This window comes from Phyllobates terribilis, unplaced genomic scaffold (assembly GCF_046119375.1).
Source record: "Phyllobates terribilis strain yellow unplaced genomic scaffold, ASM4611937v1 Scaffold_7__3_contigs__length_470593459, whole genome shotgun sequence".
NCBI classification, from domain to species: domain Eukaryota; kingdom Metazoa; phylum Chordata; class Amphibia; order Anura; family Dendrobatidae; genus Phyllobates; species Phyllobates terribilis.
The window spans coordinates 431,803,019-431,863,966 of record NW_027362767.1 but is presented as its reverse complement, the minus strand read 5'-3'; the positions used below and the strand labels follow the sequence as shown (position 1 = coordinate 431,863,966).

General features: G+C 46.7%; 1 protein-coding gene across 1 annotated transcript; it reads right to left on the bottom strand.

The window, feature by feature from the left end:
* Positions 1-4,461: 4,461 nt before the first annotated feature.
* Positions 4,462-31,609, bottom strand: LOC141155250 (major histocompatibility complex class I-related gene protein-like). The gene is made up of 8 exons (XM_073642050.1): positions 31,442-31,609; positions 29,280-29,543; positions 27,791-28,069; positions 26,304-26,576; positions 21,154-21,252; positions 7,334-7,363; positions 7,012-7,057; positions 4,462-4,638 (listed from the first exon to the last, which is right to left on the bottom strand). The coding sequence occupies exons 1-7, from the start codon at positions 31,524-31,526 to the stop codon at positions 7,014-7,016; spliced, it is 1,074 nt and encodes a 357-aa protein (XP_073498151.1). The 5' UTR covers positions 31,527-31,609; the 3' UTR covers positions 4,462-4,638; positions 7,012-7,013.
* Between the last annotated feature and the right edge of the window lie 29,339 nt (positions 31,610-60,948).

Here is a 60,948-nt window from a genome sequence, read left to right as displayed (position 1 = left end):
CCCTTTTGGCTGCCCCGGTTAGTTGGGCCACCAGGATGCTCACTTTTTGCTCTTCTGTGAGGGGGTACACCTGGAAGAGGCTATCCAGCTTTTCTCTAAAGTCATGCAGGGTATGTGACTCCCCTGAGTACTGGGGTAGCCAAGCTGCTCCCGGGATATAGGGCATGGTGAAGGGCATAACTGCAGCAGCGGTAGCGCTGGCGGGGGTTGAGGCAGTGAAGCTCTCCTCCGTATCCGACATCTTCCTCCCCCCTAGTGGACCGTGGCCTACCTTGCGATGATCCTCTTCCGTAGGCCGCGGCTCCGCAGTGGATCGTCAGGGTTGAGGACCTTCCGTCGCGCTCCTGTGACGTCGGCATCTGCTGGGCTCCTTCCAGGACCTTACGCAACGTCCGGACGTGAGGCGGGGCTTCAGTTCTCGCGCGCTTTCGGAGTCCACGCCCCTCTTCTTCCCGCGCGGCGTCCTCAAGATGGCGTCCAATGGCGGGAAAACTCCACGGATGGCGGGAAGAAGGCAGAAGATGGCGCCGGATGGCGGGAATCTTCACATATGGCGGGAAGAAGGCTGAAAATGGCGCCGGATGGCGGGAATCTTCACCGATGGCGGGAAAACTTCACAGATGGTAAGTTTTAAAAGTCTCTTTTTCAGGCACGCAGTACCCGGTGGTTGCGGGCACGAAATCCTGCCGACTACGCCAAAGTTGACGCGCCCCTGGGCCTGTGTTGCGCTGCGTTGCGCACGCGGGAGCTTACCCGGAGCCGGATCTCTTGAGGGTTGTAGTCTCGTGGCGGTGACCCGGTCCGTGCCCAGGGAGTCAAACTGAGCGGCGATGTAACAGCGGTAGATGCAGGACGACTACGCCACCCGTTGAATGCAGCTATGGAGCTGCCGCTGCAGGACAGTCCGCTGAGGCCGGTGGATGGATGGTGCAGCGTAGATGGTATAACCCCCAACGGGAGGGGTATGGCCTCAGGGCAGCAGATGTGGATGATGGGGGTAGCAGGAACCACTCAGAGACGGTGCGGTGTAATTCAGGGTCTTTACTGGTAACAACGATAGACCCTCCCGGAGTACTTGCTAGTGAACGGGGCCTGGTCAGTCCTTGAGCAGATGGGATCTCCCCTGGCCAGGCGGAGTTGTAGGCCTCCCAAACTGACTGTACTCTTCTGGCTACCTTGCTAGAAGCGGATATAAGTAGCCCACGTCCCTGAGTGTACCGTGTGGTGCTCACCCGTATGGCCGGTGACTCGGGGCCTTCTAATGGCTTCCGCTCCACGATGGCGGTGCTGGTCCCACGCGTGTGACCGTGCCTTCGGGTTTCTGGGCCTGAGGACCTGAAATCCCCTGCCGGTCGGCTTCTGCTGCTGGGTAAGAGTTAGTCCCCACAGCCTCGGACGCCGGGTCCGGTAAGAAAGCTTCTCAGTCAGGGCGAGCTCTGCAGCTGCCAGCCCCTGACTCGTAGTAATATTGCTCCCACTGAGCTTCTGCTGTTTCTTCCTATGCTGCTTCTCTGTCTCTACTCTCCTTGACTGACTAACCCTGCCTCAGCCCAGGGTTTATACAGGGGAAGTTCTTCCCCTCCCAAGACTGGGCAGGAGGTGTGGCATGCACAGGATCCCTGACCAAAGGACCTCCCACCTGCTCTCAGACATAACATTACATTACTGTGGAAAACCAGACCCCTGGGGTGCCACATTTGCGTAGGAGGGAATCTCTCTAAGGCAGAGGTCTCAAACTCAGCTGGGCATATGGGCCGCACACGGAAAAACATTTAATTTGGGGGGCCGCATTATTTGCATGACAAAGTGACATTTTTAGTGATACCATTTTATTTTCTATACACCTTTTGAACTGGTCCTCATCTTGCCGACATGGTCTCCCATCCAGGTTCCCCATATTGCAGACATGGTCCCCATATTGCAGACATGGTCCCCATATTGCAGACATGGTCTCCCATCCAGGTCCCCCATATTGCAGACATGGTCCCCATATTGCAGACATGGTCTCCTAGACTGGTCCCCTATATTGCAGACATGGTCCCCCATCCCGGTCCTTATTTTGCTGACATGTTCCCCCCCATACTGCGCACAGGGTCCCCCCCCATACTGCGCACAGGGTTCCCGTCCCCCCATACTGCTGCGCACAGGGTCCCCGCCCCCCCATACTGTGCACAGGGTCCCCGTCCCCCCATACTGCGCACAGGGTCCACGTGCCCCCATACTGCGCACAGGTTCCTCGTCCCCCCATACTGCGCACAGGGTCCCCGTCCCCCCATACTGCGCACAGGGTCCTCGTCCCCCCATACTGTGCACAGGGTCCCTGTCCCCCCATACTGCGCACAGGGTCCTCGTCCCCCCATACTGCGCACAGGGTCCTCGTCCCCCCATACTGCGCACAGGGTCCCCGTCCCCCCATACTGCGCTCAAGGTCCCCGTCCCCCCACACTGCCCTCAGGGTCCCTGTCCTCCTATACTGCGCACAGTGCCCCCCCCCATACTGAGCATAGGTCCCCTGTGCTGTATCTCACATGACAGAGAAAAAAAAAATTCTCACCTGTCCTCTGTTCCTTCGGCATCCTTTCTGCACCTGTGGCCCACAGGCACAGACCCCGTAACGATCGCGGCCCGGTCCAGGAGCCACCGACATCAGCGCTGTAGTGCAGTGTATTGCCGCGCAGAGACCGGCTCTCTGCACAGCTATACCAGTGTCAGCCGCCGGCCTATCAGAGGCCAGAAGCTGACATCTGCGCATGGCAGTGACGTCCCTGTGGCTGTGGGCCACAAGAAGCAGCCGGGGGAGCCACATGCGGCCCGGGGGCCACGTGTTTGAGACCCCTGCTCTAAGGCTATGTGCCCATGATGCAGAAATGCTCCAGTCTTTCCTGAGCATTTATGCATCTGCCTGGCAGAAAAAAACGCATGCGGATTGTGCATGCGGATTGTGCATGCGGATTGTGCATGCGGATTGTACATGCGGATTGTACATGCGGATTGTACATGCGGATTGTACATGCGGATTGTATATGAGGATTGTACATGTGGATTGTACATGCGTTTTCCTGCCAGGGACATGCGAATGTGAAGCGTTCTTCACTTGCATTTCCGCATGCGGGTGTCAAGCGCTTTCCAAGCGATTTTAGCATCACTTGGAAAGTGCTTGACAACTTGGTCACACTATATAAATCCATGTAACCGGCATGGATTTATATAGTGTGACCTTAAAGAATGGTTAAAATAAAAAAAATAAATCTATATTTACCTTCCGATGGCCCCCGCAGTCTTGCTTTGCTCCGTTCTCCCTTGTCGGCAGCTCACGGTACACTGCACTGAAGGGCCTGCCGTCACATGACTATGACATCAGCGCAGGTCCTTCAGTCCACCGCGATCTGCCGGCAAGGGAGGACGAGCGCAGCGGGGGCCATCAGAAGGTAAATATAACATTTATTTTTTATTTTATTCTTTATTTTATAGGTTCTATGGTACCCGGGTCCGGAGGAGAGTCTCCCGTCCTCCACACCCGGGTACCATCCGCACATTGAAACAAATGTTATCCACATGTACAGATGCAGTGATGCGCATTCCATGCGTTTCAATGCAAGTCAATGGCGGCGAAAACGCAGCGCTTCCGCAAAATAATTGGTAATGCTGCGTTTTTTTCCGCAATGATAATCCGCAGCGGAAATTTCAGCAGCATGTGCACAGCACATGCGGATTATCATTGGGGAACATGGCAGACCTTCTACCAAGCGTTTTTTAAGCGTTTCTGCAGCGTTTTGCCGCTGCAGAAACGCTTAAAAAATGCATTGTGGGCACACAGCCTAAGGTTGGAGTCAGACATTGCGGCAGTGGAGCGGCCGGGAGCGTTCAGCCAAAACGGCTCCAGCTAATTGCCGCGTGCTATCACTGATTCACCAGGACTGAGCGGAGTTTTATCTCTGCCGCCTCCACACGCCTGGCTGTACCTCCACTGTCTAAGCAGAACACATGTAAATCTACAACTGAAATACATTGTAACACGACACATAATACACAGCTAACACAGTCCTGCAAATTGTTAACCATCGGTTGTTGCCCATCTGCGGATACAACAATCCAACATCACAGACTCCACCAACGTGACCTCTGAAGGTATCTGCTCTCCACCTGAAGGTGATTGTGACAGTGGAGTACGGGGGACCTGAGCTGTGGAGTACGGGGGACCTGAGCTGTGGAGTATGGGGGACCTGAGCTGTGGAGTACGGGGGACCTGAGCTGTGGAGTATGGGGGACCTGAGCTGTGGAGTATGGGGGACCTGAGCTGTGGAGTATGGGGGACCTGAGCTGTGGAGTACGGGGGACCTGAGCTGTGGAGTACGGGGGACCTGAGCTGTGGAGTACGGGGGACCTGAGCTGCGGACATGGAGAATAGATGCTTCGGTATTATATGGGGTGCGGTGCCGAGTCAGCGATGGCTCCTGGGGAGAACGCCAAGTACAAGCTTTACTTAGTGATACCGGTATCTGATCCGTGGATCTCACAGACTGCGGCGTCCTCCATATCCCAGATTTATATTAAATAACAATGTGTTAAATAAAGGACAGGAAAAATGTCATCTCCAGATTATGTCACGAAAACTTCTTACATTTCTCTCTTCTTCATCTAGAATGCCAAAACAAAATACAAAAGGAAATCACCAAAGATGCGCAAATTGTGACATTAGATAAAACATGTCTGCATCGTCCTAGAAACAGCGCCCCCTGCGTCCATGGTGGAGGCTGGTACTTCAGTATTAATCTGCGATACGTGACACGTAGCTATAGACAAGAGTGACGTCGTTTCTGGAAGAAAACAGCAAAGATTTTCTAGTCTCAGGCTCATGTATATACAGTCATATGAAAAAGTTTGGGCACCCCTATTAATCTTAAGCTTAATGTTTTATAAAAATTGGTGTTTTTGCAACAGCTATTTCAGTTTGATATATGTAATAACTGTTGGACACAGTAATGTTTCTGCCTTGAAATGAGGTTTGTTGTACTAACAGAAAATGTGCAATCTGCATTCAAACAAAATTTGACAGGTGCATAAGTATGGGCACCTCACCAGAAAAGTGACATTAATATTTAGTAGATCCTCCTTTTGCAAAAATAACAGCCTCTAGTCGCTTCCTGTAGCTTTTAATGAGTTCCTGGATCCTGGATGAAGGTATTTTTGACCATTCCTCTTTACAAAACAATTCCAGTTCAGTTAAGTTTGATGGTCGCCGAGCATGAACAGCCCTCTTCAAATGATCCCACAGATGTTCAATGATATTCAGGTCTGGGGACTGGGATGGCCATTCCAGAACATTATAATTGTTCCTCTGCATGAATGCCTGAGTAGATTTGGAGCGGTGTTTTGGATCATTGTCTTGCTGAAAGATCCAGCCCCTGCGTAACTTCAACTTTATCACTAATTCTTGAACATTATTGTCAAGAATCTGCTGATACTGAGTGGAATCCATGCATCGCTCAACTTTAACAAGATTCCCGGTGCCGGCATTGGCCACACAGCCCCAAAGCATGATGGAACCGCCACCAAATTTTACTGTGGGTAGCAAGTGTTTCTCTTGGAATGCTGTGTTTTTTTGCACCATGCATAACGCCTTTTTGTATGACCAAACAACTCAATCTTGGTTTCATCAGTCCACAGGACTTTCTTCCAAAAAGAAATTGGCTTCTCCAAATGTGCTTTTGCATACCTCAGCCGACTCTGTTTGTGGCGTGCTTGCAGAAACGGCTTCTTTCGCATCACTCTCCCATACAGCTTCTCCTTGTGCAAAGTGCGTTGTATAGTTGACCGATGCACAGTGACACCATCTGCAGCAAGTTGATGCTGCAGCTCTCTGGAGGTGGTCTGAGGATTGTCCTTGACTGATCTCACCATTCTTCTTCTCTGCCTTTCTGATGTTTTTATTGGCCTGCCACTTCTGGCCTTAACAAGAACTGTCCCTGTGTTCTTCCATTTCCTTACTATGTTCCTCACAGTGGAAACTGACAAGTTAAATCTCTGAGACAGCTTTTTGTATCCTTCCCCTGAACAACTATGTTGAATAATCTTTGTTTTCCGATCATTTGACAGTTGTTTTGAGGAGCCCATGATGCCACTCTTCAGAGGAGATTCAAACAGGAGAACAACTTGCAAGTGGCCACTTTAAGTAGCTTTTCTCATGATTGCATACACCTGGCTATGAAGTTCAAAGCTCAATGAGGTTACAAAACCAAAAAAGTGCTTTAGTAAGTCAGTAAAAAGTAGGTAGGAGTATTTAAAACAAGAAAATGATAAGGGTGCCCATACTTATGCACCTGTCAAATTTTGTTTGAATGCAGATTGCACATTTTCTGTTAGTACAATAAACCTCATTTCAAGGCAGAAACATTACTGTGTCCAACAGTTATTACATATATCAAACTGAAATAGCTGCTGCAAAACCACCAATTTTTATAAAACATTAAGCTTAAGATTAATAGGGGTGCCCAAACTTTTTCATATGACTGTATAAATATAAACATCTAAACCCTTCTCCCTACACGATAAAAGATGCAATCGCCTTAGAAATCCTGTTACCGGGTCATTTATAATGCACAATAAATGCCATAAACTGGCAAACAAAGAAAACTATGGTGGAATTGCAAGTTTTCACCATTTCAACGCTGTTGGAATTTCTTCCCGTTTTTCAGCACATTTGATAAAATGAAAGGTATTGTACATAACTATAACTCGTCCCACAAAAAACAGTTATACGGATGGAAAAATAAAGAAAAATGACTCTTGGAAAAAGGAGAAGAAAAAACACAAAAAAGAAAAATCACTCGGTCAGAAAGAGGTAAAAATTTCACCCATCAGAAACCAGTAAAGTGCCAAAAAAACAGCTGATGGGACCTCAACGCCATCACAACAAATACACCGGCGAGTCCTCACCAGGTGATGTGTCCGTCACCTACTAGGGAAGGAAAATGTGTAAAGACGGAAGTTTCCTCCATCACCGATACTCACACTCAGGGAGTGACTGATGGATTGGAGTCTGAGGAGGCGTCCGAAGCTGCGGAAAGACAAAAAAGGCTTAATACCATATACAGACGAGACACAGATAGTATCAGGGTCATGTTAATGGCCAGGAATAAGGAGAGATGAGGAGGCCGCCATGGAAGCCTGCAGCACTTTGTAGGCCTCAAGAGTCAGCAGAGGAATCATCCAGGACACAGGAACAACACTTCAGAGATCCCCAGAATAGTGCTAACACCCCCCCAGATTCAAGGCCAATACCTGAGGCTCCTTATTAATAATCACAAGTAGTGAGAAGCTCCAGTATACTCACCGCTGGCCGCTGTATAACGGGTCTTATTCTCTGAAATAAGAGGAAATAGAATTAGGAACAGAAAACCTCCTCCGCAAACAGGAATAATGGGCCCCAAACTGTACGATGCACCCATAGAGCCCCAGACATCCCTCCTGTACCTGTGTGCTTATGGAGGAATATAACAAAAGAGCCGTGTAATACGACATTTCTCCACCAGAGGCAGCAGCAATCCAAAAGGTTAAAGGGATAGTCCAGTGAATAAAAATTATTTTTAATGTTTTCATAACTGGGCAATTTATTTATTTTTTTTTTGTTTTGTGCTTTTGAGTTTTTCCTTCAAATTTCCTGAGACGTGTAACTTTTTTCTTTTTCCAGCGCTGTAGCTTGGTGAGGGCTCTTTTTTTGCCTGACAAGCTGTAGTTTTTGTTTTGTACAATGTTTTGATTGACTTTTATTGAAGTTATGGAGGGAAATGCAACATCCAAAAATTGCCAATTTTGGAGTTTAAATTTTTCTTTTTATCGTTTAATATACAGCAAGTGGCAATAATTTTACAAATATATATATTTTTCATCAGTTTAATTTATTTTTTAGTTCCCTTAGGGGACTTGACCCTGCCATTGTCAGATTGCTTGTTCTATATACTGTAATATCTCAGTGTTGTAGCATATTGTGAATCTGTTATTTTATAAAGCCCGGCTCCAGGCTGGACCTTACAGGAGACCAAGATTACAGTGACGAATGCGTTCAGTAGGCTCCTAGCTGTCATGGCTTTCCATCGGCACCACGTGATCACAACCAACACTTATAAATGCCGCAATTAGTGATTGATAGTGGCATTTAAATGGTTAAGCAGCAGTGATCGGAGCTTCCTTTGGCCTTTGCTGTTAGCGGCAACATTCTGGCTGTTTGCAGCCACCACTAGGGGGAGCTGATCAGCTTACTGCAGACCATTATTGACCTGTGACAGATACTTCCATCAGACGTTGGGTGCAGATGTATGGAGAGGGCTCGAGCTGATCCTTATTTTGACTATATAATGCAAAACGTAAATCAGTTCAAGTCCCCTCTGGGAACTAAAAAAAAAAAATCTGTCAAATGTAATACAAAAATATTTAAGAAATAAAATACGGTAAATACAGTTTTGAATTATCCCCTTTTTTCCCCATCCAAAAATGAAAAAATTCAAAATAAATAAATAGATTTGGTGCTGCCTCATCTGTAAGAGTCCAACCTGGGAAAATGTAAAATTAATTACCCCATAAAACAGAGTAAAGAGAAAAGAAATTAAAATCCGGACTTCCACCTCCCCCTAAAGTGAAATAAAAAGCGCTCAAAACTTCATATACACCCCAAAGTGGAATGTGTTAGGGAAACCAAGAGTTAAAAGTTATAAGAAAATATATTTCTAATCCATGTTCTCATATCAGACAGAAGAGAATGTTTTGCACCTTGTAGAAGACTTGGGCTTGTCTACACCTGTGAGATAAAATGTTGCCTGTGCAATGGCAGAAATACGCAGGGAGCACTCAGCACATCGTCAATACGAGTAACTCTTTATGTTTATTGAATTCCGGGAAAGTTGCTGACGCCTATAGATTTTAGACCCATAAGGAAGAGACAAGTACTGTATGTTTGAATTGTCCATTGTATTCTAAGAGTATAAAAGGACTGACGATGTATCAAAAGGCAGACAACACTTATGACCAATGCCTTGTCCACTTGCTGCAAGGTAAGAATAAAACCTACCTTGTTCCGGATGATCACGTGCGTCGGGAGATAAGTTTTCTTCCAACTTGGTCCTGTGAACCGGAACCCAAGATCTCTCCCACCCTTCAGGGTCAAGGCTGACACCGTGCATGGGGTGGCCAAAGGCCACTTATTCTAAGATCTAGGGCTGAATTGCCGTACAAAGAAGCCAGTCTCTCCGAACCATGGGAAAGTGACGGGTTCTAGAACTGACAGGACGGTTTCATCAGAACCGAGGTATGACAGAACATCTATTTGTTCTCTTATTATAAACACGCAAATAAGAGAAGCTTTGGAAGCTAGAGCGAGAAAGTATATTATTCCGAGGAGGCAATAGGACTAGTTCTGGGAACTAGGGTCAGTCCATGGTCTGTGTTTGAAGACTACAGGAATAAATAACTCCGTGGGCACATTAAACTTAGAGAAAGCTTATTCCGAGGAGGGAATAAGGACTAGTTCTGGGAACTGGGGAAATATTATAAGAGAACATGTTAAGCTAACGAGATAGAGAAATACAATAGAAAATTAAGGTCTGTTTTGTTCTTTGTGATATATATACATACGTATATTGTAATTTTGTTGTTGCATTGTTTAAGATGATTAATCAGTGTCTTAGTCGTGCTCAGGGATTGACTAATTGGGACAGTTACTCAGGTGAATACCTGTCACACACGTGGTCCGTGGACCCACTGTGCCACGAGCCGGGCTTACCTAAGAGACTACCTGGTTTTCACTAAAGCCCCTGATGGTGGAGTCAGGCTTGAGTTGCAGGTAACCACCAGGTACCACTCCTAGGCAGTCCCCGGTACTGCAGCAGCTGACCTCAGGGGTCAGGATCGCAGACACGGACATGGGTTCAGAGTCATTGGCAGAACAGGATTCGGAACCTGATTAGACAAAACGTGTTCTGGGTCTCCAGACAGGACGGATACTGGTGCTGATTACGACAGTGCAAATTCAGGCCTAGGTACCGCCGGAGCGGTTTCAGGCCGAGGTACCGCCGGAGCGGCTTCAGGCCTAGGTACCGCCGGAGCGGTTTCAGGTTCAAGTACCACCGGAGCGGTTTCAGGTACAGCACAGGTCTCGGGAATAGGTAAAGGATTAGACAACACAGTAACGAGAATAGGTTCTGGTTCAGACCAACATGAGATTCCCGAACAAGGACCTGACAATGGACTTAGCAGACTGACTAAATGCTGATGTTGCTCAGGCACCTCATTACTGGGGAGAATGCCTTAAATACCTAATGCCTTCCAGCTATAGACTGGGGACATTGCAGGAGTGCTATAACCCCATTGTCTGCAATTGGAAGATGGTGGGAGGAAGCTGAATTGCAGTTGGGACATAGTGTGGTGAGTGAAGAATACTTAACCCCCGGGTTCTAAATCGGGTAACCAAACATCTAAAAAAAATGAGTGTCTAACTGGGGATGCCAAATGTATGCATAAACAGGATCCCATAAATGTAAAAGATCTTAAGAAGTGGCAAGAAAAATAAGAAATGAGTACGAGTGACTTTCATGGATAATCTGTCTGTCCGTCTGTGTAATACTAGTTAAACCCTCACATACAGTTATATGAAAAAGTTTGGGCACCCCTGTTAATCTTAAGCTTAATGTTTTATAAAAATTGGTGTTTTTGCAGCAGCTATTTCAGTTTGATATATGTAATAACTGTTGGACACAGTAATGTTTCTGCCTTGAAATGAGGTTTATTGTACTAACAGAAAATGTGCAATCTGCATTCAAACAAAATTTGACAGGTGCATAAGTATGGGCACCCTTATCATTTTCTTGTTTTAAATACTCATACCTACTTTTTACTGACTTACTAAAGCCCTTTTTTTGGTTTTGTAACCTCATTGAGCTTTGAACTTCATAGCCAGGTGTATGCAATCATGAGAAAAGCTACTTAAAGTGGCCACTTGCAAGTTGTTCTCCTGTTTGAATCTCCTCTGAAGAGTGGCATCATGGGCTCCTCAAAACAACTGTCAAATGATCTGAAAACAAAGCTTATTCAACATAGTTGTTTAGGGGAAGGATACAAAAAGCTGTCTCAGAGATTTAACCTGTCAGTTTCCACTGTAAGGAACATAGTAAGGAAATGGAAGAACACAGGGACAGTTCTTGTTAAGGCCAGAAGTGGCAGGCCAAGAAAAACATCAGAAAGGCAGAGAAGAAGAATGGTGAGATCAGTCAAGGACAATCCTCAGAACACCTCCAGAGAGCTGCAGCATCAACTTGCTGCAGATGGTGTCACTGTGCATCGGTCAACTATACAACGCACTTTGCACAAGGAGAAGCTGTATGGGAGAGTGATGCGAAAGAAGCCGTTTCTGCAAGCACGCCACAAACAGAGTCGGCTGAGGTATGCAAAAGCACATTTGGAGAAGCCAATTTCTTTTTGGAAGAAGGTCCTGTGGACTGATGAAACCAAGATTGAGTTGTTTGGTCATACAAAAAGGCGTTATGCATGGCGGCAAAAAAACACAGCATTCCAAGAAAAACACTTGCTACCCACAGTAAAATTTGGTGGAGGTTCCATCATGCTTTGGAGTTGTGTGGCCAATGCCGGCACCGGGAATCTTGTTAAAGTTGTGGGACGCATGGATTCCACTCAGTATCAGCAGATTCTTGACAATAATGTTCAAGAATCAGTGGCAAAGTTGAAGTTACGCAGGGGATGGATCTTTCAGCAAGACAATGATCCAAAGCACCGCTCCAAATCTACTCAGGCATTCATGCAGAGGAACAATTACAATGTTCTGCAATGGCCATCCCAGTCCCCAGACCTGAATATCATTGAACATCTGTGGGATTATTTGAAGAGGGCTGTCCATGCTCGGCGACCATCAAACTTAACTGAACTGGAATTGTTTTGTAAAGAGGAATGGTCAAAAATACCTTCATCCAGGATCCAGGAAATCATTAAAAGCTACAGGAAGCGACTAGAGGCTGTTATTTTTGCAAAAGCAGGATCTACTAAATATTAATGTCACTTTTCTGGTGAGGTGCCCATACTTATGCACATGTCAAATTTATTTGAATGCAGATTGTACATTTTCTGTTAGTACAATAAACCTCATTTCAAGGCAGAAACATTACTGTGTCCTACAGTTATTACATATATCAAACTGAAATAGCTGTTGCAAAAACACCAATTTTTATAAAACATTAAGCTTAAGATTAATAGGGGTGCCCAAACTTTTTCATATAACTGTAAGTGAGAGAATCTTATCAGAACCTCTGAGTGTGGCGATTGTTGATGAATCCAATACTTTCCTGCACATTGTGTAAAGGTCGCTTGTACTACATATAATATATATGGAAGTGAATGTATCACCCAAAATACGGATCTCTGAACTGAGATTTGTCCAGAAAAAAGTATACAGGAGTCTAAATCTTCATACAGGACTGACTTTTGAGGGAAACCCTACAGCACTTAACCAGACGACTGCTAGAACATATAGCAAAAAGAGGATTCAAAGGCCCCATTGTGTGTCCATATAGTGTATTATCTTTTGAAGAAGAAGCTAATACAGGAGGGCTTTGTAGAGGATTATTGGGAATAACATCTGATAACCTTAAAAAACAAACTAAAGGTTTTTTTCACGACAACTTATATTGTTGAAACTCCCGGGATGGTTAACTCAACGTCTCTGTGACCTGACTGTAAAGACCTTCCCAGGAACCACTGAACAAAAAAACCACGGTAAAGTAACCCGTTGCATTACAAAACGTTTCAGTGTTTTCTGGTGGTGGGAGACGCGTACGTAGTGGTCCTACAAAACCATTCTTACTGAACCTTTGCCAGTGTTTGAGTTTTTGTGTGTACAATTTGTGGTCTGTTATATGTTTTGATGTGTCTATATGACTTCTGGAATATTGTTATAAATTATGAGGATCCTTGAATGTGGGCACAATACAGCCAGAACTTGGTCGGGGAAGGCTCATAAAAGGGCAAACTGGGTATAGATATCCAGATGCATCCAAAAAGAAAATGAAAATGTGGATGGGTATTTCTTTAGCCTGAAAGAGATATCTGACAGTCATAGCCGTTCCAACCTCTCACTGACCAGGAGAATGACTCTACATGTGAACAGCAATTACAGAATGTACAGTTGTGCTCAAAATTTTACATCCCCCAGCAGAATTTTTCCTTTCTCGGCCTTGTTTCAGAGAATATGAATGATAACAAAAAAAAAACTTTTTCTCCACTCATGGTTATTGGTTGGGTGAAGCCATTTATTGTCAAACTACTGAGTTTCTCTTTTTAAATCTTAATGACAACCAAAAACATCCAAATGACCCTGATCAAAAGTTCACACACCCCAGTTCTTAATGCCATGTATTGCCCCCTCTAACATCAATGACAACTTGAAATCTTTTGTGGTAGTTGTGGATGAGGTTCTTTATTTTCTCAGATGGTAAAGCTGCCCATTCTTCTTGGAAAAAAAGCCTCCAGTTCCTGTAAATTCCTGGGCTGTCTAGCATGAACTACGCGCTTGAGATCTCCCCAGAGTGACTCAATGATATTGAGGTCAGGAGACTGAGATGGCCACTCCAGAACCTTCAATTTGTTCTGCTGTAGCCAATGACAGGTCAACTTGGCCTTGTGTTTTGGATCGTTGTCATGTTGGAATGACCAAGTATGTCCCATGCGCAGCTTCCGGGCTGATGAGTGCAAATTTGCCCCCAGTATTTGATGATATCGTGCTGCATTCATCTTTCCTTCAACTTTTACCAAGTTTCCTGTGCTTTTGTAGCTCACACATCCCCAAAACATCAGCGATCTTCCTCCGTGCTTTACAGTAGGAATTGTGTTCCTTTCATCATAGGCCTTGTTGACCTCTCTCCAAATGTGACTTTTATGGTTATGGCCAAAAAGTTCAATTTTGGTCTCATCACTCCAAATTACCTTGTTCCAGAAGTTTTGAGGCTTGTCTCTGTGATGTTTGGCGTATTGTAGGTTAGATACTTTGTGGCATTTGCGCAGTAATGGCTTTCTTCTGGTGACTCGACCATGCACCCCATTTTTCTTCAAGTGCCTCCTTATTGTACATCTTGAAACAGCCACACCGCTAGTTTTCAGAGAGTCCTGAATTTCAGTTGATGTTATTTGTGGGTTTTTCTTTGCATCCCGAACAATTTCCTGGCAGTTGTGGCCAAAATTTTTGGTGGTCTACTTGACTGTGGTTTGGTTTTTACAGAGCCACTGATTTTCCATTTGTTAATCACAGTTTGAACGCTGCTGACTGGCATTATCAATTCCTTGGATATTTTTTTGTATCCCTTTCCTGTGTTATACAGTTCAACTACCTTTTCCCGTAGATCCGTTGACAATTCTTTTGCTTTCCCCATGACTCACAATCCAGAAACGTCAGTGGCTGGATGAAAGATGCAAGAGTCTGTCTGGATCCCAGAAACTCACTCAGCTTTTATGCACACACACTGATTACAAGCAAACAGGTCACAGGTGAGGATGTTACCTTTAGTAGCCATTCAAACCCATTTGTGTCAAATTCTGTGCATGTTGACAGCCCAAAATCACCAGGGTATGTGAACTTTTGATCAGGGTAATTTGGATGTTTTTGGTTGTCATTAAGATTTAAAAAGAGAAAACACAGTAGTTTGACAATAAATGGCTTCACTCAACCAATAACCAAAAAAGTTTTTTTGTTATCATTCATATTCTCTGAAACAAGGCCAAGAAAGGAAAAATTCTGCCGGGGTATGTAAACTTTTGACCACAACTGTATTTCTCAGGGGATGGCACTAATGAGAGAAGTTGATGGAAAATGTATTTGGTAGAAGGAACTGGGAATGTGAGAGAAAGAAACAGAAGACATGATAAATACTGTGGTGTAAGAGGAAGAGGAGGGATGACTGGTGATACACAGTACACATACATACTTTGTCTGTGGAAACGTGGGACATTGAGTTTCAGCAAAGAGAAAGAAGAGGAAGAGTTACTAAACTTTACAGACTTAGATATGCTATTGAATGATGGGGACCCCAAGATAGAAGTGACCATTAGTGAGAAAAAGATTGTCCTCCTATGTGAGTCAGGGACATCAAGAACAGTGGTGAACCTCAGGACATACCCCATGGGCAAACATCTAGAGAAAGCATAAGTGTAAGAGGGGCCAACAGTCAAATTCAAGTCATTTCAAATGACAACTTTAGGGCTTTAAGAAACACTAAAAGAAATCAAGATTAATAATGTGGTACTCAGTAAGGGTAATTTTTTTCAGACCAAGCAGAGGGAAAAATTATGGAATCACTCAATTCTGAGGAAAAAATTATGGAATCACCCTGTAAATTTTCATTTCCATAACTAACACCTGCATCAAATTAGATCTGCTCGTTAGTCTGCATCTAAAAAGGAGTGATAACACCTTGGAAGTTGTTGCACCAAGTGGACTGACATGAATCATGGCTCCAACACGAGAGATGTCAATTGAAACAAAGGAGAGGATTATCAAACTCTTAAAAGAAGGTAAATCATCATGCAATGTTGCAAAAGATGTTGGTTGTTCACAGTCAGCTGTGTCTAAAATCTGGACCAAATACAAACAACATGGGAAGGTTGTTAAAGACAAACATACTGATAGACCAAGCAAGACATCAAAGCGTCAAGACCGGAAACTTAAAGCAATATGTCTCCAAAACAGGAAATGCACAACAAAACAAATGAGGAACGAATGGGAGGAAACTGGAGTCAATGTCTGTGACCGAACCGTAAGAAACTGCCTAAAGGAAATGGGATTTACATACAGAAAAGCTAAACATAAGCCATCATTAACACCTAAACAGAAAAAAACAAGGGTACAATGGGCTAAGGAAAAGCAATCGTGAACTGTGGATGACTGGATGAAAGTTATATTCAGTGATGAATCGCGAATCTGCTTTGGGCAAGGTGATGATGCTGGAACTTTTGTTTGGTGCCAGTTCCAATGAGATTTATAAAGATGACTGCATGAAGAGAACATGCACATTTCCCCAGTCATTGATGATATGGGGCTGCATGTCAGGTAAAGGCACTGGGGAGATGACTGTCATTACATCTTCAATAAATGCCCAAGTTTACATTGATATTTTGGACAGTTTTCTTATCCCATCAATTGAAAGGATGTTTGGGGATGATGACATCATTTTTCAAGATGATAATGCATCCTGCCATAGAGCAAAAATGGTGAAAACATTCCTTGAAAGAAGACACATAAGGTCATTGTCATGGCCTGCAAATAGTCCGGATCTCAATCCAATTGAAAATCTTTGGTGGAAGTTGAAGAAAATGGTCCATGACAAGGCTCCAACCTGCAAAGCTGATCTGGCAACAGCAATCAGAGAAAGTTGGAGCCAGATTGATGAAGAGTACTGTTTGTCACTCATTAAGTCCATGCCTCAGAGACTGCAAGCTGTTATTAAAGCCAGAGGTGGTGCAACAAAATACTAGTGATGTATTGGAGTGACTTTTTTCCCTCTGCTTGGTCTGAAAAAAATTACCCTTACTGAGTACCACATTTTTAATCTTGATTTCTTTTACTGTTTCTTAAAGCCCTAAAGTTGCCATTTGAAATGACTTTAGTTTTGTGCCATGTCTGTGATCTGCTTTTTTTTCAACAACATTAAACAACTGAATGAACATCCTCTGAGCCCGGTGATTCCATAATTTTTGCCAGGGGTTGTGTAACAACTATCAAACTTCCAGTTACCAAGCCTATAATATTGAACAATCACAATGCTATATCTATTGTCATTAGAGTCTTTGTGAGCTCTGATTGTCCATATAGTTTGTTGGGTACTGATGTACTCAGTGCCATGAAGGCATCTATTGATTTCTCTTCAGATGCTCCTCAAATTGTATCTCTAGTACATAAAGAGAAGAGACACTGTGTACACTTATGGCATAGTGGCGTAGAGCCAAATTCAGAGTTCAGTGAAAGTGAGAGTAACTCCGCACATGAGGGAGACAGAGGGGGCCGATGTGCCTGCGGGGTATGACCTAGCTAAAAGTGAAAGTAACTCTCAGCACATGAGGAAAGACTCCTCCTGGGGTGCTGGGTTAAAATAGAGATTGACAAAATCTGGACAACCCCAGGGAAACTTTCAGTACATGTCCAGGGGAGTCTTGGTTCCCAGTGACAGGAATCTATGGATCTATCCCTGAGTACGGGTTGAGAAGAAGCCCTGAAGGTGGTACCCAACACTCTCTGGTCAAAAGGTGCAGTGGTTGTGGGATGCCAACTGGTTGAAATCACCCCAAAGTCTTAGTTTAGGCCTCACCAAAGACACTACCCCCTCAAACTAGAAGCTGATGAGAGTTACATGATGTCAGTGTTCACTCAAGAGTACGGGGAGAAACAAAAACCATTGGTCTATTACGCCTCTAAATTAGACATGGGAGCCGGGGCTCTGCTGCAGTTGTTGCCACATCCGTGGCTGTGCAGGCCTCGGCTACATTGGTATTATTTTACTCCCTGACGCTTAAGGTCTCACATGTGGCAGCAGTCATATAACTGCAAAACAAAATGGATGGATAAAGGTGCTTTAGTAAAAAATAGCATGTATGTATGTGTATGAAAGCCCATCCTACCAAGTAATTTATTTAGACATGTTCCACAGGGACAAGCCATGTCTCAACAGGAAAGATGGTAGGAATCGTATCTGAGATATTTACAGAAAATGGATTCAAGAATTATAAAAAAATAATGTTTGCCTGTCTTGCCATATTTGTGCAAAAGATAATTCCCAGGGGAATTTGAGACTAAGGTGAGGGCAATTCCCCACAAACGCAATACCCATTCCAACACATATGCATGGATTCATAGAATGCAGAATGCATAGAATTAAAGAAATGTGAAGGGAAAAATATTGCCTAGTGATTATTGATGCATTGACAAAATGGATCAAAGTATTTCCTAATGCCAACCCAGATGCTGAGACAGTGGCAAACTCCTTGTGTAAGAAATCATACCAAGGTTTGGGATACCGGAGAAGATATATAGCGATAGTGGTCCACACTTTGTAAATATGATCATTACAACAGTGCAACAAAGTTTTAAGATAGAGGTGAAAAATAATTGTGTCTATCACCCTCAGTCGGCAGGGCTGGTAGAAAAACATAATGACATACTTAAAAACAAACTCAACAAAAGTATGAAAGATACAGGGAAAAACTGGGTTTTCTGCCTCCCATTGGTCATTCGAAATGTTGTGAGGCCAAATATATGTTCTGCCCCAGCTCAGACCATTTGTAAGGCACGATGAGGAAGCTGACCAAACTATAGCAGAATATATGGCAAAGATGCTAACAAGGAGCAGGCCGTTCCTCAAGGATTAATAGTGAAACCTGGAGATTGGGTCCTGATTAAAGTGATGAAGAAGAAACATTGGCATAAACCCAGATGGAATGACCATTCCAAGAGTTACGAACCACTCCAACTGCGGTAAAGGTGGCTGAGAGGAAGCCGTGGATTCACCTTTCTCACTACAAACTGGTAAAAGGTCACCATCTCCAGAGGCAAAAGTCTGACTACAAAGGGGGTCCCCTTAAAAGGAGAGGACTCATCTCAACCTCATTGAAGAAACCAATGGCCAACAGAAAGACAGGTGATGAGGTTTAGACAGGTGGCAGTTATTCCGGGGATAATACTGTGGGTCCAAAGAAGATATATAATATATACCACCCCCAAGGGCTTATAGTGATTTTTGTAAAAAAAAACAAACATTAACCTTTCATTAGGGAGAGACATCTAATGAAGTATAGGAGGGTTTCTGCTCACTGATGAAGGATAGTTGTGGAGCAAGGGAAGCTACCTTCCTCTGGCTAATTAACACCCTGGCCTGGGTGTATGAATACCTGCTGTGTATCAGAGGGAGGTGTCGGTGATATTACTCCTTGTGAAGGCTTTAGCAAGAGCAGTACTACTTCCTCTCTGGTGCTTGAGGACATGTGCGCATTTGTCTGGAGTCTTTTAAAGTGAAGCAATTTCCCCCCTGTTTGTCCTCCCTTGTTGTCTTTAGTGTTTAGTGGGGACCGACTAGTGCTCATCTCCCGCCTTCCCTAGCCTTAGTCATGCGCCAGGAAAAGACAGGGCGATGCACGCGTGTGGCGATTGGTGAAGAACCAATATATGGTCGTTAGGGGAGACAGGGTGACACTAGACCAGCCTATGAGGTCTCCACTCCCCCCTTTCCCTAGAGTCCGGGCTCCCTTTCCTTATTCCCTTTGTGTTGCACTAAGTCTTTCCCACACCTTGCATGACAGGTGGGTGTGCCTTGGTACAATTCTTGATGCCCTTCCACCTGTTTTCAAAGAAGGATCTCACTGGGCCAAGGGAGGCCCTTTTGAGAGACTGGCACAGGTCCAAAAGATCCTTTCCGGGTGGGTCCCTAAGAGGGTATTCAATTGAGTTTAAAGCGTGTTCGAGTCTCTCCTGGTAGGCTACAATAAACAAAAATGTGGATTGGATTAATTACATATATTATAACCAACAGAGGTTTGTTAATCATACACGAGATGCAGTAAAAGGTATTGCAGAACAATTGGGTCCAACTTCCCTAATGTCCTGCCGGAATCGAATGGCGCTTGATATGTTGTGTAAAATGTTTGGAACTTACTGTTGTACCTTTATCCCCAATAATACAGCCTCATATATTAGTATAACGAAAGCCCTGGAGGGCCTGACATTCCAGTCTGAGGAACTAGTGGAAAATTCATGGATAAATTATCCATTTACAATCCTGTTGGAAGGGTCGGAAGATGGAGCGGACTAATTACATTGCTACTGATGTCTCTCTGTGTGATGGCAGCTATATAGGTGACCTGCAGATGTTGTTGTGTACCTTGCATAAGAGGACTTCTCCAAAGGCTGATTGACACCACTATAACTAAAATCATGTAGCAGGATGAGGAACCATTTGAGATCAAAACTGATGAGACCTCCTATTCCAGCTACCAGGATGATGGCATACCCTGAAAAGCCCAGCCGGGAGAAGGACTGCTTTAATGCTATGGACATTTGGGATATATTTTGTATAAACAGGAGAGAAATGTTAGGGAAATCAAGAGTTAGAGGTTATGGAAAATATATTTCCAATAGATGTTCTCACAGCAGGGACAAAAAAATGTTTTGCGACCTTGTACAAGACATGGGTGTGATGCTAGTGACCACTCACGGACAAGCCATGAGGCTGGGTAGTCAAGAGGTCTGAGGTCAAAAGTCAGGAGCATACGTCAAACACAGAGGGGTGAGACCAAGCAATAGTCAGGTCACAATTCGGGGTCAGAACTCCAAGAAGGTAGCGGATCACGACAAAAGGGCTAGGCAAACGGATGATCAAGACAAATCCAAGGTCGAGCAATAAAGATCAGAATACAAGGCTAGAAGTACAGAGCAAGCACATGTTTGAAATGTCCATTGTATTGTAAGAGTATAAAAGGTCTAACGGTGCATCAAAGGGCAGACAACTCTTATGATCAATGCTTTGTCCATTTGCTGCAAGATAATAATAAAAACTACCTTGTTCCAGATGATACCATGACTCGGGAAATAATTTTTCTTACAGTATGAATTAAAGCTTCAGCCCAATACGCAAAAAGCAAGGCCGGACACAGCTCCATCAACAGAAAAATAAAATAAGTTACGGGTCTCAGAAAATCACAACTCAAGCGAAATATTTGATACAAAGTTCAGAATTTTTTTAAGCGCTACAAAAAAAAACCTTTATAAGTTTGGTATTGCCATCATCGTTGTGAGCTGGAGAAGCATTTTCCCAGGTCACTTTTACTGTACAATGAACCTCATAAAAATTAAACCCAAAGTGGAATTGCATTTTTTTTCACCATTTTATCCTCTTTCCAGAACATTATATTGAAAAGTGAATGGTGTCTTTCAAAACTGCAACTGATCCCGTAAAAAACAATCCACATATTGCTATGAGAATGGAAAAATAAAATTATGAAACAAGAGGAGGAAAAAAATGCGTCCTTAATGGGCTAAATAGTATGTGCTACTGTGTATCTGAGTGGCCGATCTCCATCAGCGTCACATCCTGCACCGAGCCCTTTATTTCTGACACTTACTCTTGTATATCATGAATCCAGCACCTGTGAGAACGATGATGACGAGGATGATGACCCCAGCAGTGGTGATCGCAGTCAGGAGCGCGTTCTGTGCCCGTTCTAAACGGTTAAATGAAGAAATGATAAGAGCTCGAACACACGAGAGATTCCTACATGATAATCACATAAAATAACAGAACACGGACACATCATAATATAAATAATAATAGAACATTCCTGCAGATTTGTGCGAGATATCACAAGTCTAAGAGACCGAATGTCTCATGAATGTGGAAAGTTTTTCCAATTATCCGTATAAGTAACGTGAAGCTGATGAAACACTAAACTGATAAAACCGGAGGGAAGTGACGGAGAGACTGAGGTTGTTGTGAATGTGGTAAATACAGTAGTGTTCAAAATAAAAGCAGTGAGTTCAAAAACATGAGTTAAGCTCAAAACTTTTATACTAGTTTTTATTTCCAGCATTGGGAACATTGCACACTGTTTTCTAATTCCAAACATGAAGAGAAATGTATATAATCGTTAACTACTTTACAGAAAATAACAAAAAATTAACATTGGGCCGTTCTAAATAATAGCAGTGTCTGCATTTGTCTTTACAAACTCACAATATGTCTCTTCTTTTTTTGAGGATTTGGCATTCCTGTGAATCACTAACCTAATATTTAGTTTTATACCCATAGTTTTTTAGAACTGCTTCACATCTATGTTGCATAGAGTCAACCAACTTCTGGCTCCTGTCAGCTGTTATTCCAGTCCAGAATGCTTTGACTACATCCCACAATTTTTTGGCAGTTGTTGGCTTTGCCACAGAAATGGCATTTTTGATATCACCCCACAAGTGTTCCATCGGATTAAGGTCCAGGGATTGGGCCTGCCACTCCATAACCTCAATTTTGTCGGACTGGAACCAAAATTTTTCTAATTTACTGATGTGTTTAGGTACGTTATCTTGTTGAAACACCCATTTAAAGGGCATATCCTCTTCAGCGTAAGGCAACATGACCTCTTCAAGTATTTTAATATATGCAAACTGGTCCATGATCCCTGTTATGCAGTAAATAGGTCCGGCACCATAGTAAGAGAAACATGCCCCTATCATGATGCTTGCACCACCACGCTTCACTGTCTTCAGAGTGTATTGTGGCTTGAATGCAGAGTTTTGGGGTTGTCTGACAAACTGTCTGTGGCCCTTTGACCCAAAAAGAACAATTTTACTTTCATCAGTCCACAAAATGTTTCTCCATTTCCCTTTAGGCCAGTTGATTTGTTCTTTGGCAAATTGTGCCTGCTTCAGTACATGTCTTTTTTTCAACAGTGGGACTTTGTGGGGACTTCTTGCTAAGAGATTAGCTTCACACAGGCGTCTTCTAACTGTCACAGTCCTCACAGGTAACTTGAGACTGTCTGTGATCATCCTGGAGCTGATCATTGGCTGAGCCTTTGCCATTCTGGCTATTCTTCCATCCGTTTGAATGATAGTCTTCTGTTTTCTTCCACGTCTCTCTGGTTTTGCTTTCCATTTTAAAGCATTGGATAGATCATTTTAGCTGAACAGCCTATCATTGTCTGCACTTTTTTATAAGTTTTACCCTCTCCAATCAACTTTTTAATCAAAGTACGCTGTTCTTCTGAACAATGTCTCAAATGACCCATATTTCTCAGGCTTTCAAGGAGAAATGCATGTACAACATGTGCTGGCTTCACCCTTAAATAAGGGCCACCTGATTCACGACTGTTGCTTCACAGAATAATTGACCTCACTAATTGACCTCCACACTTCTGTTATTTTTATCACATCCCCTTTCAATTAATTATTCAAATACACAAAAACCTGCAGATCATGAATGCGGAGTTTTCTTAGAATTGGCTGCACCAACTGGTAAATTGCTTGACATGTGGTGATATAATTTATACTAAAAACAGTGATTAATCTGGTTAGTCATATTGGACTGCTATTATTTTGAACACTACTGTACTAGTACAAATCTATAAGCGAACAATATGCTGATGGAAGAACTTTTTCACTGATTGCAGAGACCTGATCCCTTTCCAAATCAGTTCATGGCGAGACCACAGATGGGACAATGTACATATTTCCCTGCATTATCCTTCTCATTCATGAGCGCTGGAGCCCATGAATGGCTGTTGATGGGCTGCAGCATTCCGTCAGACAGAACTCACACGAGTGCTGGGAGTCAAAGTGCCAACATTGTACAGTGGGGGAAATAAGTATTTGATCCCTTGCTGTTTTTGTAAGTTTGCCCACTGACAAAGACATGAACAGTCTATAATTTTAAGGGTAGGTTAATTTTAACATTGAGAGATAGAATATCCCCCCAAAAAATCAAGAAAATCACATTGTATAAATTAGATAAATTTATTTACATTTTGCAGTGAGAAATAAGTATTTGATCTCCTACAAATCATTATGAGTTCTGGCTTCTACTGACCAGTTAGACACTTCTAATCAACTCGTTACCTGCATTAAAGACAGCTGTCTTACATAGTCACCTGTATAAAAGACTCCTGTCCACAGACTCAATTAATCAGTCAGACTCTAACCTCTACAACATGGGCAAGACCAAAGAGCTTTCTAAGGATGTCAGGGACAAGATCATAGACCTGCACAAAACTGGAATGGCTACAAAACCATAAGTAAGACGCTGGGTGAGAAGGAGACAACTGTTGGTGCAATAGTAAGAAAATGGAAGAAATGCAAAATGATTGTCAATCGACATTGATCTGGGGCACCATGCAAAATCTCACCTCGTGGGGTATCCTTGATCATGAGGAAGGTGAGAGATCAGCCTAAAACTACACAGGGGGAACTTGCTAATGATCTCAAGGCAGCTGGGACCACAGTCACCAAGAAAACCATTGGTAACACATTACGCCTTAAAGGTTTAAAATCCTGCAGTGCCCGCAAGGTCCCCCTGCTCAAGAAGGCACATGTGCAGGCCCGTCTGAAGTTTGCCAATGAACACCTGGATGATTCTGTGAGTTATTGGGAGAAGGTGCTGTGGTCAGATGAGACAAAAATTGAGCTCTTTGGCATTAACTCAACTCGCCGTGTAGGGAGGAAGAGAAATGCTGCCTATGACCCAAAGAACACCCTCCCCACTGTCAAGCATGGAGGTGGAAACATTATGTTTTGAGGGTGTTTCTCTGCTAAGGGCACAGGACTACTTCACCGCATCAATGGGAGAATGGATGGAGCCATGTACCATAAAATCCTGAGTGACAACCTCCTTCTCTCTGCCAGGATATTAAAAATGGGTCATGGCTGGGTCTTTCAGCAAGACAATGACCCAAAAAATACAGCAAAGGCAACAAAGGGGTGGCTCAAAAAGAATCACAGTAAGGTCTTGGAGTGGCCTAGCCAGTCTCCAGACCCTAATCCCATAGAAAACTTATGGAGGGAGTTGAAGCTCCGAGTTGCCAAGGGACAGCCTCAAAATCTGAATGATTTAGAGATGATCTGCGAAGAGGAGTGGACCAAAATTCCTCCTGACATGTGCGCAACCCTCATCATCAACTACAAACAACGTCTGACTGCTGTGCTGCCAACAAGGGTTTTGCCACCAAGTATTAAGTGTTGTTTGCCAAAGGGATCAAATACTTATTTCTCACTGCAAAATGAAAAAAAAATTATTTAAATTTATACAATGTGATTTTCTTGATTTTTCTTTGGATATTCTATCTCTCAATGTTAAAATTAACCTACCCTTAAAATTATAGACTGTTCATGTCTTTGTCAGTGGGCAAACTTACTAAAACAGCAAGGAATGAAATACTTATTTCCCCCACTGTACGTGATGTATGACATGTATCTAAGCCAAGAGAGAGAAACTGGAGAGGAGACAAAGAGCAAATACGGTCTTATTTGGGTAACAATGTAGAAGGATATGCATGATTGCGCTCACCTGGATGGGTTGTGTGCACACAACCACTTATAAGGCTTAATGCAGACCCACGAGTAGATAAATACATAGAACTGGAGAAACAAATGGGTTAATCTGCGATGCCATGAAAAAAAAAATGAAGGATGCCAATCCAATTTCAGGTGGTTTTATTCGTCAACCCGTTTCGAAGTATATGACTTTTTCATCAGGACAAACCATGATCTGATCTATTCTGGAGATAGTCGAGTGCTGTAGTCAGCTTTATCCAGCAGCCCCATGAACAATGAATGGAGTGGAGGCTGAGCATGATGCACCTACGCACTAGTTAAAATAAGACTGCAGAGCCTCCATATCGAGCTTGCCAGTGGTAGGACCCCCAGTGATCAGCCAGTTATCCCATATGTAAGAGGGTGCACTCCATGTGGCATTTGTGACTGGCAATTGCCACCTACTGCCCAATACGAAACCAATAAGAGGGGGTTAGTGTTTTGAGAAGGACGAGTCTAGCGGAAGCACCAAGTCAGGTAACACCCATGACGCAGTTTCCTGATATAAAAAGCTGCGGAGCCAAGGCGGGAGGAGACTTGGCATGAAAGAGAAACAGCAGGACGTGTGCTCAGGGGTACATCGCGACCAAAGTACCAGGCCACACTTGAGAGACCAGTTCGGCAGGCAGCTGTTCGCCCATGAGTGAGACCCAAACTGCGCCAGGCAATATCCTTGGACCAGACCACGCCGGTCAAAACCTGTGGCCCAGCCCTGTGCCAGTCAAGATCCGGAGACCAGACTATGCCAGACAAGACCCAAGGCCCAGCCCTTGTCCTTCCGGACCCTGCAGATGCTCGGCGCAGGTCAAGCCCCGAAGATCTGGGAAGGACCCTAATCCGGAAGTGGTCTTCTTATTGCTTCACATCAGGATGATAATATATCTGACATGTTAACTATTTAAATTATTATTATTTTACTATTACTATTTAAATTATCATTATTATTAAAAAAAAATATTAAATGATTGATTTCTAATAAAAACTGCCCGACCCCTGATGTTTCCTGTGCACGACTCTTGGTCTGATGATGGGATGGAGGGTATGGAGGGTGTGGAGAATGCATATAGCATTGAAATAGGGAGTTCGCCACCAAAAAATTTACAAGGCACAATTTGCACATACCAAACAGGCAATGCCCAGGAGAGCAGCCCAGAAAGTTGTCACGTTTGAGATATACCCCTTTAGAGAAAAGACTCACCCCATTTTACATGAAGTGGTCTCTTTAGGCTGCTGTGATCCACATAACAGGAGTATCTGTCATCCTTTTTGGGGGTCACTTCTGCACTGACCCTGATCTGATAGGTGCCATCAGGATTGGGGAGGACGTGTGTGGTCTCATATGAGTGAACCTCGTCCTCTCCGTTCTTCATCCACTTCACATCCACAGCTCGGGGGTGAAATCCGTACACCTGACAGTGAAGCTTCATGGTGTCTCCTTTCTCCTGACCGGACACCTTCACCTGGGGCTGAACTGAGAGTAAAAGACATAAAATATATAAGTAGCCCTCAAATAAACAAAGGGCATCAAAGAATCCCCACAGCTACGATCATACAGTGTATGGACTCTTAAATGAACAGTATGAGGACAGTTATGGACATGGGGTCTATTTAAACCTTTAAACAGGACTTGTCATCTGCTCAAAAAATTACGTTAAATACCTGGTAAAGATCCCTGAGTGCCCCCAATTCTGCCTCTTTTTTCCGTTTTGCGCTGTGTGGTTCCAGTGCAGAAATATTCACATTTGTTGTTTTTGGAGTGCAGCATGTGAAATCTCTGCTAGTCATTCAACCGGTCAACTAGAGTCTTCTCTGCAGATGCTGCCAATTACAGCACAGCACTTTCTGTCACTGCTACAGTAGATCAGCTGCAGAGCTGTGATTGGCAGCATCTTGGAGGGAAGGGTGAAAGCACACACCTCCAGAGATGACTCTGAACACACGTCCAGTTGTACTGCAAGCAGAAACTTCACATGCTGCGCTCCAGAACAAACAAATGTGAATATCTCTGCAATAAAGTGACGCAGCGCAAAACGGAAAAGAACGGTAGGATCGGGAGAGCTCAAGGATTTATACAAGGTATTTGACTCAATGTTTTAAGCAAGTGACAGGTGTCGTTTAATAATACATCTGATAAGCAATGATTATTATCTAATGACCACATATAGAATGACCGGAACAATCAGGTCCATACAGACAGCTCATAAGGATTGAGATTACATTGACACAGGACATAAACTTAGTTGAAAAAAAATCAGCCCCAGATTTTACTGTGAAACTGCAGCAAAATGGGCAGCACATCCATGGCACAATCCATCTGGGGTACATGCAGATTCCTCCAGCTCCATAGATACTTTTACCATGAATGTTGGAATGAGGTTAAAGAACATTACGCAGTGTGAGAGTGACTTGGGGTAAAATCTCACCCACTTGGCTGGCACTATAATATACTGCAGATTTTCGGCTGCGCTATTGTGGCAGTAAAACAAAGGCGACGCACAGACATCGTGCCCAACACACCTACCGAGCTGCTGACACCAATCACTGCCCCCAGGGTAACACTCTCACACCATGTTTATCTCCTAATGAAACATGTTTATGGACCACCTGATATATGTCTATAGGTCTAATATCAATATGGAGAAGAAAACCTCTCATTTTTGCACATATAATGGACAGTGACGTCACCTCTCCGTTCCAGGACTTCTCTTCCGTGCTCCAAGAATCTTTTCAGTAAGTCAATACACTTATTCTCCAGATACACCTTGTATCTCTCCCCCATTCTTACATCCGGTCTGTTCCATCTGTATGCGATTATCTGAGCCTCGTTCATGATGGGTGTAAATGATCCGGTCTGTACGTCTAAGTCCATGAACTTTTCTCCGTCGTATCTAAACTCCTCATATCCTCCGGTGCCGCCATCATCTCGCAGCTCGCAGCTGGTCATCACCTGAACGAAATGGAAGCCTGCCCACAATACAGCAACATGTTATACACGGGTTATGTATACAGTACAGACCAAAAGTTTGGACACACCTTCTCATTTAAAGATTTTTCTGTATTTTCATGACTATGAAAATTGTACATTCACACTGAAGGCATCAAAACTATGAATGAACACATGTGGAATTATATACTTAACAAAAAAGTGTGAAACAACTGAAAATATGTCTTATATTCTAGGTTCTTCACAGTGGCCACCTTTTGCTTTGATGACTGCTTTGCATCTTCAGAAGATATCTTTATATATTTCATTACTTCTCCATCGTCATATAACTTGTCAGAGCTGGGATTCAATCGCAGGACCTGCGTTATGGAAGGCAGCACCTCTAACACTGAGCCACAGGATGCACTTTTGTGAATATGAGAATTTTCTCTGCCTAAAAACCTCAAGCTTTCTTTTTTTTTCAGGCATATTATATTGGTATATATCAAAATATCTCTATATGCCCATACATAATAAGTAAAAAAAACACTGAAGAGTCATAGATTTTTTCCATAAAGTTACCAAAATAGCAGCTATAGTAATCGCATTTTTAAAATATACTTTTTAATAAATGGCACAAACCGGTAAAGAACACAGACTTATTTGGTTTCCTCATAGAAACTCATACAATACAGTGAACTCATTATTGATGGTTCTGGGTAAATAAAATCATAGAATAACTCATAAAAAGTAAAGATATAAAACATGAATGTATCTTTTACATGCGTGATGCCAAAATGTCTCCTAAAACAACTACAGCTCATCTTGAAAAAGAAAGCAAGACCTCATAGTTTTTTCCATTTTACAATTTTTTTTTAAGTTTGGCCTTTAGGGCAATGAATAATGTAAGACGAAAATAAAAAATCCTTCTGACCATCTGAACAAAAAAACTAAATTTCCATGAGGATTAAATTACAAACCGGGTGTCATATTGTTGTCTCCGTCTGTTTTAGATTCTCGTCATATATTGGGGTCTTAATTGTTTTTCTATATTTATGGCATGTTTCCATATGTATAGTTTGTTATGTGCAAGTGTATATACGTGGGAAGGGAATGAGTGTGGGGCGCGGACATGTTTTGTACTTAACCCTTGGCTGTCATTGTCCGCTGGACCTCATACAATACACAGAATACTTTTTTGAATAAGCATTGAATACTTTCTATTGGACATGTAGGACGTTGTGTTCTCACCGTCCGTGTGGTTGAACCTCTTGTTCCATATCAGTAATTCACGTCTGAACACGGCCTCGTTTTCTCGATCGATCCTGGATTCCCTCTCCCAGTGCTCCGGACTTTCCTTCCCCTGCATCCATGAAGCCACAGGTCCGGTTTTGCCAGTGTCACTGCTGTAGAGCTCAACGTACTGGTCATCCAGATATCCAACAATCGAAAAGTCGGGTATCCCATATCCTGGAGTCGAGACCCCCGTGTAGTAATAGCGCAGAGAGTGACTGTCTGAGAGAGACATACAGGATCATCCCAAGATATTGGGAATAAAGCGATGCTGGAACCTGATTATATCTCGCTTTCATGATTTTCTGGTTGTCATAAACTGACATTACAGCGTTGGTGCCGAGCAGTCTGGATTTTCCAAGATTTGACTCTCAAAACAACCAAAATAGCAACCGTTCACTATTTTGCTGGAATCTTTTTTTAGGATTGGGAAAGGGTTAAAATAACTAAAAAAAAATGTACACTTAGCTTTCCTTATCTGTTCTTATACCGTCTGCTCAGCTCCTTGGTCCTCGGCACTGGCATGGAGCATCTGGAAGCTGCAGAGGAGGCCGCATAAGAACAGATGACGAAAGGGGAGTATTTTCTTTTTCTCTTTTTTTAAAGAGGTTGTCATCTACCCGAATAGTCCCTTCTCGATCACTATGTTTCCACCTAATAAATGGATAACACCTATACTCACCTCCAGTGCCTGCTGCGTTCCAGTGATGTCGGCACTGACTCTCCCAGGGATTGCATAACAATGATATGTCACGCAATCTCTGCAGCCAATCAGAAGGAGACAGGATGGGGGACATAATTACAGGAAGGAACCAGAACGGGGGACATTATTACAGGAAGGAGCCAGAACGGGGGACATTATTACATGAAGGAAGCAGGACGGGGGACATTATTACAGGAAGGAGGCAGGACGTGGGATATTATTACAGGAAGGAGCCAGAACGGGGGACATTATTACATGAAGGAGGCAGGACGGGGGACATTATTACAGGAAGGAGGCAGGACATGGGATATTATTACAGGAAGGAGCCAGGACGGGGGACATTATTACAGGAAGGAGCCAGGACGGGGGACATTATTACAGGAAAGAGCCACGACGGGGGGACATTATTACAGGAAGGAGCCCGGAAGGGGGGACATTATTATAGTAAGGAGCCAGGACGGGGGACATTATTACAGGAAAGAGCCACGACGGGAGGACATTATTACAGGAAGGAGCCCGGAAGGGGGGACATTATTACAGTAAGGAGCCAGAACGAGGGACATTATTACAGGAAGGAGCCAGGATGGGGGACATTATTACAGGAAGGAGCCAGGATGGAGGACATTATTACAGGAAGGAGCCAGAACGGGGGACATTATTACATGAAGGAAGCAGGACGGGGGACATTATTACAGGAAGGAGGCAGGACATGGGATATTATTACAGGAAGGAGCCAGAACGGGGGACATTATTACATGAAGGAGGCAGGACGGGGGACATTATTACAGGAAGGAGGCAGGACGTGGGATATTATTACAGGAAGGAGCCAGGACGGGGGACATTATTACAGGAAGGAGCCAGGACGGGGGACATTATTACAGGAAAGAGCCACGACGGGGGGACATTATTACAGGAAGGAGCCCGGAAGGGGGGACATTATTATAGTAAGGAGCCAGGACGGGGGACATTATTACAGGAAAGAGCCACGACGGGAGGACATTATTACAGGAAGGAGCCCGGAAGGGGGGACATTATTACAGTAAGGAGCCAGAACGAGGGACATTATTACAGGAAGGAGCCAGGATGGGGGACATTATTACAGGAAGGAGCCAGGATGGGGGACATTATTACAGGAAGGAGACAGGATGAGGGACATTATTACAGGAAGGAGACAGGATGGGGGACATTATTAAAGGAAGGGGCCAGGATGGGGGACTTTATTACAGGATGCAGTCATGACTGGGATTATTATTACATGGGGGGTGAACACGCATGTCTTTATAGGATCTAGAATGCTACACGGGCCTGTATGTCTGACCATCATACAGGGAGGGCCCAGGTCCATGTTTTGCATCGTGGCCCATTAGACTGTAGTTACGCCACTGATAATGTAACAGACAGCTCCGTACATACTCACCAGAGTACACCCCGGACACTGCCAGGAGGATCAGTGTGAGGACGATCATCTTCTGCATCCTGCGTCTGATATAATGGAGAAACATAAAGTAACCAGGGAGAAGCAGAGAAGGCAATAAGCGTTCACACTGCAGATAGGAAGGAAGGGACCTGACAGCTCAGACTCACCAATAAGAGCCGTGATCGGCAGAGGAGGATGGAGAGTTAGAAAGTGAAAGTGAAAATATGAGATGATTCAGAAAAAAGGAACATTAACCCCTCCATGGCCCACACTGGATATATATACGCCATATAGCAGGTCGGTGTGTGGAGCCGGCTCAGGAGCTGCGATATACAGTCGGCATCTGCCTGTAACAGCGACATTGTGGCACGTAATTCTGCCCGGGCGTCCGTTCTGGGGCCAATCACCTTGTGACATGATCGTGAGGGGCTAATGGGTCGCCCGTCGCAGGTACCGGACTTCATAGGAGTCCAGGATTTGTCCTGTATACTACATTACTGGAGTGGTAATATATAGAGCAAGCCGTCAAACCATCGCAGGCTCAAGTCCTCCAGTGCGAACTAAGAAACACAATGTAAAAAATGCATTAAAAACATTAAAATAATTAATTTAATTAAAGTTACAGTAAATTAAATCCACAATTAGTAAAAAAAAAACACCCAAACATATATACGGTATATATTAGTTTGGTATCGCCATACTCGTACTTACCTGGACAATCACGTTGTACTTGTTAGGTCATTTTTACTGCTCAATGAACGCCATAAAAATAAACCTCTCCCAAAATGGCGCAATTGCATTTTTTTTCACCACAGTTTGAATTTTCTTTCCCACTACTGTAGTGATACAAAACATTTGTCCAGAGTAAGAATAAGCGATTATTGCACATTCGTGTCATCTAGTAGGAATTAAGAAATACAATGTTAAAAAAATGTTTTAAAAATATTAACATAATTCATTTAAATCATGTTCCGTGTTTCCAAAAAGTTCATTTAAAGCCACAATCAGTAAAAAAAAATAATTTAAATATTGACATCGCTACAGTCATATTGACCTGGAGAGTCATGTCGTCAAGTCATCTTTACTGCACACCCACCACCCAAAAAATGGCGCAATTGCATTTTTGTCACCATTATATTTCACTTGGAATTTGTTTACTGTTTTCCAGTATATTATATAATAACGTGAATGATGTAATTCAAAATTACAAGTCGTCCCACAAATATCGAGCCCTCGTACTGTTATCTGGACAGAAAAATGAAAAAGTAATGGCCCTGATTCATCAAGACCGGCGTTGTTCAGGGGAGTGCTGAAGTCAGATGCTCCTGATTAAGTAAGACCAGGCAACCCCTGTCATGACAAACAGGGGTTACCATCCCCCGTCCCTCCCCAGATCCACCATTTTTATCAGAGCTGTGCAAAATTGGCGTGACAATGCCAAAAGTCACAAAATTTTTGCACAGTTTTACTCTGTGCCAAAATGTAGCAACTTTTCAAAGCTTTTTAGGCAAGATGTCTGGTGTGAAAGATTTGATGAATTGGGTCCTACGTCTCCTGGAAGAAGGGAAGGAATAATGAAAACACAAAAACAAAAAAATTAAAGAAGCTCCTCCACTACAAAAAATATTGTTTGGTCTGTGATGGACGCCCAATAAATAGATTTGCAGTAGATTTTTTTTCCTGTTGCTTTTTTCTTGCATTCGGCGACACAATCTTCGGATCGTGCGGCGTCTTCCGTGTGGTCGCTGCTCTTTACGTTCCTATAAGGTGGACAATGAAACACAGAAGACACTGTCTGATTCGGAGATGGATGGCACAGATGGCAGCACCCTCGTATCTACAGTGATGTGAAATCGCAACAAGTTACATATTTTTGTGTATAAAGATGCACTGAAAAATTTGCCACATTTTGACTTGATGACTCCCTCAATGCTTATTGTATCCTGTGCGGATCAGGTTTATACTTTTTATTATGGACTCACACTATTTGTATTGACTTTATACTTTATTGACTTTTTCTTGTAAAACTTTTATTACAGTTTCTGTTAGTCATGATGGCACCAAATAACTCTGTTGTGCGGCTTTTATTCATCGGTCTGATGACATTTCTTACACTTTTGCTTCCATTTTTCACACTTACTTGTCGTTATCTCGGCGTCTGAAGATCCGGATGAATTATGTAACACTTTTGAGACGTTTAATCATTTAATGCTATTATGTCACTGCCATTTTAATCTCTATATTTAGTGACGGATTTTAACTATTTTTGGTCTCATCATTTACTTGTCCGCTGGGTTGTAAATGCCATAAGGAAGCATTCAGGACTTCTGTGCACCAAAATTTGGACATGTTTTCAAGAGGTGTGCCTCCACTGCAACTGAACAAGGTGAGATATTGCTCTCTGATATCAGCCAAACTCTCACTGAAGAATATATTAACCCATGAGGCGCTCTCAACCTACTTTTTGTCCCCGATAGCACTTGTAGATCCTCCACAAAGAATTTCCAGAAACTTCTCCTAGCATCTGCTCCTGTGGTCACCAGTAGTGTTGAGCGAATTTGTTTGGCATTTCAAATTCGTGTTCGGGGCTCCGGCTTGTTCGTGACAAAAAATCATCTCCGCCCACGAACATCCCTGATTTGCCACGCTGTCACACAGATGTTATTATGAAATTATATATGATATTATGATTTTTTGGCGTGAACAAGCCGGAATCCCAAACACGAACATGAATTTGAAATGCCAAACAAATTCGCTCAACACTATTCACCAGTCATGTGACCTGAGAATGTCAGGAGACCACGAGGTCCTTCATCCTCTCCCCAATGGATGGTGGAGCAGAGAGCTGATGGCTCCATCATTGTGTAGTAGTGGGGAAGGACTTAGCCTTCCTTTGGCACCGAAAGAGTTAAAGGAGATTGTTCCCATAGTTAGATCTTTGAGGGCTGCCGTTAGGTCCAGTTAAGGGGTTAACTGTGATGATCCAGCCAGTAGAGTAGAGGGGGAACTTAGTGCCATGATCAAGCATAGAGTGTTTAAAAGGCCACGGCCCCACTATCAGCATTTGGTCAGTATTCGGTCAGTATTTTTTCTTGGGAGTGGAGGCCAAAACCAGGAGTGGGTGATAAATGCAGAATTGGTGACTTGTTTCTATTATACCTTTTCTCTGATTGTTCCTCACCTGGTTTTGGCTCCCACTCCTGAGAAAAATACTGACCGAATACTGACCAAATACTGATAGTGGGGCTGTAGCCTAAAGCTTGTTTCTGATATAATTCCTTGTGGGCTGTAGTATTGGTAACCAGCCACAAGATGCCACTGTCCGGGGCACAGTTGATAGTGCAAGTCTGCTAGCAGGATTGCTACCATACAGTGAAGGGCTAATTGTATGTGAGGACAACCCATAGAGGGTCTCCATCAAGCACTTCATCGCATTCAAACAATCCCTCACTATTTTCAAGTCCACACTCACTGCAGCAAAACAAACATACTTCTCATCTCTCATATCCTCCCTGTCACGCAACCCTAAGCAGCTATTCAACACTTTCAATTCTCTCCTCTGTCCCCCATCGCCTCTTCCCTCTCCTCTCATCGCAGCCGAAGACTTTTCCTCATTCTTCAAGCAGAAGATTGACAAAGCTTTTGCCTAAAGTTCCCACAGCCCCTCCTCATATCTACTCAACCTTCCTCCTCAAAATAACACTTCTCCACCATTACAGAAGATCAAGTCTCCTCTTTACTCTCCAAATCACATCTCACCACCTGCAAACTTGACCCAATCCCATCCCACCTCATCCCTAACCTTACCACTAGAGATGAGCGGTGTTCGACTCGAACTGTTCGCCAATCTCAAATTCGAGCTGTTTCGGGCGGTGTTCGAGCCGGTCGGCGAACACGAACAATTTGAGAAAAATTCGGCTGTTCGAGGTTATGTTCGATAACTGTTCGTGCACCAAAATCATAACTGGATTTTTTCTCAGTAATGCTGAAAATTAATGTTAATACGCAGTTTGAGTGTACAGCGGGGTGGGGGGAGGGGCAGGGGATGGATCTCTGCATAAATAATAAAGATCTCCATTTTTTTTCTCTTTCCCGCATTTACAGTGGGGAGGTGCAATCTGTCAGCCTATCAGCAGCGCACACACGGAGCGAACTGCTTTTTTCACACAAGAAAGGGCAGGTGTCATTGGCAGTGTATGTCACATGTCCTTGCCCTATAAGACCCAGCCATTTTCCCCATCGCCACCATTTTCTCACTGCTGAAGCTGCGTGTTAGACGGCACAGCTGTTGCTGTGTGCGCTATACTTTGTTAATTTCAAGCCAATTTTCGCACAAATCTACAGATAGCTTGGGAGTAGGGAATAGTTGTGATTGCAGTCCTTTTAAGGACTAGGTTACATCATTTCCTACGACTTTTATCAGGCAGGTCTGTGCTCTTAAATAGATAGGTTGGGAGTAAAGACTAATTGTAATTGCAGTCCTTTTCAATGCTAGGTTACATCAGTTCCTATCACTTTTATCAGGCAGGTCTGTGCTCTTAAATAGATAGGTTGGGAGTAAAGACTAATTGTAATTGCAGTCCTTTTGAGGGCTAGGTTACATCAGTTCCTATCACTTTTTGCCAGGCAGGTCTGTGCCAGTGCTGTGCAAGTTTTTTTCACAGCATTTGGCTAAATCTAGCAAAGCAAATCCTTTTTGGCCTATTGCAGTGTGTGTTAGTCAGTGGAGTAGCCTATCTGTTTTGCAAGCTACACCACCTGTGTATAGAATACATTTTTTTTTACTGCACCTAGTGAAGTAAAACCTTTTGGGCATAGCATCATTCTATTAGTCCATCTATACTAACCTCCACCAGGTTGCAAATTCAAAATAATTTTTATCTGCATCTAGCTCTGAAAAAATATTTCGGGTTGTAGCAGTGTGTGGGACTTGTTCTATTAGTCCATCTATACTAACCTCCATCAGGTTGCAAATTCAATATAATTTTTTTCTGCATCTAGCTCTGAAAAAATATTTCGGCTTGTAGCAGTGTGTGGGACTTGTTCTATTAGTCCATCTATACTAACCTCCATCAGGTTGCAAATTCAATATAATTTTTTTCTGCATCTAGCTCTGAAAAAATATTTCGGCTTGTAGCAGTGTGTGGGACTTGTTCTATTAGTCCATCTATACTAACCTCCACCAGGTTGCAAATTCAATATATTTTTTTTCTGCATCTAGCTCTGAAAAAATATTTTGGCTTGTAGCAGTGTGTGGGACTTGTTCTATTAGTCCATCTATACTAACCTCCACCAGGTTGCAAATTCAATATAATTTTTTTCTGCATCTAGCTCTGAAAAAATATTTCGGCTTGTCGCAGTGTGTGGGACTTGTTCTATTAGTCCATCTATACTAACCTCCACCAGGTTGCAAATTCAAAATAATTTTTATCTGCATCAAACCCAGCCAATACTTTTGGGCTAATACCACAGTTTGGCCACTCAGCTCTGCTCGGTTCCCATCCATTGTTTTTTTGTGCAAACAACTCCAGAGTTGTGAATTAATTAACCACCAAAATGAGTGGAAAAAGGCCTGCTGCTGGTGGAAAGGGGAATAGGCGTGTTGGGAAGGGAAAAAAAGGTTGTGTCCGTGGGATAGGTGTTAAAGCAACAGTAACATCTGCAGAAGAAAGACCATCTTCCAGCCAAACTAAGATGTCTACTTCTTTTAGCGGACAATGTGATAAGATCCCTTTCTTATGGCCACGCCAATCGCTACAAATTCCAGATGAGGCACAAAAACAGCAGGTGCTTCAACGGATATCAAGTGCTCCTTTAAGTGGGCTCTCCTCCACCTCAACTTCAACATCACAAATACTCCAGTCCTCAGAGGTGTCACCCCAATCGCACTTGCTTCCTCACAGCTCCCAAGTCTCCAGCTGCCCGTCTGAGTATGGGGTAGAACAGATGGTTGAGTCTGCAGAGCTGTTTACTCATACTATAGCCTGGGAATCAGAGGTCGGCTCCAGAGCTTCTGTGAATCCAGACGAGGAAATGATCTGCACTGATGCCCAGAATCTTTATGAGTCGGATCCAGGACCAGACGCAGAAGGTTCTGACCATAATGTAGACCCTCTTTCCCAAACTGTAACTCCTGTTGGTGGAGACAATGAGGAAGATGATGATGAGACTCAAATACCTGATTGGAGCGACAACTTTAGTTTTTTGTCAGGGCAGGAAGAGGTTGGTTCTGAGGACGACGGGTGTGATAACACACAGGGTGATGATGACGAGGTTGGAGATCCCACTTACTTACAACCCACAGTCAGCCAGTCGATGAGGTCAGCAGAGGAGGTGGAGGAGGATGCTAGTGACGACGAGGTCAGGTTGCGCCTTCCTGGACAGACACGTAGTACTGGAAGCACGTCAACAACTGCATCCTCAAACACAACTCTGCCTCTGACCACAAGTTGTGGTGGCTCTTCAGGTCACATGGGTGCTAAGCCTTGCATAGCTTGGGCATTTTTTCAGATCGATAAAGATGACCCAACTCGTGTTATCTGTAACATTTGTCAGCAAAAGCTAAGTAGAGGCCAAAAAATACATAGTTTGAGTACTTCATGCATGAACTGGCATATGAAGCAAAAGTTGCAGTGGGAAGCTCACTGTGCTACAATGCGGCCTAGCCGGCTGGGCCAACCACCGTCTGCCACATCTTGTGCATCCGCGGCCTCTTCATCCTCTGTGACTGGGGGGACAGCAGTCACACCTGTTTTGGGACGAAGACCTGCCACCTCTTTACCCGCAACAGCCAGCGTGATTGGCAGGTCATCATTTTCTTCGGAGGTGGAAACACCAGCTGGAGTTCAGCGCTGTCCGACATCTATAGCACCACCTTTGGATCAAGGCAACCTAACATGTCCGCCTGCATCTTCCTCACAGACCGGCAGTTTGCCGGGGACACCCTTCTCAACCCCGTCTAAGCACAACAGCCAGCCCTCGGTCCCTCAGATGTGGACAAGTAAAAGACCATTTCCTCCTAGCCATGAGAAAGCTAAGAGGTTGAATTTCACCATCTGCAAGCTCTTGGCTACAGAAATGCTGCCTTTCCGCCTGGTGGACACAGAGGATTTTCGAGACCTTATGTCCGTCGCAGTGCCCCAGTACCAGATGCCCAGTCGGCACTACTTCTCAAAGAAAGGTGTGCCTGCGCTCCACCAGCATGTCGCACACAACATCACCGCTTCTTTGAGAAACTCTGTGTGTGACAGGGTGCATTTCGCCACAGACACTTGGACAAGTAGGCATGGACAGGGGCGTTACATGTCGCTGACTGGGCACTGGGTAACTATGGTGACATCAGGACAAGGGGCTGCTGTCCAAGTCTTGCCATCCCCACGAGTTGTGCGTCAATCCTCTTTATCTCGAAGTTCTTCCACTGCTTCTGCCTCCTCAACCTCCTCTCGGTCCTCCACCTGCACCCAAAGCCTGTCTAGTCATGCCACAAGCTTTCTAACTGCGCAGAAGGGATCCTGCACACCTCCTTACTATGCTGGCAGCAGAGCTCAACGTCATCAGGCGGTTTTTACTTTGAAATGTCTGGGAAATGTGAGTCACACAGCTGAAGAGTTGTGGTCAGCTCTGGAGAACCAGTTTCATGAATGGTTGTCTCCACTGGACCTGAAATCAGGGAAGGCCGTGTGCGACAATGCTGCAAACCTGGGTGCGGCCCTTCGCCGGGGCAATGTCACACACGTGCCTTGTATGGCTCACGTGTTGAACCTGGTTGTCCAGCAATTTTTAGCCCACTATCCCGGACTAGATGGCCTTCTGCAGAGGGCACGGTCGCTGTGTTCTCACTTCCGCTGTTCGCATCCCGCAGCTCAGCAACTTACATCTCTACAGAAGTCGTTGGGCCTGCCACTTCACCGGCTAAAATGCGATGTGCCTACCCGGTGGAATTCAACTCTGCACATGTTGCAGCGACTGTGGCAGCACCGACAAGCCCTGGTGCAATATGTTCTGACGTATAGCCTGGGCCAACGAGATCCAGAGGTGGGGCAAATCACGCTGGAAGAGTGGTCTCAGATCAGGGACCTATGCACCCTTCTGCACAGTTTTGAAATGGCAACGAAGATGTTTAGTGCTGACGATGCCATTATCAGCATGACTATTCTGGTGATTTACATGCTGGAGCACATGTTAAACAGAATTCGGAGTCAGGTGGTGGCACAAGAGGAGGTGGAGGAAGTAGAGGAGGAGGAGTTGTATGCGGAAGGGCTAACATCTGCAAGGTCCAGACGGTCGGCAGCACCAAGGCAGCAGGCATGTGAGGGTGGGGGAGATGGTTTTACAAGGGCGCATGGTAGCAGCCAAACTAGTGAGGAAGGTGCAGGAGCCCAGGAAGAGGTGGAGAACGAACTGATGGAAGACTCATCAGATGAGGGAGACCTTGATCACATTTTCGTTGTGCGAGGTTGGGGGGAGAGGGCAGAGGAAGGAAGCATGATTGTTACCTCGCCACCAACACAACAGGGACTTGGTGCTCCTGGATGCGCAAGACACATGAGTGCCTTCTTGCTGCACTACCTGCAACATGACCCTCGAATTGTGAGAATTAGAAATAATCCTGACTACTGGGTTGCCACACTGTTAGATCTCCGGTACAAAAGTAAATTTGCAGAAATTATTCCTGCCATAGAAAGGGATGCACGCATGCAGGAGTATCAGCAGAGACTGTTGCAGAATCTTACATGTGTTTTTCCACAAAACACCAGTGGTGCACGTAGTGAATCTCACAGTTCCAACTAGCCAACCGTGGGACCGTCGAGTGTTTAGCACTCAAAACGTAACAGAAACACAGTATCTGCTGGTAACATCAATTTTGCGGAATCATTTCACCACTTTTTTAGCCCATCCTTTGCAAGGCCACAGGAGACAAGAAGTCTGACACATAGTCAACGCCTAGAGATGATGGTACAGGAGTATCTCCAAGTAAACATTGAAGCCATGACTGTGTCACTGGACCCTTGCTCTTTTTGGGCTTCCAATCTGGATAAATGACCGGAGCTCGCCACTTACGCCTTGGAGATCTTGTCATGTCCCGCAGCCAGCGTTCTGCCTGAACATGTGTTCAGCGCTGCTGGTGGTGTGCTGACACATAAGCGCACGCGGCTCTCCACTGATAATGTAGACAGACTCACGTTCATAAAGATGAACAAATCATGGATCTGTAGCACCCTGAGGATTCGGCTGCTACAGGGGTATTGCACCTCAACCCAGAGGTGTGATATTCCACTCCCGGGTAAGGATGGAGTGTGGAACTGAGCTCGGTAGGCTGCATGCACTACACACATCCCATTTCCGAGGAGCAGACCGACGGTACTCCCACTTAGAAATGTGCAGGTACGACCGAGTCTGTTCCTGGCTGGAGTGGGAGGGGGGTGGAACATCCCAAGTAGTGTAGGGGCAGATAGGGGGAGCAGCCTGGGTAAAGATAGGAGCTCATTGGGTGCTGGTCGCCTGAGCTCACACATAGAGGGTGTATATAAGGTGGGCACCATCAGAGAACAGGGTCAGTCAGTCTGTCAGAGTCAGGAAGAGGAGCAGAGCAGACCCAGAGAGAGAGAGAGAGGAGAAAGCCAGAAAGACCCAGAGGGGGAAACAGAAAAGGAACTCTGAGAACCCAAAGTCCATCAGCGGGTGAAGAGTTGGCAAAAGGGTACCGGATCCCAAGCTGGTGGGGGCAAAAGCACACCCTAGCCAGAGACCGGAGGCCGTGGGCAGTGTCTGCCACGGCCACCCACCACATCCACCCCGAAGGCATACCACGTGGAGGGTCAGGGAACCCAAGGCCAAGGGTCTCCCAACAGAAGGACCGAGGGAGCTGGACCTAGGTGGATCACTAGTGGGGACGGCCAGAGGAAAGGACAGAAGGAGAGCTCAGGGTCACGCTCCGGACTTGCTTGGGGGTTGGCTGGATCCAGGACCTGGTGGACGCAGCACGGCTCGGGTGGTCACTTGAAGCTGGAGTGACCGGAACATCAGCAGTGAGTAAATACCCTAAACTGCACAACCCGACTCTGTCTTCATTTTACATCTACGCTGCACCACCACAACCCCCATCCTCTGCACCTGACCCCCTGAGGCTATACCCCACCCGTTGGGGGTTATACCACCGAAAGCTGCACCAACACCATCAGCCTCAGCGGACCCTGCTGCAGCGGCGGCCATAGTGACCGCAATACAACGGGTGGCGTAGTCGACAATAAAGAACTTAATAACATCTGTAGGACTGCCACATACAACTGAGTTTGACACCCTGGGCACGGACCGGGTCACAGCCACTCGGAAGACTACAACTCCCATCTGATCCGGCTCCGGATATTCCCCCTAAAGAATATGGCCCAGGGGGCGCGTCAACTTTGGCGTAGTCGGCAGGATTACGTGCCCGCAACACCCGGGTACTGCGTGCCTGAAGAAAAGTGCAAGTTTACCTCAAAAAGAAGTCTCCTGCCGGTTCCGGAGGGTCCACGCCATCGGACTCCATCACAGATCGATTCCCGCCGGTTGTCCGCCATTAACAGCGTTTTCCCGCCATCTGCAGAGTTTCCCGCCACTGGGAAGCGATTCCCGCCATTTCCAAAGGTTTCCCGCCTTGGAAGAGCGGACGCCATTATGGGCGTGCCAGAGGGTGGCGAGAGGCCACCTCCCATCGTGGGCCAGGACCGAAAATGGCGCCAAAAGTGGAAACCGCCCCCACCAACAGAGACTGTGATGCTAGAGGTGTCTGTCAGCGTGAAAGAACAGCCCCTGGAGCTGACAGTCACCAAGTGGCCCCGGGACCGCCCTCAAAGGGGGAGGAGACGAAAGGAGAGAACAAAGATGGGTGTCGCCTGGAGCAGTCTAGAGCGAGCGCACCCGGAGGCAAGAAGCCTGGAGAAGAATATCGGAGGAGCTTACCCGGAGATGGCGAGAAAGCAGAGCAGCACCGGCCCGTTGGCCAGGAGCCTGCTGGAGACAACAGTAGGAGAGCAGAGCAGCACCGACCCGTTGGTCAGGAGCCTGCTGGAAACAACGACCCCACTAGGACTAGTGGAGGTCCTAGCACAGCTCCCCCGAGACCGGGAGTGTGCACAGACCGCTCTGGAGGGCCTCGCGAGGAGGATGGCCCGGGTGCAGCGAGAGACGTTGGCGGAGTGGAGCCGTGAGATGGCCCAGCAGACCGAGACCTGTCAGCGGAGCACGCCACCCGAGACGAGGAAACAGACCGCCTCTGAGGATGGCGCGGGAGGATTGAAGGCCGGAGACGGCGCCGAGAAGGGAGCCGAACGAGTGGAGGCAGGTAAAGGGGACGTCTATACCCCAAACCGGGAAACCGCGTACCTGCCCCAGCTCCCCGTCGCAGAGCCCGAAGTCCATCCTGCCGTGCCCGTTGCTGCAACGTCACCGCCGCAGACTAGGCCTCAAACGGGAGCCGCGACCCCTGTGACGTCACACGCCTCGACCCCGAGCGTGACCAAGCAGGAAGTACCACCAGCCTGGTCGCAAGGCCTAGTACCCCCGGGCGCCGCAATACCAACAGCGCCCCCTACCTCCGCGGAGCCCCCGGCCTGGTCGCAGGGCCAAGTAGCCCAGGGCGCCGCCGTCCTTACGGTGCCCTTCACCTTCCAGATACCCCAGGCCTGGCCGCAAGGCCCGGGCAACCCGGGCGCTAACACCACCGCGCCCATAAGACCAAGAGTGCCGCATCTGGGAGAGGACCTGTACGCCCAGCATACGTGCCCGGATGGGCAGCCATTTATATGGCCACCGGAGTTTCACCATCCCCGACTCCGGAGAGAGAGACCCCTGAATGAACCCCTGATCCCGGCTCCAAAGCCCGTAAAGAGGATCTCGCCCCCGCTAGCAGAAGCGCAGTTTGAGTGGGACCCCACTGGAGAAGATCTCATGGGGTTCACTCAAGAGACTCGGGCAGCTGCAGCGGAGCGTGCTGAGTGCTGCCGCCAACAGCTCGAGGACTTTGAGAGGGAGCGGAGAGAGAGGCGGGTCCGGGAACAGCAAGCTCAAATAAGGAGCGCGGAGCAGAAGAGCCGGGCCAGGAGAGACCCCCGTGCAGCGCATAGTCCCCGCACCACCGGGACTGTGATAAAGTTTAACATGCAGCATGGGTGGGGCTTCATCCGAGACCACCGCACCCTAGGCGACGTCTTCGTGACGAGGAGAGACGTTGAGTCCCACCTACCGGAGGGACACAGAGGTCGTGACCTTTACATCGGGGACGAGGTCACCTTCACCCGGCACAAGTGTGCCAAAGGACCCTACGCCCTCCATGTGCATCGCCTGACGGAGGAAGAGCTGCGGTGTGAGGAGGAAGAGCAAGAGGACCCGGACGGGTCTGAAGCCAAAGGTAACCATAAAGCAAGAGCAGGAGGACGCCGTCGTTAAGTACAGCGAAGCAGAAGCTGTATATAGTTGCCCGTCGGGGCACCGTGAACTGAAACTGTTACTGTTGCTAAATATAGTCCCCGTTGGGACCAGCAAGTGTGAACTGTTACCCGTAATTCCCTAAATCCCACTGACCGAGGACTGAGAGCGGTCATTCCTCCCCAATACCTGGCCGAGGACTGAGAGCGGCCATAATCCCTGTATATAGTTGCGCGTCCTAAAGCGCCCCCTACCGGTTTTATAGGAAAACCATTTTTCTAAGAAAGACTGTCGCACTTTACCCGGTCACACGTTGCACAGTGACCGGAGGAGGAGCCAGAGGCGACGAGAATGTTTTATATTGATATATATATATATAATGTTTTATATGTTTTATATGTTTATGCAAAAATTTGTATGTTTTTGGTGTTTTGTTCTTACAGCCCGAGGACGTGCTGTGATTTACCAGGGGGGAATGTAGCACCCTGAGGATTCGGCTGCTACAGGGGTATTGCACCTCAACCCAGAGGTGTGATATTCCACTCCCGGGTAAGGATGGAGTGTGGAACTGAGCTCGGTAGGCTGCATGCACTACACACATCCCATTTCCGAGGAGCAGACCGACGGTACTCCCACTTAGAAATGTGCAGGTACGACCGAGTCTGTTCCTGGCTGGAGTGGGAGGGGGGTGGAACATCCCAAGTAGTGTAGGGGCAGATAGGGGGAGCAGAGCAGACCCAGAGAGAGAGAGAGGAGAAAGCCAGAAAGACCCAGAGGGGGAAACAGAAAAGGAACTCTGAGAACCCAAAGTCCATCAGCGGGTGAAGAGTTGGCAAAAGGGTACCGGATCCCAAGCTGGTGGGGGCAAAAGCACACCCTAGCCAGAGACCGGAGGCCGTGGGCAGTGTCTGCCACGGCCACCCACCACATCCACCCCGAAGGCATACCACGTGGAGGGTCAGGGAACCCAAGGCCAAGGGTCTCCCAACAGAAGGCCCGAGGGAGCTGGACCTAGGTGGATCACTAGTGGGGACGGCCAGAGGAAAGGACAGAAGGAGAGCTCAGGGTCACGCTCCGGACTTGCTTGGGGGTTGGCTGGATCCAGGACCTGGTGGACGCAGCACGGCTCGGGTGGTCACTTGAAGCTGGAGTGACCGGAACATCAGCAGTGAGTAAATACCCTAAACTGCACAACCCGACTCTGTCTTCATTTTACATCTACGCTGCACCACCACAACCCCCATCCTCTGCACCTGACCCCCTGAGGCTATACCCCACCCGTTGGGGGTTATACCACCGAAAGCTGCACCAACACCATCAGCCTCAGCGGACCCTGCTGCAGCGGCGGCCATAGTGACCGCAATACAACGGGTGGCGTAGTCGACAATAAAGAACTTAATAACATCTGTAGGACTGCCACATACAACTGAGTTTGACACCCTGGGCACGGACCGGGTCACAGCCACTCGGAAGACTACAACTCCCATCTGATCCGGCTCCGGATATTCCCCCTAAAGAATATGGCCCAGGGGGCGCGTCAGATCCGAAAGGACTTTTCTACCCCTGTGTCATCCTGGGGAGAGTAAAAGCTTGATGATTTGTTAAAATCACCTCACCAACCGTTTTAAGCTTTCAAATTACTAATCATGTTTATCTGTATCTTGGCTGGAAAATAATTTGGGCCTTGTAACAGTGTGCAGTACTGATTCTATTAGGCCATCTATACTAAACTCCATCAGATTTAAAATTACTAATCATGTTTATCTGTATCTTGGCTGGAAAATAATTTGGGCCTTGTAGCAGTTTGCAGTACTGATTCTATTAGGCCATCTATACTAAACTCCACCAGATTTAAAATTACTAATCATGTTTATCTGTATCTTGGCTGGAAAATAACTTGGGCCTTGTAGCAGTTCGCAGTACTGATTCTATTAGGCCATCTATACTAAACTCCACCAGATTTTAAATTACTAATCATGTTTATCTGTATCTTTGCTGGAAAATAATTTGGGCCTTGTAGCAGTTTGCAGTACTGATTCTATTAGGCTATCTATACTAAACTCCACCAGATTTAAAATTACTAATCATGTTTATCTGTATCTTGGCTGGAAAATAACTTGGGCCTTGTAGCAGTTCGCAGTACTGATTCTATTAGGCCATCTATACTAAACTCCACCAGATTTTAAATTACTAATCATGTTTATCTGTAAATTGGCTGGAAAATAATTTGGGCCTTGTAGCAGTTTGCAGTACTGATTCTATTAGGCCATCTATACTAAACTCCACCAGATTTAAAATTAGACTGGTCAACGCAATTTTTCTGTCAAAAGGCTTTAAAACATATTTTAAGTCAATTTTGGCTGCTGATTACTAATATGAACTCCGTTTTTGGCTATCACATCAGGATTTCGAGATATTTTTGATGGAAATTACTCCTATCGAATGTTTTTTTGATAAAAACCTCATGATTTTCGTTACTATATTTTGTATATTTTTAATCAAGGAATAACAAAAATTACAAAGTCTGTGTACAGCAAATCAAATATACTTACAAAATTAAATTACAAAATATAAAAACACATATATATGGCACACAGATGAATGGCAAATGGCAGTTATTTGAACTTTCTTTTCTTGGCTTATCTGTGATGTACAGCTTCTGGGTTGTCTCTCACCAAGCTCCAGCAATAGTCAGCCATCATATGTGAGTCCCACCGGCCTTGATACCGTTCTTCCATTGTTTTAATGTCCTGATGAAAACGCTCCTCTTGTTCCGCGCTCACATCCCCAAGGTTCTCTGGAAAAAAGTCCAAATGGCTGTGTAAATAGTGAATCTTGATACTCATTCTACATCCAAGATTTTGCAGACTCATTAGTAGCTCTTCCACAATCTCTTCATAGTTGTCTGCTTTCTTATTCCCTAGAAAATTCTGCACCACATTACAAAATGCATTCTAAGCTGTAACGGGGCCGGGAGGTGGAACCTCTGAGCTGCAATAAAAAGGAAGCGGGTGACTCCCAGGGAAGGCAAGCAGGTAGTCACAGCAAGTGACGGGGACAGTCTCTGGGTGAGCAGGCAGGTGGTCACGGCAAGTGACGGGGACAGTCTCTGGGTAAGCAGGCAGGTGGTCATGGCAGGTGACGGGGACAGTCTCTGGGTAGACAGGCAGGTGGTCACGGCAAGTGACGGGGACAGTCTCTGGGTAGACAGGCAGGTGGTCACGGCAAGTGACGGGGACAGTCTCTGGGTAGACAGGCAGGTAACTGGTGGACGCTCCCAGGTGAGCGGTCTGGCAGACAAGGCAGGTAACAGGCAGGTAACTGGTGGACGCTCCCAGGTGAGCGGGCTGACGGAGACAGCAGGTAACAGGCAGGTAACTGGTGGACGCTCCCAGGTGAGCGGTCTGGCAGACAAGGCAGGTAACAGGCAGGTAACTGGTGGACGCTCCCAGGTGAGCGGTCTGACAGACGAGGCAGGTGACAGGCAGGTAACTGGTAGACGCTCCCAGGTGAGCGGTCTGACAGACAAGGCAGGTAACTGATGGATAACAGGCTGGCAGGCATGACGAGAAGTCAGGCTAGCAGCGGGACCTGAGGTCTGAAGCACAGGAAGACACAGTGCAGACAACTTTGCTCGGGCACCTCCATTTTGGAGGAGGTGCCTTATATATGGGAGATCCTCCGGCAATTGGCCGGGGACTCCTTAGGACGGCGCGCGCGGCCCCTTTAAGAGAGAGGGAGCGCGCGCGCGCCCTAAGCACAGTGCCTGGGAAGAAGCGCGGGAGGAGGACGCCGAGCACGGAGCAGAGAGGTGAGGGGAACGGCGTCTCTGCCTAGCAAGGGGCAGAGACGCCGATGCTACATAAGCTCTTTCTTCTGTCTCATTCATTGATGTGATAAAGTTTGGGTCTCTCATAAGTGTTCTTATTTGAGGTACATCAAATATTCCAGCCTTTTTCTTCTCTTCACTAAGACCAGGAAAAGTTGAACATATATAGTTAAAGCATTCTCCACTGTGATTGAGAGCTTTGACAAACTGCTTCATCAATCCAAGTTTTATGTGCAAGGGAGGAAAGACAATGTTCTTCCTATCCACTAGAGGATCATGGATGACATTCTTATCGCCAGATGCCAAACTCTGTCGCTGAGGCCACTCTGTTTTCACCCAATGCTCTGCTGTAGCTCTACTGTCCCAGTAGCACAGAAAACAAGGGTGTTTGAAAACTGTTTTTTTACTTTCTTATCATAACAAATGGGAATTATGCATGTTCAAAGAAAACAAAGATATTCTCACATTTATTGGGAGACTAAATGAAAACTAAATTGACCTTAGTGAACCGTATAAACCGGCACTTTTCATACACTACTTATATTTTTCTTGGAATTATTGAAAATGGGCTATATACCTATAGCGCAAAAACGTGATGTGATAGAGAAATTATAAGATCAGATTTGAATTCAGCACCCTAAAATTAGTCTAAAACTGTTCTTAAAGTCCATGCCAGAAATTATTTTTTTTTGTACACCAGTGTTATTAGTAAAAATCATGTTTATCTGTATCTTGCCTGTAAAATAATTTTGGCCTTGTAGCAGTTTGCAGTACTGATTCTATTAGGCCATCTATACTAAGCACCACCAGCTTTCAAATTAATAATAATTTTTAGCTGCATCTAGCCTGGAAAATAATTTTGGGGCTCCTACATGCGCAAGACACATGAGTACCTTCTTGCTGCACTACCTGCAACATGACCCTCAGATGGTCAGAATTCAAAATAATCCTGACTACTGGGTTGCCACACTCTTAGATCCCCCACACTCTTCGATCAACCTTTTCATTTTAATAAAGAACAAAAAAATGGTCATTTTTGAAATTATAAGCATTAGCAGGTTATTAGAAACTGAAATCAAACAGTTTTCAACTCAAAACTTTATTCTAGGTGATGTTACATTTGTACATAGGACCCCTTCTTCGAAAGGAGCTTCTGAACTCTCTCGTCCATTGAATTTGTCAGGTTTTGGATGGTTTCTGCTTCAATTGTTTTGCATGAGGACAGAATACCCTCCCAGAGCTGTTGCTTAGATGTGAACTGCCTCCCGCCATCATAGACACTCCTTTTGATGATGCTCCAGAGGTTCTCAATGGGGTTGAGGTCAGGGGAGCATGGGGGTCACACCATAAGTTTGTCCCCTTTTATGCCCATATCAGCCAGAGATGCAGATGTGTTATGTGCAGCATGAGACGGTGCATTATCATGCATGAAAATGATCTTGCTGCTGAATACATGGTTCTTCTTCTTGAATCATGGCAGGAAGTGCTGTTTGAGAAACTCCACATACATTATGGAGTTCATCTTTACCCCTTCAGAGATCCTAAAGGGGCCGACAATCTCTCTCCCCATGATTCCAGCCCAAAACATGACTCCACCTCCTCCTTGTTGGCACCGTAGCCGTGTTTGCATGGGGTGTCCATCAACCAGCCATCCTCCACTCCATCCATCTGGACCATCGAGCGTTGCACGGCACTCATCGGTGAACAAAACAGTTTTGAAGTCAATCTTCATGTATTGTTTGGCCCACTAGAGCCGTTTCTGCTTGTGTGCAGTGGATAGAGGAGGTCGACAGGATGGCTTACGCACAGCTGCAAACCTCTGACGGACCCTGCATCTTGTTGATCGGGGGACGTTGGAGGCACCAGCAGCTTCAAAAACTTGTCTGCTGCTATGACAAGGCTTTTTTGCCGCTGCTCTTTTAACCCGACGTAATTGCCTGTAGGAAAGAGTCCTCAATTTTCCCTTATCAGCACGCACACGTGTGTACTGTGAATCAGCTACATACTTCTTGATTGTGCGATGTGCAATGTTGATTGTAGTCATGCCTTGACCTAAACACTCCACAATTTGTTGCTTCTCAGCAGCCGACATCCTTTTTCTTTCCCATTTTGGCAGAAAATGTAGGCTGCTTAATACTGTGGGACAGCCTTCTTAAGTAGTCTTGCCTTTCATTGGACACACCTGCCAAACTAATTAGCACAGGTGTCTGCAATTGCTTACAGTGATATAAAGAGCCCTGACACACATCACCATCAATGAGTTTAACTGACCAACAAAAAAATTCTTACCTTATCACGCCTAAACACATATTAATTTGGAACACAGTGTACTTGTGCTTTTCCACAAAACACCAGTGGTTCACGTAGTGAATCTTACAGTTCTAACTTGCCAACCGTGGTCTGTATGGAGTTGTTCAATAAAGGACCCAAAATTAAGATAACATAGACGGGAGAGGTCTCTATGAATACGAATTCCTAAGTATTTGATACCATGTGAGGGACAGGCAAAGGGAAAGTTGGACTGGATGGAATCCTGCATGGATTTGGGGAGGGAGACATCGAGGGTCTCAGACTTCGCTGCATTGATTTTAAAATTTGACCATGTAACAAAGTGATCTATTTCAGCCATAACAGCAGGGATGGATATATGTGATTGAGTGATATATACTAGGACATCATCAGCAAATGCAGAGCACTTGTACTCGGTGCCTCCCACCTCAATCCACCTAATATTTGGGTTATGGCGAATTGATGAGAGCAGGTGCTCCATCACTAGGATGTATAAGAGAGGGGACAGAGGACATCCCTGCCTTGTCCCATTGGTGGTTATGAAAGGTGATGAAAATTTTCCATTTATCTTCAGCCTAGGTGACGTATTGCGATACAGGGCCGTGATTTTGGTTATAAAAGGGTCCCCTAGACCCTTACCCCAAGCTTTTTAAGAGAATAATATATGGCATGCCAGGAGACTCTATGGAATGCTTTCTCAGCATCCAACGAGAGTATCTAATTACAAATTTTTAACTGCATCTAACCCAGGAAATACTTTGTGCCTAGTAGCAGTGTCTGCTAGTCAGCGGATTATCCCAGCTGTTAAGCAAGCTACACCACCTGTAGTTTGGACACTTCATTTTTTCAAAGGAAATGGTTCGGGCCCCCGGGACACTCAGTGAAGAGCATCGGGGAGGCACCCCAAGGCACAGGGGCTGGGACTGGCGGTAGGACGCCTTGCGGTGGACCGCCAAGCTGGATCCTTATAAAAGCTTTTTAACTGCAGCAGCTTTAGTGGACGCTACTGGAGCTGGAACTCTATTTTATTATAAATGTAAAAACACAAACTAGTACAAGTAAAAATAATTTCCAGCAATATAACCGATACATAAACAATATATATACAAGGGACCCCACCTGCCTGACAACCACCATACAACCACAGCCTATCCAAACATACCTCAAACTTCCTCCAGACTTACACCTGATTCTGCCATAACAAAAACAAGAGATGCAGAAGCAAAATACATATAACAAAATATAAACCACATAAACCATATGAAATAACACACAACACTTAAATCATGAGTAACACATAATAACACATACACTACCCCAACTCTCACTATACCCCCAACCCGAACCGGCCTCTAAGTTCCGAAAAAGTCCTTCCGGACTTAGGGCGAACCCTGACAGTTTTTTGGCCCGGGCCAGTCCAAGTTCATGCTTAACCCCCCTCAAAACCCCCACCCCACCTAACTAACCCCCAAAGTAAAAGAACAATAAGACAACAATAATAATAACAACAATAACAATAACAAAAATACCATCCGCACCGGTTCGGTGCTTGTAAACTCTTTTCATGATACCATTCTCAAAACAAAAAGCTATGGTGAGAACTTAGCCCACCACCAGGAGGCTTGGAGCAATCCAGAACTAAGGCACCTGGAAGGAGAAACCCCTCCAGAGACGGGAGGCCCCCGATGCACCCAGCCTTTCATACTCCAAGGAGCGCACCTTCACCAGGTCACCAAGGATGTTGCTACATACCTCACCCACTGGGAGGATTTTACTGCCCGTCGACACTAAACACTAGAAAAAGAGTGCACTGGTCCCGTCCACCAAGGTCTCTGAACGCTCCATAGGCCCACTCAGCGTAGGAGAGGCCCGCCAGCCTAGGCCAGCCAATGGAAGCGCCCACCCTGTTGCATACCTCTGCATTAAAGGGACACTGAAGCAGGAAGTGCTCCATGCTCTCAAGCGTGTCAGCACAACTCTCACGAGGACAATTCCTATCCTCGGAGTTCCTGTACTTCAAGTTGTCCCTCACATACAGCTTACCCTGAAAGCAGCGCCAAGTCAAGTCCAAATACTTCGCGAGGATCCGTTTTGAATTTAAAAGACGCAACCCCACCTCCAGATCCCGACTTGGGCAGTCCCTGAGGGCCAGTGGCTTTTGAAAATGGGTCGATAAGATCCTCTCCTCGAGAAGTTTCCTCGTGAGAATCCTCACCTCACACACTCCCAAACCCCACCGGCGTATTACTTTCAAATCCGGGGTAACATAAGTCGGGAGATGCCCGTGGGTTGTGCGAAGATCCTTCACACACCCTCCTGTCTCCCCGGAGACTGCAACCATCCCCTACAGGAGAATACCCACAGAGGAGCCCTTCTTTCCAGAGGCTTGATACATTTAGCTTAAGAAAGGTGCAAACCAAGAACACCACGGGGTTGACCATATTCAACCCCCCTAGTCTCCTCGTACGGTAAGTAACCTCCCGTTTGACTAGGTTCAGCCTGTTTCCCCATAACAGTTGGAAAAACAGGCTGTAGACCCGCGTCCAGAGAGGCTCTGGCAAAATACAAACGCTGCCTAGATACATTAACAGTGGGAGCAGGAAACCTTTGCACAAGCTCACCCTTTCCCTCAGGGTCAAAGACCAACCCTTCCACTGGTCCACTCTCTGGGGGGCAGTTTTAAGTCTACCTTCCCAGTTTTTGGTTGGGTAATCACCCTGGCCAAATTCAACGCCTAGGATCTTGGCATACTCTTGGGGCTCTGGGAGGGTGTCCGGGAGATCAAACCTGGGATCTCCTCCCCCCAGCCAAAGACTCCCACACTTGCTCCGATTGACAATGGAACCAGAGGCCCTGGAGTAGCCCTCCACCTCAGACATCACTGCCCGCACCTCCTCTTCCGAGGAGACAAAAACAGAGACATCATCAGCATAGGCCACTGCCTTCAGGGCGGCCTCCCGTTCGCCCGCCTGGTCCATCCTCACCCCCGCTATTGGTCCACGATCCACCCTCCTTATGAAGGGATCAATCGCGAACACATACAGCAGGGGACTGAGAGGACATCACTGACGAACGCTGGAGCCCACCGCAAAGGCCTGTCCAATCCAACCGTTCACAAGTGGGAAACTCTCCGCCCCTCTGTACAATGTCTTCAGCCAGTCCACGAACCTCCCTGGCAGGCCATACCTCAGAAGAGCGGACCACAGGTACTCGTGATCAACCCGGTCAAAGGCTTTGGCCTGATCCAAGGACAGCAGATACCCCTTCCAGAGGCCAGCCCTACCCTGCTCCACAGCCTCCCGGACACGGAGAACAGCACTAAAAGTGCTACGGCCAGGAACACAGCAGTGCTGGGACTCCGAAAAGAGCCGTGGCGCAAACTTCACCAACCTGTTAAAGAGTACTTTAGCCAAAACCTTCCTGTCCACATTGAGAAGCGCTATGGGCCTCCAGTTCTCAATGTGCGACGGATCCTTTCCCTTAGAAAGAAGGATCAAAGCTGACCTCCTCATTGATCTCGGAAGAGTGCCCAAGGAGAGACACTCATTAAAAACCTGAGTCAATAAGGGGACTAAAAGGTCCTTAAAGGTCTTGTAGAACTCCGATGTTAAGCCGTCCGGACCTGGTGATTTTTTGAGCTGGAGCCCGTCAATCGCCAGTCTAACTTCCTCTTCTTTGATCTCATCCACCAAGACATCGAGCGAGGGGTCTACCCCTGATTCAGGAATGGCCTCAGCCAGGAAAGCCGACGTCTCATCTCGATCCAGCTCCTTCCTCCCCAAGAGATGTGAGTAAAAGGATCTGACGACCTCCAAGATCCCTGACCTGGACCTGGTCAGGGATCCTGTACTGTCCCTCAGACCTGCCACTATCTTACTATTCACTGACATCTTGCGGTTTCTGTAAGGGTCGGGTGAGCGATACTTCCCGAAGTCCCTCTCAAAAACCAAAGATGTGTGCCTATCATACTGACATCTCTTGAGTAAGGCTTTCACCCTGGTGATGTCCTCACGGCCACCCCCAGTCGAGACAAGTTCCTCGAGTTTCCTCCTCAGGCCCCGATACAGGAGATCCCTGTTCAGGCTTCTAAGATTAGAAAGCTGGCGGAAGAATCTCTCCACCCGATGTTTGAAGATCTCCCACCACTCTGACTTAGTGTTACCAAGGCCCAGTAGCGGTACCTGACTTTGAAAGAAATCCTCAAAGGACCGTCTTACAGCTGCTTCCTTCAGGAGTGACGAATTCAGCTTCCAAAAACCTCTTCCCATCCGAGGAGTCTCTGTAACATTCAGAGAAAACATAATCAGGCAGTGGTCGGAGAATTCAACCTCTACCACCGATAAAGGTGAAGAGACTGCCTCCTCCTTCAAATAAAACCTGTCTATTCTAGACCTACTCTGACTACCTCTGAAATAAGTGTAACCCGCGTGGCCCGTGGTGTTCCGGATGTGGACATCCACTAGGCGAGCCTCACTAACTATGCTATTCAAGGCGACGCTGTCGTAGGCCAACCGGTCTCTGGAACCTCCTCTGTCTTGGGGCCTCGAGACATTGTTGAAGTCCCCTCCAAAGACCACCTGTCGGCTACAAAACAAAAAGGGTTTAATACTCATAAAGAGACACTTGCGGTCCCACTTAGTCTGGGGAGCATAGATGTTTATGAGCCGAAGCTCTTGTCCCCTTATGAACACATCCAAGATCAAGCACCTCCCCATTTCCAACTCAATAACCCGTCGGCATACTACATCTGCGGTCTTGAAAAAGACCGCCACCCCGCTATACGGCTCAGCCACAGGAGACCAATAGGAAGGCCCGTGTACCCACTCCCTCTTAGCTTTTTTAAGGGATGTGCGATCGGCCAACCTGGTCTCCTGCAAAAACAAAATGTCGGCGCCAAGCTGGCCGAGAAAATGAAAGGCCGTGAACCTAGCCGCATCAGACTTTATGCTGGCAACATTAATGGTCGCCAGCGTCAACGGGGTGAGTGCCACCATCATGAGTGATCAGGTTAGACAGCGACCTTCTTCCCACCCCCCTTACCCTTTACATGTGCTCCATTTTCCTCCTCAGAGGACGATATAGCACGTTTCAGGCACACCGACACATCCATACCTGCTGTTCCAGACACAACTTTAATGGGCACAACTGTTTCAGGCGCACCCTTGCCCTTGTCAGGAGGCCCTGGGTCGACCCGACCCCCGATGTTGAAGGCCTGGCGCCCCCTTTAGCCCCTACATCCTTGTCCGCAACCCCCAGCACCAGACCCCCCTCCTCCCCCCCATCCGAAGACAAGGGAGACTTGCTTAGGGCCTGGTACTGGTTGGAGCGCTCCACCGGAGGAAGGGAGGAAGAGCCTTCCTTTGGCACCTGGCCCCGGGTGGCCTTCTCCTTCGAGATACCCTTCTTCCTCACCCTTTTCTTCTCCCTCTTCTTTTGCTGTTGCCACTCTTCATTCCCCCCCTCATCCACACCTTTGCTGGATGAGGATAAGGGAGAGGTGGCCCCATCCTCCCTGACCATCCTCCTGACCTCTTCATCTATCTCACTGTCCGGGACCTCAGCTGCAAGCTCCCCCAAACTAGGGACCAGAGGCAGGGACATAACCCCCTGGTCCCTCTCCACCACTCTCCTCGGACACTGCTCTTTCCCTCCCGCCTCAGGGGGAGTTCTGCTCCTCACCGGTCCCTTACTTCCTACGCCGCCGCTAGTCCCTTCACCGGCTGGTCTGGTCTTCGCCTCCTCCCTACCAGCACCTCCCGGATTCAGGCCAAAATTGGCATAGGAGCGTGGACAGCGACTAAACGGGTGTCCCAAGGCACCACACAGGTTACACCGAATGTCCCTACAGGTTGCGGCCAGATGACCCACCCCTCCACACATCGCGCACTTCTCCACCTTGCACCCCGCGCTGAAGTGAGAGGGGCTGCCGCACCTGTGGCACAACTTCGGCTGCCCCTGGTAAAAGATCAGGATTCGGTCCCTTCCCAAGAATGTTGAAGTGGGAATGTGGGTAACCGAGTAACCCGAGACCTTCAGTTTTACCATAAAGATCCAGGCCCCTGACCAGATGCCATGCTTGTCCAGATTCTTTTTGGGAATCTGGACCACCTCCCCATACCTGCTCAGCCAGGTCATGATGTCCATCTCAGAAAATGACTTGTTACTGGTGAGCACGGTCACTTTCTTCACTGAGTTTTGGCGAGAGATAGCCTGGACTATAAACCCTCGCCATTCAGGGCAAATCCAAGCCAGCTCATACTGAGACCAGAAGAGCTCTAGGCCCTCCGATCTCACAAAGCTGACGTAGAAAAAGGTGGCACCATAGGGATGAATCAGGGCATAGATGTCATCAGCCCTGAAGCCCATCCCCAGGAAAAGCTCCACACCTTGTCCCTAGACGGGCACGCTTCATTGCCTTCCCACCGGAGACGTACCACATTCCTACGGACGCCACCCTGCCCTGCTGTCGGCAGAGACCACGTAACGTTCTCTGCCCCTAACTCTCGGAAGGCGGACAGACCATGTCGGTCTATCCAGAACGATAAATCTACCTCCCTACCCTCCACTGTAATGGACTGCTCTCCCCTCTTCAGGGCGTCCAGGAGACGCCATTGCAAGTAACCCTGCCCAGCGTCCCCTGACAAGGACCCTCCACTACCCGCGGCAGCGGTCGCCGCAAAGGTGCGGACATGTGAACCGCCCTCTAACAAGGCCGCCAACGAACCGGGATTCCTTGGCCTCACACTTGGCCCCTCATTCACACTCACACTCTGCCTCACAGCCTCAACTACCGCCCCTGCACCACTACCATCACCACCAGCCGTACCACTCACCACTTCCATACCTGCATCCTCACCTACATCCTCACCTCCTTCATGTACCCCATTCATCCCCACCTCATTCACCCCATCCATGCCAGCCAGAACAGGTGGGGTACTAACCGCTTTACCCAAGGTCCCAGCAACACTGGGGGGGGTTCCAGACACTCACCACATCCGCAGCATTGTCCTTACTCCCCTTCTCCCCCTCTGCTACCTTGGACCCTCCAATATTCATGCGCTGGGTATCACAGGGGCCGGGATTTTGGGCGCCGGGTTTTACCAACCTCACAGGTGCAGACACCCCGGCCGGTTTACTCCCGGCAGCCTTGTCCCCAGCATGTGGCCCCTCAACCCTCTGGCCAGATATGGAAGCAGTGGCTCTCTCCTCCCCCACCATCCTCCGGACCTCAGCCAAGATCTCTGAAAAAGCTGCTCCGGCTCCACCGCCGCATCCCCCACCTCCCTCGAACCGAGACCCAGAGGCCATGGGAGACAGAGACGGGAACTCCACAACACTGAATATGTCTGGCGCCACCCTTTGCCATCCCTACTGTCCTCCGTTGGGATCGCCACACCATCACCACTCGCCTTACATTTGCCTTTACTCTCCCCACCGGACCTGCGCCGAGGACCAACTTCATGATCCGGGCGCCCTTGACCGGCGGGGTTACACAGGAGACAGCAGCAGCATCAGTATCATCATTAAACACATAACGCATACTCACCGTCTCCTGTGCCTTTTTCTTGCACCCCTTCTTCTCCTTTCCGGGTCCCGGATCTTCGTCCCCGAAACAAAAATGCTGGAGATTCACCGGGGAATGGCCGCCATGAGCCCCCCGGACCCCGAAGACGCCTCCATGTCCTCCTCCTCTGATGTGCTGGAGGCAGGCAGCGCCACCTGCTCAGGACGCAGACCGGAAGATTTAGGAGGCTCCCCAGCAACGCTGGCAGGCTGCTCGACTGGGGTTACTGCCACCTCCTGGGACACTGTTCCTGGATCCGCCTCTGTCTTTCCTGCTGTTTTTCCTGCTGTCTTCCCTGCTGCCTCCCTCCCAGCCGCAGGTTTCTTCTGGGCAACTCCAGGTGCTGCGGTGGGCAGGACGAGGGGCGGGGCACTGGCGCAAGGCTTGCTGAGCCTTGTGGTACTATAAGCATTGCTAGCTGCTTTTACTGTCATGTCCCTCCTGCCTCCCTCCTTCCCTTCGCCCACAGACTGTACAGAGGCAATGCCGAGAGCTGCGGTGGGCGGGACTAGAAGCGGACGGGCAGACCGGGAACTGCTGGGCTCTGCAGTTCCACTTGCGGCTCTCATGGTGGCCGCGCCGAGCACCGAGGTGGGCGGGGCAAGGGGCGGGCCGACAAACCGGGTGCCGCTGGGCTCTGCAGTTCCACGTGTGTCTCTCATGGTGGCCACGCCGAGGTGGGCGGGGCAAGTGGCTGGTCGCCGCACCGGGGACCGCTGGGCTCTGCAGTTCCTCCTGCGGCTCTCACAGCCGCCACGCTGAGCTCCGAGGTGGGTGGGGCAAGGGGCGGAGCCCCGGACCATGATCCCCCGGCCTTTGTGCCCGCACCCACACTAACCTCTGCTCTCACTAACAGTGCGCCTCTTCCTCCACCCCCCACCTTCTCCTCCTCCATGGGGGCAGCACCCAGCGCTGTGGTGGGCGGGACAGGGGGCGGGGCTCCAGACAAACGTTCCTTTCCAGGCTCCTGGCTGCTATGCATAGTCCTGGGAGTGCCTTCACTGGCCGGCAGGCCCCCTTCATACGCCCCCCTTCCTTGCTGCGTGGTTAACCCCTCCTGGCCCGAGAACCGCCGATCATTAGAGAATTTCTCCAGATAGGGACCCACAGCCCTCTCTATTTCCGCCTGCCTCTGCTCCACCTCGGCAATCCTATCCTTGACCCTCAGGATTTGCGTGGCGATAGCCGGGCGCTTCCTCTGGGCTGCTGCATTATATAGCGCCTTGGCCTGCCGCAACTCCAGCAGGAGTTTCGCCAGTGCCACCTTCCCCTTTTCGTGGCACCGCAACATCTCCACCACCCGCTGGGAGAAAGCCTCCGCCGACTCATCTGGGCCCCTCTCGGCCCATGGGGCACTCCCCTTGCTTCCCTTGGGCTTGCCAGTCACCTTGTTAGCCGATGCCGGCATGCTTACCGTAGCCGCTTCACGCTGGGACAGCTTCCCAGACCTCCTCACAGAGTCCTCCGATGGATCCATATTCAGTCCTCCGACCCCACCCGGCCCAGACCGGGAGGGCCGGAGCCTGGGGATGCCCCCCGACACCCCTGCCTCGGTCCTGGAAAAACGAAGAGGCAAGTGTCGGGCTTAGAAAAAAGTCCTAGTTGAGCTTCCCAGGAGCTCCTCCACACAACTCTCACTCAGATAGGAACACAGGCCACACCTCCTCCACTTCCTGCTACTGTGGCTGCTGGCATCAGACTTGCCCTCCAATAGATCCTTGTAAAAGGATTTAGGCTGTGCCCACGTAGCATTTTTCAAGCGTATATGCTGCGGAATTTCCGCAGCGTAAACGCTTGAAAAACACATGTATATCCGCACCCCATGGTCCCCAATGGGATTCCGCAAGTTCTATGCACATGCTGCGGATTTTTCCGCAGCGTTTATGCCGCGTTCAAAAATCCGCAGCATGTCATTTAATTTTGCGTTTCCGCAAGCGGAATTGCCTCTGTCCAATGCATAAAAAACGCAAGGCAATTCCGCATGTGGAAAACGCGTGATAAATGCGCGAAAAATGCGCGATAAACGCGTGCGGAATTCCGCATGCGTTTCTCCGGGCGAGGACTTGCATTTATGCAGCAGAAATTTTCTGCTTCATAAATGCAACGTGGGCACATAGCCTTAAAGTGTACTCATTCAAATTACAGAGACAATTTAAATTAAAAAGATTAGACCTGCCTCCACCGCAGGGGGGCTCGCTCGACCCACCAGCGGACAGGCACCAGTATTGGGAGAGGGGGGCTGGCCGTCAGGGTCGCACGGGCAGGAACGGACTGGCCGTGTCGGCTTCACACTTTTTTGGATTTTAGAAGGGCATGACATGCCTATATCTGTGTCTCCCCCTCCTTTTACTCCTCCACCTCTTTTCTTTTCACATGACTATATGTACTTGTCACTTTTCCATGTGTTAGTTGTGTCTTCTGAGCAGTTTTGTCAGCTTTTGGACACCTTTGAAGTGTTTTCTATGTGTTTCTATGTGTTTTTGTTTGCCTGCCATTGGTTTTAACGGTGTTTGAAGGCGTTCAACGAACAGTTCGGCGAACATACGGGTGTTCGACGAACCGAACCGAACTCGAACACTACGGGGGTGGCTCAACACTATTCACGTGATGTCAGTCCTACATAAATTAATTCACATGGGCAGATTGCCCAGTAAATGATTTCTGATGATCTACACTTAATAAATTCGAAGATTTTGAATATTTTCTTTTTTGTAGAATCAAAAAATTCCTTCGATCTATCAATTTGAGGGCCGGCTCCACATGAGCCACAGGAGAAACATCCCTGTCTCTGGATAGTACCGGCAGCGAGTGTATTCTGTGGTTTTGGAGGAATGTAATGACTTCTCACTAAAATGTCTGTTAGTGTCTTTGACCGTTTTGGTGTTATTGAAGGTTTTGGTGAAATAAATCGACTTAAAACAGGATCAGAGCGGAGAATAGGCCAGTATTTATTAATAATGTCATACATCTCCCTCCATTGACCATGATAGGGAGTAATGAATCTCACGCTCTGATCCTGTTTCTTAATTCTGGGTTTAAGGAGTTCATCCCTAGTAGTCGGGATGCCGACCGCGGTTGGCGACGCTGGATGGGCAGCGGGGGTGCGCCACTACACGCCATCGGTATAGGGTAAGAAGAGGAAAAATCATGTGTACCAAACAGCACTATTTAATTAAGTAAAGAATAGATTACTGATTGGCTGTGCCCCTTTGCTCAGCCCACCTGCACCGCTACATAAGATCAGCCTGCACATTGTCCCAGTATCCCCCAAGGAGGCAGACACGCGAAACGCGCGTAGGGGTGCTGGGCAGTGTGGGAACTCTATTATGGCACATGGTTGGTACTTGGATGTCTATTGAAAAAACCCTAATATATATGCCTGAGATATTGGAATACTATATGTACTAATGAAATGTCATA

Coding starts and splice junctions, on each gene's coding strand:
- LOC141155250 (XM_073642050.1), bottom strand. CDS start 31,526: ATGTTTCTCCATTATATCAGACGCAGGATGCAGAAGATGATCGTCCTC. Junction 29,544..31,441: donor AGTGTCCGGGGTGTACTCTG/GTGAGTATGTAC, acceptor TGTCTCTCTCAG/ACAGTCACTCTCTGCGCTAT. Junction 7,058..7,333: donor CCGTTATACAGCGGCCAGCG/GTGAGTATACTG, acceptor GTCTTTCCGCAG/CTTCGGACGCCTCCTCAGAC.